Source organism: Triturus cristatus, chromosome 7, assembly GCF_964204655.1.
Source record: "Triturus cristatus chromosome 7, aTriCri1.1, whole genome shotgun sequence".
Lineage (NCBI taxonomy): Eukaryota > Metazoa > Chordata > Amphibia > Caudata > Salamandridae > Triturus > Triturus cristatus.
Genome location: NC_140590.1, coordinates 1,091,447,765 through 1,091,519,853, shown reverse-complemented (window position 1 = coordinate 1,091,519,853; position 72,089 = coordinate 1,091,447,765).

Below are 72,089 nucleotides of genomic sequence, written 5' to 3'. Positions count from 1 at the left end.
GAAGTGGATGTTGTTTAAAAACTGTTCTTGTGGTGCTGTATTCCCTTGAGTCATATATGTTTTCTATAATCGAGTAACTAACATTGCTTGATGGTATTGATTGTAATACTGGAAGACTATTATTGGTTTGTTTCACTTAAATCGTGCATGTAATTAAATTATTGCAAAATACTGAAGGTTTTGGTTTAAATGAGTACCTTGTGAACAAATGTTTTTTGGCTGCAAGCATTACGAAGAGTGAACATTTTTATATGGATGATTCGTCATGCACCACTTGTATACTAAGATTTACATAATTAGTTAGGATTGTCCTCAGGGCATATGTAATTACAAATTCCTTGGATGTATAGGAGCAATTTGTTGTTGTTTGTTTTGTTGCGAATGTCACAACTTTGACGACTGCTGTGGAGATGCGGGAGCACCTTTATTGACAGGCATATATGAGTCTGGAGCTCACATTTATAAGATTTGTTTTATTAAGCCTGTGCGTGGCCATGACTTTTGTGAGTTTGTGAGAGCTGTTTTTATTTTGTTGTTGCTTGAGTCCATGATTAAGCAGTGTGGTGTTTCCTATTGAACTTTGCATGGCAAATCATTAAACTTAGTTGTATTGAGGAAAACTTGTGATTTATTTGCTTTAATATGCAGGAGTCTCTTATGTTTGTTTGTATTCTTACTCGTGTTCTTCCTACTATTTTAGCTTTGATGACTGAAGTATTCCCATTGACGTACCTAGCATCAATATTGCAAATTCTGCTTCCACTATTACAATTCATAATCTTTCACTGAACAAAGTACTATGGAGCCGATTATGACAGCTGGGAGACCGCCACCGACATCAGAGACATATTACTGCCCACCATGTTACAACAGCCATGCATCCTACGGACTCTTTGAACCCTCCGGTGTGGTGGAGGGGCTTGTAGTCCCAACCATGTTAACGGGGCCTGCCAGGCACCGCCATAGGGATTACAATGTCCCTTTCAAGCAGCCTTTTCATGGTTGTTAACCCGCCATGGAAAGAATGGCAAAAAGGGACTTTGGGGGCCCAAAGAGGGCCCCCTTCCCCCTGTCCCTTGACTTTGGGTGGTGGGGGGCACCTAAGGTACCCCAAACATATCACTTCACCATGTGGCAGGTGCCGCATGGTGTCTGCCACGTAGTGCAGAGATATGATTCATGTCCATGTTTTGTATTACTGTGGGGGCTGCAGCACGCAGCACCCGCCACAATACAAAAGATGGAAAGTTTGACCACCTTAGAGGTGGTTGCATTGTATTTGGTTGACAGGACCACCAACAGCATGTCGGCCAGGCCCATTGTCTGATAGTGTGCCATCCTAATCAGGTCTTATGTTATTTATGCACTAGAGTGAGCATTAACAATTATACATAGTTCATTTGACTTTTTTTTCTTTCTATATGGTACGCAATATGATCGGGTGTGAATATGGTGGACTTTTCAGGTCACTTGTCAACAAAGTCAATTCACTTCTTTCCTGATATTACACATCTTTTTGGTTTGTTTGGTTTTGAGTACTTACATGTCCATTTTGTGTTATTCACATATGCTATTTTGCTTTTCTTTTTTCAAATGTTGGCTTTGCTTTTAAGTGGTAATACAATTTGGCTTATCAATTAGATATTTCAGTGTAGCTTGGAAAGTTACTGTGTTTACGGAATTACATGATTATAGTCAGGTATTTTGGACATTACTTGAACTGACTTATAGAAAGAATATAGATAAGTATGTTGTGAGGCCGTTTCCATTCTTTTTGTCAAACCACTTTTGAAATCAAGTTGGGCTACAGTACTAGATGCGGTATTGATGAATATAGGCCCCAGCTAGGCCCGCAGAGTACCAGGGTTCGCTCTCCTGTAACGGAAACTAGAAGGAAGTTGGCACGGAAACTGCAAAGTACAAAGACAAAGTTTATTAACCCTTAAGGGTGGTCCTACAACCTATACAACACTCTTCAGTATTGCATAGAGTAGTACAAAGAACTTGCGTACACAGTCCCCTTTTATACACAACAGAGGGGCTCATAAGTGGGTGGATACAACATGAAGCAAAGAATATTGCCTTTTATGGACATTTTCGATACAGAATCAATATATGGGCGGAGTTAACACACTCCGTGAGCCCGCAAAAACATGGTCAAGAGAGGACTAACTGATAACAGATGTGGTCAAGTCTGGGCATGCGCCAGACGGACAAAGGAGCTATTTATAGACTGTTACTAGGCAGATAACGGGAGCAACTGACACTAAGATAGGACTCTTCTCGTGCTGAGCACGTGGAGACATGACAATACAAAATGGAGTCCAGACATTAGTCAACATAAGGGAAGAAACTCGGTCCTAAAGGGGGAATTCATGTCTTTAGTGTATGCTTAATCACATCGATGTTTTCATTTTTCAACAGACGACCCTTTCAGCATTTACTGAAGACATCCGGTTTATTAGAATAATCATCGTATATGTCAATTTTCATAATTTCTTCTATTTCTTTAGTTAAATGTTTCTGATAAGTGACATTGGCAATAGCTTTCTTATCAGGAATACAGAATGACACACATAGGGAACAGAGTAAAGGACCACATTGGACACAAATGCAACAAGAAAACAGAATTGCCACGATAATACAGAGACCAGTTAAAACCTTCCACCCCCATGTGGTGATCAATGCCCAAAACCATCCAGAAAAGGTCCAAGTGCCATTTTCTGTATGGATTTCAGCTGCAATTTTATGTAATTTATTGATAGCATTATAGACTGATGGCGTGTGGTCAGGGATGAACACACAACAACTACTTCCGATAATTTTACATGCTCCACCTCGGTCAGCTAACATAACATCTAACACCATACGATTCTGTAATGCAACAATTCTAGTAATTTGTAATTCTTCCGTAAGATTCCCAAGAGCAGCAGCGGTTTGATTTGTCACAGCCTCTACAACTCTTGTTAATCTTCGAACTTTCCTACTATTTAGGGCAGCCCCAACAAAGAAAAACAATCCTAAATTAAAATCAATATACTGCTGCAAGCTAGTATCAGTTTGGTCAACATCATCAATAGATAGAGTACGTTTATACCTATTTACAGTCACATTATTCAACAACTTCAAATCCTTATGATAAGATGCAGGTGCCAAGAATACAGGAGGTAATAGGAATGCTACATAACATACTCCGGACCAACCGGCTGGCAAACGATAATAACCCTTATTCCCACATACGAAGTATGTATTATGGGATGCTAAGAAGGTACTATTATTCAACCCGTCAATGTTCAAGATAGTGATACAGTCACTAACACCAACAGGAATACAACCCACATTCTGGACGCACAGGTCCGCTTGAGCTTGTGCCACTTGAATCACAAATCGGTCCTTCCCCACAGTGTCTCTAGTGTTCGTGAAAATGTAGGGGATCGATTCATTTTCTGGTCGATACTCTTCCCATTCCCATACTGTCCCATTCGCTTGTGGATAACCATCTTTATCTTGATGACATTCCCTATTAAGTCTGAAAAGTAACCGTCCCACTGTAGGTTTCCGTGTGGCAAAAAGCAAAGTGTACCATGCTCTACAAGAGCCATTATGAGAAAAAGGAAGAGGTATGAATGGCGTCCCTCCTTAGACAAAAGGTGACCCAAATAAGTCACCTTTGGTCTACAGAATTGCAATTTCTTCCTCGACACTTTGTGATTGTGAGATGCCAAAAAGGAAAGCAAGGATAACGTACTCTTCTCACACAGCTCAGGAGTGTCAGCCACCAACAAGATGTCATCGACATATTGTATAAGGGCAACACCCTCGGGCAGAACAAAAGAATCCAATTGCCTTTTCAATGCTTGACTGTAAATGCTAGGGCTTTCTGTGTAGCCCTGAGGGACTCTACAAAATAGATAAGACCTATTATTCAAAGTAAAACCAAAAAGGTATCGGCTATCAGAATGAATAGGGATCGAAAAGAAGGCATTTTTCAAATCAATAACTGAAAACGTGGTCGCCGTTGGTGGGACCAAAGTGAGCAACGTCGTGATATCAGAAACCACTGGATACTGGGGAATCACAATCTTGTTCACTTCCCTTAAATCAATGATAAACCGATAAACTTTGGCGTCCGTATCTTTCTTCAAGATAGGTAAAATAGGACTGTTGCAAACATTATAGGGGACTTCTTCCACTACCCCACCTTAATCAAATCCTGCACAATCTGAATGAGTGCCTCCTCCCCCTCCTGGGAAATGCGATACTGAGGGAGGCGCGGCAACACCGCACCCTCCTGGACGCTAATGTGGACAGGCGGGATCACCATCTGCCCCACATCAGTATCTGAAGTAGCCCACAAAGTATGAGGGAGGGAAGCTAAGACAGCCTCCTCTGTAACCACACACATACGTTCTGTCATAGGCTGATTATCGTTCAAGATCACACCCACTCCAGTAGGGGAGCAGCGGATCGTTGCTCTGAAGTACTTGAGCATATCAAGACCCATAATGTTGTCGGGCGTGTTAGGGGCAAGCAAAAACGGACAGGGTGCAGAAAAGCGGTCAACATGGAATGCAAGGGGTCGGGAAAGAGGGCTTCGAGAGAGTGTACCATCAAACCCTACCGATGTAACCATTAAGCCAGATGGGGGAGCCCTCGGAACCAATTGTTTGGACAGCGCACTGCGGGTGGCTCCTGTATCAACTAGGAACCGATCAGTAGAACCCAAAACCTTTGCTGAAACATAAGGACCCTTCTGATCAACCGACACTTCAACTGATTCCAACCCCCATCCAACGCAATCCTACGCATGCTGCGAATCATGGTACCCAGAGCGGTCAGTCCCAGACATCTGATACTGATGTTGTCGATCAAATACGTTAGGTCTATCTCGTTGCTGCACGTTAGGTTCAAACCGAGCACGATCATTAGAATTTCCTCTGAAATTAGAAAAGCCCCCTCTACCTCTCTGTGGTCCTTGACCACGTCCCTGGCGAGATGCATACAACGCCGGGCAATCTCTGGCCCAATGACCCAACTGTTTACAATACGCACATTGATTCCTATTTACATCTGACCGACCCGAAGGGGGACCATAGAATCCTCCCCTACCTCTATCGACACCCCGACGAGGCAGACCATACACTTGCGCTAACATAGGTGATGATTTGGATGTAAAAAACTCCTCAGATTGACATTTGGCTGTCCATTTTTGTGCAAGGAGTCCTTTTTTAAAAAAAAAAAGTTTTTGGGGGGAGAGGGAGGAAGTGCCACAGAGTCTCCAACTTCCTGTTCCTGTCCATCAGGCTCCTCCCAGTGCTTTGTCCATCTCCTGTTCATTCTGCCTTTGGATTTCAGCTGAAAGGATCACACTGTGTGTCTGCTGCATCATTACCAGTGGATTTGAGGACTTTTGAATTTGATATTTTACAAGTAAGTTGGTTTTGTGTCTGTTTGATTGGGGGCATTGCAGCTGCTGCAACTACAATTTTGGTACTTATCATTCATTTTTTTAAATTGTTGGGGGTAGCCAGTGGGCCCAGAGCTAGTCATGGGTGGATGCATGATGAAGCAACTGTTCCTTTGTTGTGTGTTGAATGTTTTTCCAACATCATTTAGTTCATGGATGGCATTGGATTGAGTTGGAAAATGTATTTTTGGGAAGATATTTCTGTTTTTGGGTGTGTGCTAAAGAAATGCCTTTGTTGTATGTGCCTGGTGTGTTGGTGTGCAACCTGCAGACCTTGTTTTGCCCTGTGTATTTTCGTTTTCGCATTTTATTGCATTAAAAGGGCACAGCAGTGTGGTTTAGCATGCACCTGTTGCCTGGCTTCTTTTATAGGCCGTTTGGCAGTTCATTGTTTCCCATGCCTCCTGCTTGTTGCTTGTGAGTGTCCATGTGGCTGGTGGCCTTTTCTGGTGGGAGTTAATATGGGCCTGCATGGTTTTCCTATTGGCTTCCTGCTTCCATCCATCCCCTTTGCCAGCAGCAGCTCCCTTCCATTACATTTGTATTTTGGTTGTTGTTCTTATTCTTTCATATCCTTCCTGAGAGTGTAGTGTGTACACTGTACAAAGTAAGTAGTATACCATAGCCCTTGTTGCCAAAGTCTCACAAATGGCTACACTATATATTCTATTTGTTTGTTTGTACTAGTAGTAATTGAACCACAACAACAAATGCAATATTTCACTGCGGTTCTTCTCCTGGCTTATTTGCATTTAGGTGCACAAAAAAACAGAGGAGGAGGAAACTATCAACATCATCCATTGCCAGACAGAAGTCCTGCTGCGCACCACATCACGTCCAACTGTGACCATAGGCATCTCTGCAACTTGTGCACCTGTGTCCTGTCTGACCTCTGAAGAAAATGGGCCCAAAGAAAGGTACAAGGTCCTCCAGTACCAAGAAAGTTGCCGGTGAGAAGAAGAAGGAACAGAAAAAGCAAGAGGCACTAACCACGACTGGGGTGCCGGCATATATGTTTTTTGGGACCAAAAAGCACACGCCTGCAGCAGCGTTGTCCGGCAGGAACCAAGGTGGGAGCAGCACATCCGCACCAGCGGGTCAACCCCACCAACCTAGGCCCAGCCCATGAGTGTCGCAGGTGTAGCCAGTCTAGTAAGAACAGCCGCCGCCACAAGAACAGCCACAACAACAGCCCACAATAGTAGTTGTTCCTCCTGAAGGAGGGGCATTTCAGGAAATCAAGCTTCCTGCAGACAAAGAGGGGCAAGCCACTGTTTCAGACGATCCACTGTCTTCCAGACCCCCAGCAAGGAAAAGGAGGGTTAGTCCATCATCTTCTTCTTCAAGCCCCGCTTCTGATGATCTTGATGCCACTTGGAAGCCACCAGCTCAGTCTGAGAGTGATGCACACCACAAGACAAGGCTTGTGAAAAGGAAGGTTCCAGAAAGTCTTAGAATTATGGAGGTAGATGTACAAGAGGGGGATGATGATGATGATGAGCCAATCATCACAGACATCACTCCTGGCCCAAAGGATATGGAGACCAACATTATTACCCTATCCAAAATGGCTGCAAGGGATGTAGCACGGATACCGCCAACACAGGTAACACCACCACAACCTCCAGCTTCCATATTTTCATTTGCAAAGGAAAGGCAGGGACCTACATCCAGCTCAACCACCACCTCAGGTAGTGGTAGAAGTCACAGTGTAGCTGCGCAGAGTCACATTCCAAGCACACCCTCCAGTTCATCTGGTATTAAAAGTGGCACATCCAGCAGCACCAGAAACTTTTCCTCCCCAGTTTGGGACTTCTTTTCGGTTAGCAGTAAGGAGGAGAACATTGCTATATGCTCAATTTGTCGACATGCTGTTAGGCGGGTTAAGCTTGGTACAAACTATGGTACCGGAGGCCAAACAAGTCATCTCAAAATACACCACACTATCGTGTGGGAGGCTCACCTACTTCGGTTAGAACAAAGTAAAACTCAACCCATTGTTGTTGAGCATGAAGAATCAGGGAACGATATTATTGTGGTGGAAGGTGAACAAGAGGGAGATATTTCTAGCCCTGTCCCCAGTAGTTTAGTGGTACTGCCCACATCCTCCTCAGCAACATCTCAGTGGCACCACAGTAAGAGTCAGAGTCAGGCTAAGACACCAAGGTGACCGAGTAGTTCTGCAATGAAACAAAGTGCGTTGTTGAGCCTAACTGGGTTAAAGAAAACAACTACACCACAAAGGAAAATAATCCAGCCTACCATTGACAGCATGCTTAGGTTGGAGGGGCAGTACCAACGCAACCACCCAACGGCACGGTTGTACAATGCGAAGCTGGCTATAATGTTAGCGCTGGACCTTCTCCCTTTTTCTTTTGTGGAAGGGGTGGGTTTCCTTGAATTTTGTGTAAACCATCTGCCCTAAATGTAAGGTTCCCAGCCGGTCCTATTTCGCAAGAGTTGCTGTTCCAGCACTACATCATGATGTGCTGGAATTGGTTAGACAAGCTTTGCAGCAGAGTGTTGTTCACAATATCCCCCTAACAACAGACATGTGGACCAGTTGCCAAGCCACTGATTACATGTGCATCACTGTACACTGGGTCTCATATGTGGGGGTTAGAGATACGCTATCTGAAGTAGGTGCTGTTGACACCGCTGAGATTTTTAAAGCTATTCGGAAACATGCAACTGTATCCATGTTTGCCCTGGAGAAATCTCATACTGCTGAAAACATATTGGAAGAGTTTCACAGCAAGGTTTTTGAATGGCTGGTTTTGATTCCACAGATAATGGCAGTAATGTACTTAATGACATGGAGCTTGGTTCCTATTTCAGGGTTCCATGTTTGGCGCACTGAATTAACATTATTGTTCAAGCCTTTCTGAAAAAAGAAGCCATAGTCAGCGACTTACGGACCACCTGCCGAAGAAGATGCAATAATTTCAGCCATTCTTTTAAAGCTCAGATGCAGCTGAGGATCATTCAACGTGACTATAGAATGCCAGTCAAAGCACTCATCCAGGAGGTGGCCACACGTTGGAACTCAACTTATTACATGCTTGACCGTCTGTTTGAGCAGTACAGGCCAATCAATGAATATGTCATGCGAAGAGGGGATGCTACTGTGAAAGGCATGACCCTTCAGATGGACCAATGGTGCCTAGTTAAATGCCTGACTGAGATGGTTCTTCTTTTCAAGGTCTTCACACGTGAAGTCAGCAAGGAGGACTGTACTATGGGCCAATCTATCCCTTTGTTGCAAATGCTAGAGCATCAGCTGAAGGAGGTGTCTGAAGCAAACAAAGATGTAGAGGAAAAAAAAGAAGCATATGAGTTGGTGGAGAACATTGAGTGGATGGTCCAGGCCTATCTGGACGACCCAGCAGAGGTGTACATTGATCAAAACCCATTGCAGTATTGGTATGGGAAAAGGGGCCAATGGCCACTGCTCAGCAGGCTGGCAATAAACTATCTGGCTTGTCTTGTCGCAAGTGTCTCTTCGGAACGTGTTTTAAGGACTGCTGGTTCCATTGTAACAGTGAGAAGGACCAGTCTCTCTCCCAAAAACGTGGAGAGGTTAACAATGATCAAAATGAATTAGCACTTTATACTCCGAATTACACAATACATGAATCAAGGGAGGAAGATGAGGACGGCGGCTCAGGTGACGGAAGTGGTGTATTAGATGATGATTATCTACTTCTGGTTAAACCCCCAGAGTTTGAGAACGAGCTATACTTCCCTGACAATTAGGATTGCACTTCCTGTTCTTACTGTCTTCCTCCCTTATTTTCTTTTATTTGTGTGTCTGTCTTTCTGGTTAGAAACTTCGAATCATAACAAATCCATCACCACCGTCTTCTAATTGTTTTAATGCCATATAGAAGTTTCGACTGTCTGCATATCTCACAGTACACTTCTCCGAATCCTGCTCCTCCATCCTCCTGAATCTCCCTAAATCCATTGCCCTCAAGAAGACAGATGATGATTGGGTGATGCAAAATAGAAGAAAAAAGAAAATCTTTCCTAGTCCCTCCAAAAGAAGTGGAACATGATTGATGATGACGACTATAGCTGTCCTCCTTTCTGATCAGAGAGAGACTGCCCATTAACTGAAGATGAGAAGGCACAGGTAATGAATGATGCCATGCATTGGACGCTGACTGAGTGATTTTGTTGTTGTTTGTTGTGCATGAAGTTACTTAATTGTGTACTTTATGTAATAATCTACACACTAAAAGTAACTCAAGTCCCTTTTCCCTTCTTGTATTTTTAATAACAAATTTGTACTTCTACTGCAGGCCGATACATTGCATTTTGAATATAGGAAGGTGACTTACTCCGTACACTGCAGACTGAATTGAATAACACCATCATGATGACCACAGTGACATAATATCTTTCACAGTCACTCAGTACACGGATCCGATATGATTGATGGAATAAGTCAGGGCGTTTCTTGAGTGGCATAAAAGGTAAACAAGTAAACAACAACCACAGCAGACCTAAATGTCTGTGTAGCGGTGGAGTCAAGTGTAGCGGTGGTATGACTGTGGTTCATTGATTGGTTCATTGATTTAGTCACTTAAATTGTAACATGCTATGTTGCTGGATGTGTGCTTTGCCCAACTCTTTTAAAAAATGTACGCGAAATGGAGGATGTGCAAAGAGTGCCGTCACCGTGGGCCTGCTCTGTCCTGTTGGTGTTGTAGGTTACTGCTGGAAACAGACTAGAGTAGAGATGATGCATCCATGCCGCCTCGGAAAGTGTTCTTGTTGCACTACACCATAACTTGTGCATTTTTTTCAACTTGGTTTCTCAATATCCCTTTTGTTTTTGCATCTACAATTACAGGCCGGGCCTTACCCTGTGCTATACTTGGGAAAACAATGCACACTTACCTTACCAATGAATCTACATCTGCCAGGCAGGCAGTGGCGTCACCCAAGATTGATGGACGGAGCATCCATGGAAGGGAGGACCAAGAGAAATGCCGAGATTCAACTCCCCATTTGACCAGGATAACACAGTAACATTATCAACTTTCATCATCTTTTAAATAATTTGATTCATTTTTTTTCTACAATCATTACAACAGTGTGTTCTTGTTGTTATTTCTATTATTATCATTAGGTTTGCTCTGCCTATAACTCATCCCTACATATCTTTTAACATTTTCTTTGCTATCTGTAAAAGTAAGCCCGGTAACACTGAACACAAACTGTATGTAATCCGGGTCTCCTTATCATCATCATGCATGCATTTACTTTTTCTCCCTTAACATATTGATATGGATATAGTAGTCTAGATTCTGTCGTTTGATGTCTGTCCATGCGTACTGTTTTTCTTTCTCAAACCTTTCCCCAAACCCCCCTTCCCAACCATTCAACAAACCCTAACCCTCTTCCCCCGGACTGTGTGACTTATTGAGGTATAACTACATTAAATGTACACCAACAATTTATCACACGCTTGCTGGGGCGGATGTGGCAAAAGCAACAGTACTTCAATTTCAAGGCAGGGGGGATCTTCTTCTGCTTGCCGTATATTTGTGAGGTAATTTTTTTACTAAAGGAACCTAATACATCAGCATTAATTGCCAGCATTAATTGGATTAATGGATTTCATTTGTTGTCATCCTCCTACACAGCACTAACAGTTACGCTTGTGTCCAGTGTACTGTAGGCCTAGTCAAGTGACTCGACACAACTGGAGTTTATAACTCTGTGTACTACTAGGCTATCCCCACCACCATTATGTTTTGTTGTATTTTTGCATACTATTATTTGGCAGTAAGTTCTGTACTGTACTTCATTCAACTTCTCCTCGACGAGTCTCTCTCAGGCTACTGACTGTCTCATTTTCTTTTTTTGAAAATTCTGCTGCCAGTGTCTACTACTACTTCTACCACCACCACAACCATGGCATGTTAGGAAAGAAAACCATCATCACCATGCAGCCATCACTGTGCCTAAGATAAATATCAAGCAAAGGTAAGAGAAGTTTGGGGGAGACATAATTAATAATGGACATGTTTTCAGTAATTCAATTTCACACACCCCTTTAAGTCCAGTTGCAGAGTACCTAGAGTAGAAGAGACTGACAGTGCTAGTAGGACAAGTCACTCAGTGAGGGGTGCTGCATCTATCTGTTTCTGTCTTACAAAGTCATCCAATTATTAAAATCAAACACTGGCTGTGGGCAGCCCTGCACCTGCAAGGAAAGAAGATACAGTGTGATGTAAAATCGTAACCTAACCCAGAAAATATTAACAACATTGTATGTAAAGTAGAAATATATTATTTAATACCCTAACAAAATAAACTATGTAAAAAAATCCCACAACACCTGACCCACCCCTCTCCCTAACCCCAACCAATGTCCTTAAAGAAAATGTCCAGTTGTCCAGAAGAGAAAACACAATGCCCGATTCCCACCCACCCAAAGAATAATTAAAAAAGGGGCAATAAACAGGGTCTAAGTTTGGCGGGATTGACTCAGGTGGACACAAGCTTGCTCCTCCAGGCGGGCAACACGGCGCTTCTATGCGTGGCAGTTGCATCCACAGGGGGGGCAGCACTGATGGAGGGGTGGTGGCGGGTGGCTGCCAGATGATGGCACCGTATCACTGGAGGGTGGTGGATGGGGCCCGAGGCATTGGAGGAGGCTGCAGCTGCTCCTGCCTCCTCCTCCTCCTCTTCCAGAACCACCAGCCGACGATATTCAGTCTGTATGGCCTCCAGCTTCCGGCGCCGGGCCTTGTCTGCCAACTCCTTCCGGTCAGGTTTCCCCTTGGAAGTAGTAGCTATATATGAAGAAGAAAAAACAAGACTATTGTAAAATATAGTCTTTGCAAAGCAGTAAGACAAATTATTTCTACACATAGTGTCACGGTATCACTAGCAAGCACAGTACATAACATTTGTGGTATGTATCTATCCTCCCACTTTCTTGGACTTTACCATTTGTGGGAGTTTCAGGCATTCAATCAACCATGCATCTGATTCCTATCAGCCACCTATGCATGCTGCATGCATCCCACAAATCCTTCTCTGCCAGTCATAAATATTAAATCACTCCTGTCCTTCTTCCTTCCACTGTTCTTTCCCTTTTCGTTCAACCCATCCATCAAGGTCATCTGATCTGCATTTTTAGTCTTCTCCATAAAACTTTCACAGCTGAGTTGCAATCAGATAGAAGAGGCCATTGGTTACTCAACATTTCAGCCACTAATGCTTTTACTAATGCTAAGTAAAGGATGTCTTCAACCGTTCACAACAACTTCTTACTTAGTAAGTCTCAACTGTACAGTATTATACAGTACACCCTTGCAGTGAGTGTAAGTTCAATAAGTAAGGATTAGGAATCTAACTTACCACCGCCCGCCACTGCTGCTGGCTCACCCCCTGCAGCTCCTCCTGCAACTGCCACATCCTCTCTTCCGTCAGCAGCCACGTCGCCTTCGCTGCTGGCCCCGGCACTGGTGGTTGATAGTGCGCCTTGAAAAAACATTACACATTTTTTAGGTGTCATATCTACCTCCCCCTATTTTTGACTAGCAAAATTGAAAAATGAGTTTAGTAACACATACTTATACAACATACATCACTGGTACAAATCAGGTAGTAGTAGAGTAGACACTAGTAGTTATATGGTCCCTAGGGTTGTTCTAGTCTTTGCTTACTTAGCCCGAGCCATGCTACCATTTTACCTTTATGTCTTTTTTTTTTGCACACAGTCATTACCTCGCAGCTTGTTGTATAAAGAGTGACGCCTTTGAGCCCACATGAGCTCATACTGCTACTGTCTAAGCGCTGCGTACAAGGTCAAACAAAACAAGCCACTTTGTTATAGAGTTCTGGTGTTAGTCCATATTGCTTATCCAAAATGCTACACTTTTTGGCACGACTGAGAAATGCTTGCAATATACTAACGCGCACCATTTTTCTCCTAACAGGCTGAAGATTCCCTTCTATGAAACAGAGCTTTGCAGAGCTTATGATGTAACCAGTACTAGCTTCTTCTAAGGTGAGGGGTCAACAGAATTCGCTCAGAGATCTTCATTTATAATTTTATATAAACTATATTCCTACAAAGGGGATGGTAGTGCTTCCACCACTGTTCATTTATCATGATTTCGCATTTTTATTTTCTTCGCTCTATGGACTTGTAGTTGTTGTAAGTGTAACTAAGTGTGACAATGTTTATAGTTTTAATCTTATGCATTTTTCTGTTGGTGCTGCATTATAGAACAACGTACAGAGCTTGTCAGTTGTAAATAAACTTTTTTAACTTACATAGACTCTGTGGTATTTGGTGTGGATGGAAGGGTGTGGAAACTGTGCATGTGCATTGCTTCCATGACTGAGAGGTCGGGACTGTTATGCTCTGGGTTGTCTACTAATTGGGTATCTTGGGGGGGTTCGGAGAGCTAATATTAATGAAACACTATTATAACTAGTCAGGCAGGGGATTGTGGTGGGTTCTGTTCTGATTGAGGTATGAGGAAGGTTCAACCTCCCATCACCATCATCCTATTTTCTTGTGCAAAGTTCTGTATGTGGAAAATCCCTACAACAGTAGTAGTATGTCCTATCCTATCAAAATAGTAAAATCTGGTTGGGCATTTTGTTGGTGGGAATTGTCAAAAAACATCAAGATTATGAAGCCTCAAAGATTAAGAAGAATATAAGTAGTACAAGAGGACAACCCAAAGGACTGGACTCAATGGCTAGAGCTACTGGTGAATCTGAGTTTTATTTAAAACCTTTTAAATAAAGAGTGGTCAACTGGGCATGCATAGCTACAGACAGACTAATATTAGTAGTACAGAGATTCATAGCAGAGGCAGTTAGAGGCAGGGATAACAAGAATTTAGAAACAGGTAGATCGAAGGATAATTGTTGGTCAAAAATAGCATTAGGAAACGGAAACAATAGTTCAGAAAAAAAATACGGTGCAGTAAAATTTAGTGAAAAAGAATTATTAATATTAAAAACAGGAAGACTTACTGGGGCCAGCAGAAGAGCCCTCGTTCTGGTCCTCCTGTCCGACTGGAACTGCTCCCGTCAACTCTGCCCCCGTCTTCTTGCCCATGGGTGCTGATCATGAAAGATATAAGAAAGAAAGAGACAAACATTGATGATTGGTGTGAAACAAATAAAATATTGTTCTAAGACTGTCCCAAAAAAATTGTATATACAACAATTGCAATAAAATTGACCTATCTAAACTGGTCGACAAGTAGTATCTGGGGATTCGTGGACTGAGTAGTTATTATTTATCTACACTAATCCAGTGTTCCATTCTGATTCCAGAATACTAACTAAGCCTAAGTAGTATGTACCACCTGACCTAGCCCACATATTCCAGGCATGCCAATTGTACATTAAGTAAGCATTTCCACTTCTTTTAGTCCTCAAAAATGCATAAATGGAGGACATATGCCTGCATTTTGCATACACCAAATTGTTGGTTGGTTGATGCTGATGTTCTGCTAGTGCTAAGCCTATTACCACTCACTGAACAAACTACAACAGGTTCTACTAAGGACTGAGGTAAACACTAGCAGCACTCAGCAGCATGTGACGTAACAGAGGGGATGTCACGCGTCGCAGATCAGTAAAAAATTATACACCTATAATAAGTAACTAAACCTAAGTATCAATCCGACCCTATCTCTTAGTGACAGGACAAAGGAAGGACTAGAGTCACTCTAGCATTACCTAACTTAAGTTTTCTAAAATAAACTCTTACATAATTGCACAAATCGAGCGCAAACGCAAAGTTGCAAATAACAAGATTAGTATTAGGATATCGGACCACCAGTGCGTCAGCTGTTTCTGGCTGCGCTGGACACTAGAGCAGCGAAACACTGCCAGGCGCACCTTTCCCACCGCTGCCGACGCTCCCGGAGCCCGTACCCGGACCCAGACCTGCCGCCTGCTGCCGGGGTTAAGGGGAGGTGGCGCTGCACATAAAAGTACAGTGCGGCCAACTCCACCTCCCCAAATAAGGCCCGTGCCTGCACCCCTTGTGGGCGCCGCCTTCCGCAAGGAAGGAGGTCACGGCTCTGGCTGCGATGCACCCTGTGGCCCTTTGCCATGGTTCTGGGGTAGCGTTACAACAAACAAATGATGGACGGAATGCTGACAATGCATACATTCTCCCCCAGTCAAGAGATCTGGGTTAAATCCATCGTTCTTTTGCCCACTACACCACCCCAGTTTAGACATGGCCATATGCAAATCAGCCTTGACCCTGTGCCTCATGGGAACAGTCCAGCCCGAACTGCCAAGCCATGTCTTCCCTGGACCGGAATCAAGCATCCTAGGACCGGTTTCTGGCTATCAGCCGTCATCAGCCAGGATAGCTTGACTCCAGTGGCGTAGTGAGCACGGGTCCCACGTCTGGGAATACCCATCCCACTTAGGGCGAAAAGCGTTACAACAAACAAATGATGGACGGAATGCTGACAATGCATACATTCTCCCCCAGTCAAGAGATCTGGGTTAAATCCATCGTTCTTTTGCCCACTACACCACCCCAGTTTAGACATGGCCATATGCAAATCAGTCTTGACCCTGTGCCTCATGGGAACAGTCCAGCCCGAACTGCCAAGCCATGTCTTCCCTGGACCGGAATCAAGCATCCTAGGACCGGTTTCTGGCTATCAGCCGTCATCAGCCAGGATAGCTTGACTCCAGTGGCGTAGTGAGCACGGGTCCCACGTCTGGGAATACCCATCCCACTTAGGGCGAAAAGCGTTACAACAAACAAATGATGGACGGAATGCTGACAATGCATACATTCTCCCCCAGTCAAGAGATCTGGGTTAAATCCATCGTTCTTTTGCCCACTACACCACCCCAGTTTAGACATGGCCATATGCAAATCAGTCTTGACCCTGTGCCTCATGGGAACAGTCCAGCCCGAACTGCCAAGCCATGTCTTCCCTGGACCGGAATCAAGCATCCTAGGACCGGTTTCTGGCTATCAGCCGTCATCAGCCAGGATAGCTTGACTCCAGTGGCGTAGTGAGCACGGGTCCCACGTCTGGGAATACCCATCCCACTTAGGGCGAAAAGCGTTACAACAAACAAATGATGGACGGAATGCTGACAATGCATACATTCTCCCCCAGTCAAGAGATCTGGGTTAAATCCATCGTTCTTTTGCCCACTACACCACCCCAGTTTAGACATGGCCATATGCAAATCAGTCTTGACCCTGTGCCTCATGGGAACAGTCCAGCCCGAACTGCCAAGCCATGTCTTCCCTGGACCGGAATCAAGCATCCTAGGACCGGTTTCTGGCTATCAGCCGTCATCAGCCAGGATAGCTTGACTCCAGTGGTGTAGTGAGCACGGGTCCCACGTCTGGGAATACCCATCCCACTTAGGGCGTATGGCTGGGTTCAAACTGGAACGGCATGGTGAGCAAAAAAACGATGGATTTAGGCCCAGATCTCTGTACTGGGGTGAATGTATGACATTGTTCTGCATTCTGTCCATCAATTGTTGTTTTTGCAATTGTCACCCCGAGTGGGAAGGGTATGCCCAGACGTGGGTCCCTTGCTCTCCATGCCACTGGAATCAAGCTATCCTGGCTGAAGAGGGGTGAAACCCCAAAACCGGTCCTAGGATGCTTGTTTCCATTCCAGGGAGGACCTGGCTTGGCAGTTCGGGCTGGTCTGTTCCCATGAGGCACAGGGTCAAGACTGATTTGCATATGGCTGGGTTCAAACTGGAACGGCATGGTGAGCAAAAAAACGATGGATTTAGGCCCAGATCTCTGTACTGGGGTGAATGTATGACATTGTTCTGCATTCTGTCCATCAATTGTTGTTTTTGCAATTGTCACCCCGAGTGGGAAGGGTATGCCCAGACGTGGGTCCCTTGCTCTCCATGCCACTGGAATCAAGCTATCCTGGCTGAAGAGGGGTGAAACCCCGAAACCGGTCCTAGGATGCTTGTTTCCATTCCAGGGAGGACCTGGCTTGGCAGTTCAGGCTGGTCTGTTCCCATGAGGCACAGGGTCAAGACTGATTTGCATATGGCTGGGTTCAAACTGGAACGGCATGGTGAGCAAAAAAATGATGGATTTAGGCCCAGATCTCTGTACTGGGGTGAATGTATGACATTGTTCTGCATTCTGTCCATCAATTGTTGTTTTTGCAATGGTTCTGGGGTAGGCGAGGGGTGGAAAAGAAAGGTAAAAATTTAAGTAAGTAAAAGAAATGAAAATAGCAGGTAATAGAAAAAGAGTGAAAAAGTAGTTAAAAAACACACAAAAAGTAGACAAAAACAAAAATATAGAATCAGGAAAATAGAGAGAGAGATAATAAATAAAAAAGATCAAAAAAGTTATCAAAAACAAAGGATTGAAAAGATAGAGGGAGGATTGAAAAGCAGGCCCCAGAACCATAGCATAGAGTGAAAAACAAGATGGCCGCGCCCATTGCGACCGCATGGGCAAGTTCGCAAGATATTTTCCCCCCGAGCATGCAACTAGCGTCGCAAACACGTAATACGCATTCCCGAACAGCAAATACCTATCACGAACGGGCGCGAGCCGGAACAGGAAATAGCATCACGAGTGGGCGGGACAAGTAAAAACAAGATGACTGCACCCATTAGTGACCGTATGGGCAAGTTGGCGACACATTTCCAACGTTTTCGCGAAGATTTGCGTAACGCGATTACGCAATTTCCGTCCACCCTTATTGCTTAGCCATAACATGTACATGTTACACTTTTTGGCATGACTGAGAAATGCTTGCATTATACTATCTAACATGCACCATTTTTCTCATAACAGGCAGAATATTCCCTTCTAAGAACTAGAGATTTGCAGAGCTTATGATGTATGTAACCAGTACTTCTACTTTCTACGGTGAGGGGTCTCCCAGAATTTGCACAGATTTTTTGTCTTCTTGTTCTATCATGCACTTGTAACAATGTTTATTGTTTTAATCTTATGCATTTTGCTGTTGGAGCTGACTGTAGTACACTGAATTTTATAGAACAACGTACATAGCTTATTAGTTGAAAATAAATCTTTTGAACTTACACATAGACTCTGTGGTATTTGGTGTGGTGGTGGACTTACACGAGTAAGTGAGCGAAAGTGTGTTATGTTCTGGGTTGTGTTATCATTGGGTATCATCGGGTGGGGGTTCGGGTCCTAATGAGACACTATAGCTAGTCGATCAGGGGATTGTGGGTTCTGACTGAGGTGTGAGGAAGGTCCATTTTTCCATCACCAATATCCTACTTTCTTGTGCATAGTTCAGTACGTGGCTGTACAGAACCCCCACAACAGTAGTAGTGTGTACTATATCCTATCAAAAATAGTCAAATATCTGGTTGGGCATTTTGTTGGTGGGAATTGTCAAAGCCTCACGATTAAGAAGACTAGAAGAGGACAACCCAAAGTACTGGACTCAGTGGTTAGAGCTATTGGTCAATCTGAGTTTTATTCAAAACCTTAAATAAAGAGTGGCCAACTGGGTAAGCTTATCTACAGACAGACTAATAGTAGTAGTACAGAAAGTCATAGCAGAGGAATTTAGAAACAGATAGTCAAGAAGATCAAAGAAGCTTTTGTAAAAAATAGAATTAGGAAGTGGAACCAGAATTATTATTTCGGAAAAAATAAGGTGCAGTAAAAGTTAGAGAAATATAATTGGTAATATTAACCACTGGAGGACTTACTGGGGCCAGAAGCAGGGCCCTCGGTAGAGGAGCGGTCCTCTGGTGGTCCCACCGACTCGGACCATGTCTTCTTACCCCCGAGTGCTGCTCACGTAAGATATAATAAAGAAAGAGACAAACATTAATGATTGCTGTGGTTGTGAAACAAATAAATTATTTTAAAAAACGCTCAAAAAATATTTTAGGAAACAACAATTTGGCCTATCTTAACTGGTCAACTACTGGCTTGCAGGAATCACGGACCATCCACTTATTTATGAACACTAATACAGTGTTCCATTCTGATTCCAGAATATTAACTAGGCCTAAGTACCACCTGACCTAGCCCACCTATTCCAGACGAGCCAATTGTTCACTAAGTCTGCATTTCCATTTCTTTTAGCCCTCAACAATGCTTACATGAGATTGAGGACACATGCACATGCATTAATTTGTGCATAAACCAAATTGTTGGTTGGTTGCATTGATGTTCTGCTACTGACTGACACTGCTAAGCCTACCACTCACTAAACAAACTACAAAAGGTTCTACTAAGGACTGGGGTAAGCAGCACTCAGTGACAGAGGATGCGTCATGCAGACCACTAAAAAATTACCAACTAATACTAACTAAACCTAGTATCAATCCATCCACCACTATTTGACAGGAGGACAAAGGAAGGACTCTTACATAATAATCAGCCCAAGCAAATGCAAAGTTGCAAACAAGTAAGAGTAGTGACGAGCACCTGTGTCCTACAATCACAGAAGATTTTGAAACTTAATTTAAATGCAATGTAAGCAGCAGTATTCTTGTTATTCGTAAACAAATTATACAGAATACTTAAATTACTATATATTAGCTACTCACTAAGCCCACAACCTCGACACTTAGCAGGTCCAAAAGGTCCTGCTCCCAGTCCAGGATGTCTGACCACCGGTGGGCCAGCTGGTTATGGGTGTGCCGGATCCCTGAGCAGCGAAACACTGCCTGGCACACCTTCGCCCACTGGCGGTGACGCTCCTGGGTAAGGTACCCGGAACCTGGCCTGCCGCCTGCCGTCTGCTACCAAGGGCAAAGGGAAGTGGCGCTGCACGAAAAAAACAAGGGCGGTCCCCTCCGCCTTGCAAAAAAGCTGCCGGGCCTGCACCCCTGCAGGGCGCAGTCTGCCACAAGGCAGGCGGCTCTTGGGCGCTGGCTCCTTGCCCTTGGAGCCGCTAGTGCTGCTTCTACCCTTTGCCATGGCTCTGGGCTGTGTGGGAGGTGGAAAAGAAAAGTTAGAAGGACAAAATAAAGTTAGGGGAAGAAATAGGAGCTTAAAGAAGGAAGTAATATAAAAAGTAAAAAAACACAGTAAAAGTAGAAATAAAATGCAAAATATAGACTTAGGGACAGAAAGAGATAGATAATAAATAAAAAAAACTGAAAAACAGAGTAAAAAACTAAGGTTTGCAAATATTGAGGGAGGATAGAAAAGCAGGCCCAGAACCATAGCAAAGAGTGAAAAACAAGATGGCCGCACCCATCACGACCGCGTGGGTAAGTTTGCACGATATTTTCCTCCGAGCATGCAAAAAGTGCCGCGAACAAGTAAAAAGCGTTCCTGAACATGAAATGCGCATCAAGAACACGCTATACGTGACCCGGAACAGGAAATAAGGCATCGAGAACGGGCGGGACAATTGAAAAACAAGATGTCCGCTCCCATAGGCGACCACATGGGCAGGTTCGCAAGTTACTATCCCCCGATCACGCAAACAGCATCCTGAACATGCACAACACGTTCCCAAACAAGAAAAACGCATCGCAAAAAGGTGAGACAAGCAACTAAGCACGCTCGCGTAGCTACGCTTAGCTCATGTAGCGCGGTAACAACTTTGTGTAGCTTCACATAGCACGACTACGCGAACTACGCCCAGGGTTAATAGCCACACACATAGTTGGATGTAACTCTAAGAACACACATAGAACATTCTCTTTTTATGGTTTGATGTCACACCCAAAGACCCAAGGGGAATTAATAGGGAATTAACACTCAGGAGGAAAGAGGCGCTATGGATTATGAGACTTAAAAGTGTCGAACAGAGCTTGAACATGAACTATGAGCTTCAATACTTCCTTGGGGATTAGCCCGTACCCATGTCCAAAGAACTGAAAGGCTTGCTGGCTTACGCCATGCCATCATTACAGTTTATAGAGTACGCCCATTATCCTCCCTACTTTTCTTGGTAGACTACATACTTTTGCAATAAATGACTGTTTCTATATTAATTAAGTGATTTACTTGAACTGGATACTTAACTTGCTATAGACTATATACTGTGAGGAATTGAGACCTCGAGACTTAACATGCTGTAGACGATGTGCACCTTCACAGTTTATAGAGTACTCACATTATCATCCCTATTTATTTTAGTAGACTACATACTACTGGAATATATGACTGTTTCCGTGTTAATGAAGGGATTTACTCGCACTCGATATTTGTTGTAGACTATGTACAGTGCGGAATTGAGACCTTGAGACTTAACATGTTGTAGAGTATGTACAATAAGGAAATGAGAATAAATGTTATGGTCCCCACCTAGCTATGGCACAGAATACACTTTTACATTGCATTACACTTCATAAAATGCTTTGGATCAGATACTAGCGAGAATTGAGACCGGCTGCTACTGTCTGTAACAAGTCTAAGAATTTATAGTTAAATATGAGGTTCACCCAGTTATGTCATTGTCACACGTCACATGTCACAAAATACACTACCATGTTGATTAGTTTGGGTCAGAACGACAAAGCTCTTGGATAGCAAGAGGGATTTCTTACAAGGATGTACTTATGTATAAACACCGCATGTACTTTGCCACAAATGTCACACTTGTTTGGTAGTGCATCGCAATGCTGTCATGTGCCCTTGCAGATACAAATTACTGGCAGATAGCGACTATTCTTATGGGCTTTCCACCAGCCCGTTGACACCGACATTCGCAAGTTCACAATAATATTGAATCCAGTGCCCCGGGGGTCCCGATACACCACTCCAAGATGGTGCCCAAAATGGGTACAGGGTTTGCACTGCCCCGGGTTCCCGATACACCACTCCAAGATGGCGCCCAAAATGGGTCCAGTAGCGGCTTAGTCCGCCCTCATGCTTCATTATTTAAGACAACGCCGGGGTTGCCAGCTGCAGACTGCTGATTTGCACAGAAACACGCCACGGACTGGTGATTGGAAGTTTTCTACCTAATACTGTCGGTAAGGAATGATAAAATGGACGGGACAGAGGAGTAAGAGATACAAATGTTAATACACTGTTAATTTTACCTTAGGGTGGAGCAGCTCTTCTAAAAGAAACTCCCTTACATTTGGAAGCATATTTAGCTTTCCGGACACAGGACTAATTGGTCTAACTCACCAGGAGCAGTACTTATAGGAACCCCTTCCGGGTTGGAATTTTCTCCGGAATTAGGATAGGGAGATCCCTTCATGGTACATAGTATACCTTATTAGAATGTACCGACTGCTACTCTTTAGCTGATGTGCCCTTTTCTGTTACTTAGAGACTACTTGAAACTGACTTCAGATATCGTATTATAACAAAATACGTTATTTTATACATGTTTGATTACACTATATAGTCAGCATGTATGTACTATTTAGTGACAGCATGAGGGAGCACTACTTCTCACCACGAATATAATAAAATAGATTATAAAACTAAATAGGTTGATTGCATGCCTGCACTTGCCAACCACAGGATTACTCCTATAAGGGAATCTCAAACACCAACTGTACCTGTATGTTTTATAGCGATAACATAAATGATTGGGGGATTTGCTTGTTCTTTTGTTCCCCCATTGATATACGGCTGCACAAAGAAGTTGTATGATAAGCATGTACAACACCAGTTTCACATTGATTTCCACACAGTTCCATTCACTTTTTTGAAAATTCACCGAAGTCACTTTGTCAATACTCTGAAAAGTAAAGTTTTCTTACTACATTGCATACACGAACAAGTACATGTTACATATTCACTTAGCCCTGAAGGAGTTTCGGGGTAATCCCCTGTAACAGCTCCGAAACACGTGTTGGCTAAGAAGGCTTAAAGATCTTGAATTAAAGACATCTGAAAATATATAAAGACAAGCTTTATTGTGATATTTTGTGTAACTTTATGTATTTACTTTTGAAAGTGTGCAGAGGATATGTATATATAGCATAAGTGGTCTGACGGCCACACACGTGGGGAATCTGGTGGTTTTTCCCTACCTTATGCACCGTGCCAGATTACCTGCTATAACTGATTTGTACTTGTGATAGACCTTAGAGTGCCATTATGCCTATTACTGACCACCGACTGTATAACTAATGCCCTCACACAAGACCTGCAGGTCCTATCCAAGGGGCCTGAATGAGAGAAGAGCAGTGGCAAGTTTAATTGCTCACTATGAAACAACACATATACCCCATACTATCCCCCATTTTCAACTTTTTCTTCCTCTCTCTCCCTTCTCCTCCTGTCCTTCTCTCCCCCCTCCTATTGTTATTTCGACCCTGAGCCTGTGATCTCACTTTCAATATAGTGTGCCCTTGCCTGCCTTGGTGCTGGAGTGATATGTCCTCGTATACTGTCTGCAAGCAGAGTGGTACTGTGGATACTTCCCAGCATGTGCCATGGACATCTGATCTTTCGGCGCCTAGCTCTTAAATGGAAAACTATTAGTGTCCTGCTAGTTACTTGTGTTGCATATGTTGCTTGTTGCACATAAGAAAAAGAATATATCCTGTCACAACTGTCATTGGTGTCTGTAGACGTTGTAAAAAAGAAATACAAGCATTTTGTACAATTCAATTTTAAAATCAATAAAATTGGTTAAAAACAAGGAAACTCTAAACCTGCCTTTAGTCCTCTATACATCCTCACCATCGACTCGACATACTTAACTTAGGTAGAGGGTAAATCTCTTGATAATGCCCCTTTCACATTTTCCAGTATTGCTTTAGAAGATATGGGTATAAACAGATGCAGTTTCTTGTCTTTTCTGAAAATAAATATGGTAAGTGGCAGCTTTATCGTCTCCAGTAAAAAGCTGCAAAATGTGAAAGTGTGACGTGAAAGGCTAAGTTTTCAGTTTTGGCTTTTACCTGATTTGGTATTTCTGATAATGCTTTTGATCAGCTTCCGTTATCTGTGATCCTCCCGAGAAAATCAAAAATACTTGGGGGCAGATTTACAAGCCCCTTGTGTGACTTTTGCGCTGCAGTTGCATCACTTTTTTGTCGCAACAGTGGCGCAAACAATGCGGCCTATTTACAACATGACGCATCTAGGGAGATGCGTCACGTTGTAAAGCCCTGCGTCACATTATACCTGCATCAGGTATAATGTATGCAGGGTGGGCGTTCCCATGCAGGATGGCCTCGTAAAAGTGACTCAGTGAAATCTACAAGATTTCACTGCGCCACTTTTAGGACGCCACTGCGTCCAAATCTTACACCTGCTTCAAGCAGGCGTAAGTAGTGACGCAGTGTAGTGGGAATAAGCCTCAACACGCATTGCTGGATTTGCGTCGTGCTTGCGACACGACTCCAGCAATGCGTGACTTTTCCACCAACAGATGCGTCATAATTTCTGACGCATCTGTCAATCCTTGTGCCATAGTGCGCCGTATTGTAAATACGGCGCATCTATGGTGGCGCAAGGGTTTCTAAGGGTGGCGCAGGGAAAGTGACGCATCTGTACAGATGCGTCACTTTCTTGTAAATCTGCCCCTTGATTTGCAAACTACTATTGTCTCCAATATTGGCAAAGGCAGGCTAATTCCTAAAAATCACCAAAAATGCATTGTATATGTATTAAACTTTCTCCATGTTGTATCATTTCTACCAAAGATTCTGAAGGAACTGCTCCCCAGTTCCCATAACTGATTTTTCCCTTTTTGTTGTTGTTATTACTTGGGCTAATTTCCACCAAATCATACATTTGTGTGGACGTTTTAGCAGTAATAAAAATCCATGAAGTTATAAAGCTTGAAGACAATTTAACTGAAGGACATTATTTTCTCCAGTGTCAGCTACAACATCCGCGTCTCAATACTGAAATCCTGGTCCTCCTCCAGGAAACATTCCAGTCCAAATATTTTTTCTTGCTGGTGCATCACACCCTGTGCCAATATTTACTTTCATAAGCTTTTGGATTGCATTGTTTATCTTTCAAAAGAACTTGGACATGGGAGAACATTTTTTAGGGAGATGTAGCACATACTGTTCTTTAACCCACTTAATAGCTCAGGGATCTCCCCTTAAGGGGGGCTAAAGACTGCTCATAGGAAACAATGCAATCATCCTAACCGAATTGCATCCTTCTTAACACACATGAATTAAAAAAAAAAAAAACTTAGGTACTAAGTTGAAAATATCTGAGGAGACTGATAGAAATGGACAACAAATACATTATATATGATTTATTTTCACCAAATCAATAAGCTTGCAAAAGAGCTCATTTACTTGTTAAGTAGTTCCCTACCTTCTCTTGGAAGCTTCATTATTGACAAAAGTTAATATATATAGGGCAGAAGGAGATATTGTGAAATGATTGGGAGACGGTAGACATATGGAGAGTAAAAGGCGTAAAAATAGAATAAAGCCAGAATTTCAAATGACAGTAAAACAATTTCTAAAAACACCAGAATGCAGGTACATGCCGCTATATCACCATTGGTTCATTCTCAAAAGAATTATGCCCCAAACACAAGTTAGGTGCACAAAAACAAACATTGGTAGGGCAAATCACATCCAGAAGTAATAAAATAAATAATGTTCAGTTTGTGTCTTTCTAAATGGAGTCTGCTACCATACTAATATTGTCAGTGTGGTAGAATGTCTGTGTGAATAAATATGCTGACATGGGCTGATGTGTGGGCCTTTCTGAGTTGGTGCACCAGCAAACCCTGTTTGATACCCATACTTTGAATGTTTATTTGTCTTCACCGGTAATTGTCAAGAAGTTCCCCACACCAAAACATGTTTAAATTCAAGCAAGTCAAGGGCAGGATTAATTTTTTTTTTGCAGTATGAAGGGAGAGAGTACCACACCTCATATTGAAAAGGGACTGAAGGAAACTTTCTCTTTAGGGAAAAGTTTGTCAATATTGAGAAAAAAAGAGTTACAATAGCATTTGCTATCACATTGCTACTGACTGGATGTATTCACAAACATTGCCACATGCGCTATTTCTTTATCAAGTGAACACTCTTGAAAATCTGAAAGAGCTACACAATTGAAGTCTACCACTGAAATCATCTCTGAGTTTAAAAAAAAACCTGTAATTTGCTCAAAACACCTGAATACCCATACAGAAACAAGCCCACAACTTTCCACAGAGAGCATTTCTGAACCTAAGACAAAAGCAAAATAAACTGTCTATCCCGCATGTATTAATTATTAGATAGATGGGTTATAACAGTGAAAATATGCAACCAATCTATTCCACAGGTATAGTATTACCCTAAGATATGCAAGGCCATGGCAGTGCTCCCTGCAGACAAAGGGCCTGGTTATGAGTATGGTGGACTGCCAAATCCACATTGGCGGTGCGACAAACGCCCTGTTATACCCCAAACCTCCCTGTTTGATGGCTGTCTGGAAAGTATTTACAAAGCATAGCTGTCACTCTATCATAGATGTGAATTTTGAGCTGCAAAACACATAGAGTTAAGCACAGAGAAATTCCCACTTTCTAAAAGGGGTATTTCTACAATAGTGATGAAAAATCCACCTATACCAATAAGCAGGGTTTATCACCACTATTACAAACATACCAAACATGGCAGTGCTACTATAGGCTCCATTGTTGTGAGAAACCAAATAGGCTGTTTGTCAAAAAGGAAATGCAACACAATAGAGGCACATGTCCTACCTTTTATTTACACAGCACCCTGACCATAGGGTTACCTAGGGCCTACCTTAGGGGTGTGCTATATGTAGTAAAAGGGGAGTTTCGGGCTTTACAAGTAATTTTAAAGGGCAAATCGATGTAGAAGTAAACTGCGTACGCAGGTCCTGTGCGTGGCACAAGCAGCGCTGCAGGACCAACCAGTAACATTTAATATAGAGGCCCTGGTATATGGAGTACCACTGTACAAGGGATTTACAGGTAAATTAAATATGCCAAACAGGTTTAAACCAAATTATACCATGTTTAAAGGAGGGAGCACATGCACTTTAGCACTGATTAACAGTGGTAAAGTACCTCGAATCCTAAAGCCAACAAAAAAAGGTCAGAAAAAACAGGAGGAGGAAGTCAAAAGGTTTGGGGATAATCCAGCTAAAACGGGTCATATCCAACATAACTCCATTCCAACATAAAGCCAGGGTAGACTAATAAATACCATGATGGGATTCCCTGTTTGGGGTGATAGAATGTGGACCCTGGCCCACAACTGCAATGGCACATTCCAGTTCTATGCCCCTCTGAACCCAGTTGGATCCCTCTGTCTATGCTCCCCGGACAGACCAAGCTAACCCAGAGAGGTAGCTTAGCTGAAGGTAGCCATAACCAGGTCCCAGGCCATCCAGGGGTTTCTGATATCTGTATTCTTTCAGAGTGGGAGTTGGTAGCCCCAGGTGCTTTCCATCCTTGCCCCACTCTACCTCTTACCAGTTAAGGGGCTCTACCCTGCCACTGATCCCTAACCCAGGGCCTGCACTCTTAGGTTGGACAGGCATTCAGGGAGAGTGTTTCCTCCCCCTATCCATGCTTGTGGGGTGCCACACTCTCCTCCTAGAAGTGGTACCACAGAATCCAGAGCACTCGGTTCTGAACAATTCTCCCACCAGTACACGGTGCTACCCTGCAACTTGTTCCCCCAACCCATAGCCTACAACCATGGGATGAGCCTGTGCCTGGAAAGCCAGCAGTTCCTCTGTAGTACTCCTCCACCCGAGATAAACACATTATTCATGTGCTGCGTGAGAGTGTGCTTGCCACTGGCCTCCTGAACCTTGGCCATCTGAGAGAGCAGGAAGACCTACCAGAGAAAATATTGATTCAACAAGGTAATTCCTGTGGGGGCTCTGAACTCAGAGCTGGCACCTGCTACTCTGGTTCTCCCACTGGGGACTGCCTCCCCCTCTCACCAATCCATCTGGACTTCTGTACCCTCCACTCCGGAGTCATTTTGCCAGACACCATAACTGGTGGCACACTTGTGACAGCTGCCCCCCAAGTTAACCTGACACTATGGGGTTCCCATAAGGAGATCGTCTCCCGGTACTAGTCCAACACTCCTGGTGCTCCCTCTGGAAACAATCCAGGCTCTGGAACTGGGTTTTGGGCATCCGGGGCCTCTGTCAACCCCCACCTCTCCTCCAACTCGGAAATATGACATGGGACCCTCTCTCCAACCCACTACATTGGTATATTCCATATAGGTACCATATATAGGTGTAGGTAACATTGCAACCTTTCACCTTTATTCTTCCCTACATTACATTAATAACGGTTCTTAGTGACTGACCTTTTACCTAGATATGACACTGCATTCAGAACGCAGGTTTTTCCCTAGTTTGAATCTCATACATTATCCATGAGGTTTATTGGAAGCACAGCAGGTCTACCATCTCCTACATAATATCTCTGTATAAAGTTCAGGCCCGTTGTCATCCTTTAGGCCGACACAGTAACACAGCAAGGTAGGACCCCTGGGGAGACCAATGGGTATATATACATCACATCTTGCATAGAAAGACAGAGGAGACCAAGACTTCCTGGCTGACACACTGACCAGAGACAAAGAGGTTCTTGCATGCAGACACTCCAGCTAGCAGTGGACTAACATCCCTTGCGGGGTGTCCAAACCGAGACCAGGACAGGGTCCCATGTTCTCTCATTTTCAGGTAATGGGATTGACTAGATCCTAGAGGGATTCTTGGCATAATACATACACAGATGCTAGGTACATTTAGGTACATCTAGTTAGGGATGCATAGTAGGAGTAAGCACTTTTTATCATGTATTTTATGTATTTGTGTATATTCATGATTACTGCAAAATGGTAGAACTGTACCATCATTTTACTTTCATAGTACTTCTCATCATATATCTCTGCTACTGTCTAATGGTTGTTGCAGCTCAACTATTCTACACTAGACTAAAAACTGTCCAACAAATTCTTATTGACAAACGCCCAGTATGTTTATTCTGTGTATCTCTGAGACAAATTAAGTGAGCATGAGTGACTGAGTTAAAGGTGGTATATTGTTTCGACGATTTTGAGGGATCAGGTTTGTCATGTTCTGATGCTGCCAAGAACTACTCTCTCCCCGATAAGAGGATATTCTAGTGGCACTGTGAATTAGCTAATACAGACAAACCTACATACCCGGTAGGGGTGCACAGATTCAGTCTGCCACCAATCACACAGTTTATGTTATCCAAACACGCAAATCCTGTATAGTTTATATAGCAACTACACAACATGGCACCGTCAACTTTGGTTGGGTACTTATTTAATAGTAGAATCTGAGTAGTTCAGTTGTGCTATTCTTAGAGACCCCTACTCACAAAACACCAGAGACGTCTGGAGTGGGTGGGCACAATCTCTGCCACAGCTAAGTAGGCAAAGAAATCCTATTTATTGGCTGTTGGTTAATTAAGCTTGATGGACACATTGTTTCTAAATTGTGCATAAACACCTTATCTTGGTTCCCTTGAAAAACTATTTAGTGTTGTAAAAACAATGACAGACCAGGTCTTAGACCCACTGCAACAAGCACTGCGCCTCAGGGAAGATGCAGACACAATACACATTCTGGCACATGCATCAAGCAAAATTGTCCTCGCTAAAATAGCGAATCATTAAAATCGGCCGTTGGCGAGTGCCAAACAACAGATGCCAATGCATCAACCCCAATAGCGAAAAAACTAAAGAAACGCTAAAATAAACCCCGGTACATTAAAGAAGCGCTAAATAAAAAATCGGAAATAGCAAAAACACCAATAGCGCATGCCAATAGCGATTAGCAAATAAATAATAGCTAAAGAATGCATCAAAAATCGCTAATACCGAAAACCTTCAAATTCGCTATTTAGCGTGAGCAGAATAAGGGGAATCTCAAACAGGAGGTAAAGTTGCAGACACACCCAAAAAAAAATAATAAAGAGTTTTAAAGTGTACCACAGGTGTAATGAATCAGAAAGCCTTCAAAAATGGGCCTGGAGACCCCGTATTCTTCTACAAAATGGCAGCCCTCTGCGTGCTCGCAAGGAGGATGAGAATAAATGCAGCAGCACAGCGCAGGAGGAGGATCCAGGAGAGGGTATTCAGAGTGCACATTACAATGTTGGGCCAAAATGAGGATGAAGTAATATGACAAGTACCGTCTTAATCGTGCCACGATAATGCGCCTAATTGCTGACCTGGAACCCCTACTGCAGCACCAGACACGTAGGACCAATGCCATTCCTGCGCATGTCCATGTTCTATGCAGCCTGCACCTACTGGCGTCTGGAAGTTTCCAGGGAGTCGTAGCGGTAGCAGGAGGTGTATCACAAAGCACACTTTCATGCTTCTTCCGTAAATTCATTGATGCCATGCTGACAATGATACATACCCACATCACCTTCCCCACAACCCCACAGCAGATAGACCAGACCAAACAGGACTTCTACCAGGTGGCCCAATTCCCCCAAGTCATAGGATGCATTGACTTCACGCATGTCCCCGTCTGTCCCCCCTCAGCCAATGAGTACATCTTCCGTAACAGGAAGTCCTATCACTCAATCAACGTGCAGGTCGTGTGCAATGCCAAGTACATAATTACGGACATAGTGGCACGATTTCCAGGGAGCACACACGACTCATATATATTCAGACAGAGTGGCATCCACTCAATGGTGAATTCAGAGAGGGACTCCTGCTTGGTACATACTCATACCTATTCAATACATCAGTATCACATATGTATTAGCATTGCTGCCGGTAAGCCTTTGCTTCCCCCCGTAGGTGACAGCGCATACGCCTTGTGGGAATGTATCGTCACCCCCTACCTCAACCCAGCAACACCACAGGAGTAACGCTACAACGCGGCACATATTAGCACCAGAAGTGATTGAGAGATCATTCGGGATCCTGAAGAAGGATCTTACATAAGAGTGGTGGTGCTTTGCAATATAACCCCGAGACCTGCTGCAGGATTGTAGCAGTATGTGCCATGCTGCACAACATTGCAAACAGAAGGGGTATACCCATAGAGCTGGACAGAAACGACAACAATCGGGATGAACAACCACCCGCACAACACCGACAGTCACACGAGCCAAACACAGCTAAAGGTCAAAGGAGGCGGAGATACTTCATACAACATCATTTCAGAGCCAGGTAAGAATGAGCCATGACAATATATTGTGGAGTGCTATTGTGTACTTCACATGAGCACTTGTCAAAGTGAATTTACATGAGTAGAATAAATGACAGTGATTCTACACATTGTAGAGTAAAACAGATCTGTTGGCATCATGGGAGTGCAAACGCAAAATGCAAGTGGCCCATGGTTACACCACCATGGACAAAGATATGGGACTGAATGTCTAGTGCCACTTCCCACGTACCCCCAGCCTCCTGTCGCATGTCTTCTCTACCTCACCACGCTGTGTGTCTGTAGCTGTAGACCTGCGTGAACTGTGCCTCCTGTTACAGGTCTCCGGCACGGACACGCTGCTCACACTTGATGCAGCCTCACTGCCCTCCTACCCTCCCAAGTTGCTGGCACTAAATGTGCCAGACTGTAAGTGTTCAACTGCAGTGGTCACCTGGCCTAAGGCCTTCGCTACATCCTCACAGTAATGCCCTAGGTCCACCTGCAGTGACACGGAGCGGCGGGACAAAACTGCAGTGCTGTTGTAGAGCTTGGTGATGGCCCTGGTAGATGCAGTAGTATGGTGCAAGTTCTGCCGATGCCTCCTGCGCTCGCTGTGTTGTCCTGCTAGGATGGCACGGGTGAGCTCCTGTAGGCTCTTGTTGATGTCCCGATTCCCCTCAGCCACAACTGTGGTCATGTGCCGCAGAGCGTCTGTCGGAGTGCACATGTGTTTTGCCAGTTTGGAGATGTTGAGGTTCATTGTTCCCATGTGTCTCCCCTGCAGGCGCTGAACACGCAGCATCTGGGCCTCTACACCACCTAGATGTTTCTTGGCTGTTTGGGGAGCTCAGCAATACTGCGCATGGACCTGCGCTGCTGTGTGACTCGGCCACTTGCTGGTGGTGGAGCTGGCGGAGTGACACGTGTCTGACTGGGGACACTTGTGGGTGCTGGTCTCGCCTCTGTATCCATCACCTGCAGGAAGGGGACATGTGCCCTGCGTCTTGGTGGTGTTGTCGATTGTGGTGGTATTGTCGGTGGTGGTGTTGTCAGTGGTGGTGGTGTGGATTGACGTTCCTGCGGAGTCTCTTCATCGGTCTCTGCCGGTGTCTCGGAGATGATGAGGCGCTCACTGTCATCAGAGTCCACCAGAGATGCATCTGTGTGTGAAACAGTGCATTGTTAGTTTATTTTGTGACTATATCTGTTTGTCATTCCGCATACTTTTACTACAGTAAATGACATATTTAGACACACTTTTGGGCCTGTACTGCTGATCTCATTTATTGTGCATTGGTGATAATACATGCACACTTGGCTAACATGACTACAACTCCCATGATGCAATACTAATGTGATGGTATATGTGTTATGCACTTCTCCCTGCACACTGTGATTGACCTGGGGGGATGGGCATGGGTATACAATACGCAGCGTATAAGCGCAGGCATGCATCTTACCTTGTTCTGTGGTTGCTGCGCTGGTGGTGTCCACCTGGGTTACTCTGACGACCGCCTCTGGATCAATGGTCCCCTCAACAAGCTCCTCCAGGGCTGTGTTGGCAGGTACTCTGGATTGCCCCCCTCCTGTGCCAGCTGCTTCCTTGACCCTTTCGGTAATGCGCTCCTTTGCCCTTTTCCTGAGGTCATACCACCTTTTCTTAAGGTCGTTGATGCTGCGGTGCGTGACTCCGACAGCATTCACCCTGTCCCTAATGTGAAGCCATATCTTCTGCTTCTCGGCTTCGGGCACCTTGAGTGACAGCTTCCCAAACAGCTTATCATGTTTGCTGCTCACCCCCTCGATCAAATGCTCCAGTTCCCTGTCACAGAACTTTCTCTTCCTCTTCCTGGGCGTGTCTGATGGAGAAGATGCATTCTTGTCCATCCTGGATAACTGTAGTCTGGATGGGTTCTGAGGGTAAAGTCTCTTGGCTCAGCTTGTATGCTCTGCCTCCTCCTATGAGCTCCTCAGGGCAGTGAATGAGGCATGGGCTGGATGACTTCCTGGTTGTGATGTCATCAGTCTGCTTCAGGTGCGACCCGTTTTTTGCGAATTCGCTATCGCTATTACCGATTTCGGTATTTGCTATTCTTTATTTTAAGGAATCGCTATTGTGTTTTCCGTTAGTTTTAGCGATCTTTACGGAATCGCTAGATTTTACCAAATCTGTAGATGCATCCCGAAACACGAATCCTTATTTGCAATTCCTTATTTATCGCTAATAAGGACTCGCTTTTCTGATTTTTGATGCATGTGCACCATTGCATTGTATTTTAGAAATACGGTCACCCTGAAACTGCTAGAGAAGTATAGTAGTATTCGGGATTGAGGCACATGAATCAAACAGAACAGAGGTATTTTATTCATGGGTCACATTCCCAGCAGCAAATGCCAGAACAAAAACATTTCACTCCTACACAGAAGGAGATGCACCAGCAGAATGCTGTCCATTTGAATACATAGAGGTTCCGCTCACGTACCAGGAACACTTATACTGGTTTAAAGGCACACTAACCCGCATAAGAAGAAGAGCAAGACTTGGGCCGCTCAGTGGAGAAGGGGCAACATGGCCGATATTAGCCGCCTACACACCACATTCCGATATTGAAACAATGCCAGTAGAAGACTTACTCATACAACACAAAGATTTAATTAAAATCTATAGAAACTTGACGCAATTCCTAATAAGGACACTTGCAGTCCAACCAGCAATAGTTTCAACAAATGGAACTCAAGCTCAGGGTACCGCAACTAAAATCACACCTCAAACATTACACGCACTGATGGGCAAAATCTCCACAAAACGTGAACAAATGCCATTCTGGGTAGCTCAGAAAATAACACTGCTAGAGGCAGTATTCACGAATACTACCCCGTATGATAAACACAGAATGCTAGCAATCTGCTTGCCGATGGGGATAACACCACAAGTAGAAGATTGTGCCAATTGGGGTAAAGTTGATGCTGCCATTTATACCAGGACTCAATGTATGCCTTCATTAGCAGTGATACCAGATGTATTGAGACAAATACAAAACAAGTACAGAGCAGAGCCTGCTCTAAACTTAGGGATGAAGTTACTAGGTAACTATGCCCAGGTACCAGTCATAATTTTAGCTAATATTAAAGGAGAAGCAGCTTCAGTGACTATCCACCAACGCCTAAGAGAGTTCAGTCATTTTAGAACAGGAGCATGAACTACCAAAAATAATTGAAACTGCATATGGAGAATTAGGCAGAGACAGTTTTGGGTGGGATATCTTTAGAATCACAGCTAATGGGCAGTCCTGAAAAGGACACTTCCAAGCAGATACCTGCTTCAACTAAGAAGAAGTGGGACAATAAAAAACAACAAAACTTTAGAGGAAACAGATCTCAATCCCGGGGTAGATCTCCTCCACAGGAGCCCTCCAAAAATAGGTATAACCTCAGGGTTAGGGATAATATTAGGAAACCTGACAGGTATCAGGATACTGATACACATTCCTCTCGTTCCTTTCAGGGTTCATCAAAAAACTCTAAGAGGGAAGGACGGTCAGAAAGACAAGAGATGTGTAGAATGTCCAGAGACAAGCAACACTCTCAAGATTACACTTCTAAAAAAGAAGAGAAGCCAAAGCAAAAGCCACAGTTCAAAAAGAAGATTGCATATCTAAAGATAAGACATGCCCAGAATTCTGAGAACTCGACTACTGAACGGGGAATGGGCTCTGATGATGCTAGACAGTGTGGCAGGTGTAACAATAGCTTGCCAGAACCTGATGGAATTTCTGGTGATAGAGGACTTGAATGATTATATCATGGTAGAATCGCCCGATACTAGGGTAAGTGTCCCACATAAAGTATATGAAATACCGCTCCAGATGGAGGGGGACAAATGTAGAACAGTGAGAGTTCTCTTTCAGGAGAACTTGATGTTTGGCTATAACATTGTGTTAGCTAAACAGGATTGGCTGCCAGCATTCGTCGTGGATTGCTGTAAGGGGAAACAGTAATTATACCGGCATATTCAGATCATATTCCCAGGCACCTAAAATAAACTTATGCGCAGGAGTGGGCATTAGCCCAGGCTCCAGCATTATCCAAAAACCATGTTGGATGGGATGAGGATTCAATTCCTTTAAAAAATACTCCAACTGCACAGAGGCAGTATTCAATAAAGCAAGAAGCTAAAAAACAGGTCAGGGAGATCTTAGATCAACATTAATACCAAGGGGTGATCGAAAATTGCACCTCATCAATGAATAATCCTTTGTTTCTGGTCAGGAAACCCGACAATTCATATTGTCTAGTTTTAGATTATAGACATATTAACACTTGCACTAAGACATTTGCAGTCCAAAATGCACACAGTGCCGCAATAATGAATAACATTGTGCGGAAAAAATATAAAACAACACTTGATACACTATGGATTTTTCTGCCAAAATATAGCGCCTGAAAGAAGGTATCTAACACCATTCTCAGCGCTAGGGTCCCAAGGGCAATTTTATCGACTGCACCAAGGGTATAAGAACAGCCTGGGGTTTCTTTCGGCCAGAGTAACTTAGTTACTTCAAAATTTGGATGAAGAGGCATTGTCCTATGTGGATGATATTTATTTGACGGACAATGAGCTAGAGGAACATTTTAACAGAGTCCATACCATCATTTTGGGGTTTGCATCTGAGGGCTACAAATTCAACTTTAAAAAATCAAAAATTGCTCACCACAGTGTCCTGTTTTTAGGATATGAGCTTTAAAGTGTAGGAAAAAGCCTGGCAGACGTTTTAAAAAAAAAATTTGCTCTGCTTCATTTTCCTATGTCATTACAAAATCTACAATCAATCCTGGGATTTGTAAATTTTGGTAAAACATGTATTTTAGATTACGCTGAAAGAATAAAACCTTACTACAACTTAATAAAACCTGATTTTCAGTGAGAAAATGGACACAGGAACACACAGATACACTTTGTTCCTTATAAGCTGACATGATAGTATCCAAACACTTAGAGACACGCGTAAACGTATGCAGCCTGGTGATCCGTATAATTGTGGGTCAGTGTGAGTACACCTATCTGACATATAATTAAGTTGAAACAGTACCAATTGCATACAAATCACATTTGTGCACAAATGATGATATGCGCTTCGCATCTTCAGAAAAGATCGTGACAGAAGTACAGACTGCTCTAGTGAGGGAAAGGCAAAAGCAACAGTTGATGGACAGAATGCAGAACAATGTCATACATTCACCCCAGTACAGAGATCTGGGCCTAAATCCATCGTTTTTTTGCTCACCATGCTGTTCCACTTTAAACTCAGCCATATGCAAATCAGTCTTGACCCTGTGGCTCATGGGAACAGTCCAGCCCGAACTGCCAAGCCAGGTCCTCACTGGACTGGAAACAATCAATTGTGTGTCTTTTGCTTTCTCGCCCTAAGTGCGCCAGGCATGCCCAGATGTGGGTCCTGGGCTCACTGTGCCACTGGAATCAAGCTCTCCTGGCTGAAGAGGGGTGAAACCCCAAACCCGGTCCTAGGATACTTCGTTCCGTTTGAGGGAATACCTGGCTTGGCAGTTTGGGCTGGACCGTTCTCATGAGACACAGGGTCAAGACTGATTTGCATATGGCCAGGTCGAAACTGGGGTGGCATGGTGAGCAAAAGAATGATGGATTTAACCCAGATCTGGAGGTGAATGTTTAGATTTGTTCTGCATTCCGTCCATCAATTGTGTGTCTTTTGTAGTGAGAGAAAGAGCACTGGCCCAGGGGAAACAAATAATAGTAGTGACTCTAGTTCCAGCCTTAGAGGCTGCGACAAAAGCAAACATTCCTAACTCTAGAGCCTTACATCCGAGATGGATACAATGGGCTAATTCTCTCACTGCAACAGATGTAGAATACAGATACGACCCAAAAAGACACAATTATTCCTGCAATACGAACAAGAATATCCTCTACAAAACAAAATAATGCCTGTAGATCAGTATGAATCTATCATTTACACTGATGGATCTGCTCAACCGGCCATAGGAAGTAAGCAACAATATAGCACGGCATGTGCAATCGTTAAAGGTCGTATGCAAGATGGAAAGTTCCATCCAAGTTGCAGGAAAACATTATCTCTAGGAGAGTGCACAGCACAGCTGGAAGAGTTAAAAGCCTTGATACTGGCACTGGGAAATATGGATTGAGAATTCCCCACACGAATTGTGTGTGATTCCTTTTACCGTGTGCAGTCATATAATTAATATTTAAATCACTGGGTTCAAAACAGGTTCAAAGATGTAAAAGGTGGCACAATTAAGCATCAAATGCTATGGGAACAGGTAGTGGAGTTGAAAACCGAACTACCAAGGGGTCACATGATACAAACACTGAGTCATCAGCGTGATGGTGTTCACATTGAAGGGAAATCATTGGCTGATGAACCCACAAAGGGGGCTGTATGTACGGAATCCGTAGCTGCAATCACTTGTTCTAAAATTAAAATATAGAGTGAGATTATGTTGGTTGTCATTGCTTCATGCAAAAACAGAGGAGCAGTACCAAAATGATTTCCACTCAAGTAGTCCCACAAGTTAGATGCCAATAACATTCCATTTGCTCAGATTCCTGGAGTGGCGGATAGAGTAATTCCAAACATGGATCGTAGATTAGGTTTAATTCTAACAGCATTCAAAGGGATAGGTTCTGCACATGCAGGAGTTATGGTGACTGTTTCTTTTTTGAAACAACGCTAATGGTGGCCTGGTTTAACAAAGCAGATTAAAGACTATGTCTTGAAATGCAACATCTACCAGCAGATGAAAGGTTCCACCTTAACACGTCCAGCGCAGACACCATTATTAATATCTGATAAACCACTAGCATGTGTTTACTTGGACCACTGCGGCCCCTTACAAAGAGATGGGGCTTACAGGTATATCATGCTTGCAGTGGATTCCTGCTCAAGATTCCTATGGGTGTGGCCCCAACGTCGCCTGACGCTCGAAGTGTTATAAAAGATTTGCGAGTTTTCATAGGGACATACGCAATTGGCACATTACATTCTGATCAGTGCCCTGCATTTAGCTCTCAGTCTTACAAGGAGGCCATGAGTGGATTGGGTGTTGCATTACGGTACTCCTCTCTGTACCATCCTGAGGGAAATTCAGTTGTGGAGAGGAAAAACCAAAACTTAAAGCAGTCTTTAACAGCTATAGTATTAGGCACGGGTGAGAGCTGGGTAAAACATCTGTATGGAGTGCAGCAGGCTTTGAACAATATGCCAAGAAGTTCTCTGGGGGGTCACTCCATATTTGGGAGAAGAATGTGGGTACCTGATCTTGATGGTGAAGGCGCAGTGGAGGATGAAAAACCTTTTGACATCCATGATCGTTTGGCTGTTTTACAGGATCTAAATGAATCCAGGACACACCAAAGTAATGTCCATCTGAAGCAGACCACCACTGGGGAAGTCAAATCAGTCACGGCAAGACCTGTCTGGATCCAAAAAGTCAGGGATCTGGTCAGAGAGAATAAGAAAGGCAAGAAAGAATTTGGGCCATCCTACAGAAAGCCTGTACAGGTCCCAGCAGTCGAACAAACAAGAATTGTACTTCTACCACCTCTTGCCGGAAAAAATAAAACATTTGTCTCAATTGAACTAATCAAACCAAACTATGTGGCAGATACTGAGTAGTAGGCCATGTGGACTCCACAGTAGCTGATGCCCTCCTCTCGCTTCAATTCAAGAAGTTAAAACAGAAAGACTCATCACGTTTGAAGAGTCCCCTGTACGGAATGATGGACTATGCAATAATGATATAGAACTCGTTCCTCTTGAACCTGAAGTTCAAATTCAAAATCAAAATGAAAGACAAATTTCTGTTCGACAAAATACTGATGTCTACATTAACATGCCTCGACAAGAGCAAACTACGATTTCCACAAATCCTAATGCAATACCAATAATTGATCAAACTGCTTCTGGCTACTTCATGAACTTTGATACGTTTTCTTTGGATCCAAGTGAACCTGAAACGATGCCAGACCAAAAATCACGCAAGCAGCATGTTAAAGACTTTCTGAACTTTCTTAAAAAGTCTTACCTGGTGTCACCTTGGGTAGAACTTTGGGTAATCACTGGGATACTTTTATTCCTATTCTGGGTAGCTTAGTAATAGTTTTTAGCATGCTTAATAATGGAAAATACCATCGACAAAGCTCTGCAGCCCAAAAGGTGAATTTGATTTTAAAACCACATCAACCATCTCATGAAGAACAAACAGACTTGTCATCAGTGAACATTATAGCAGTTCCTGATGGTATAGTTTGGGACAAGGTTGATTTTGATATATTTGGTCTGAACGTCCTTTTAAAATTCCTCATTTATTTAAAATAACCCTGGGTGTAGTCTGCGTAGTAGCGCTACGCGTAGCTACGCAAAGTGCACTTCTCACTACGCGAACTGCGTAGTGCGCTGTTCATGATGATTGCACAGTGCCAGATGCTTGTCCGCTCTGTGCAATCATTGAAATCGGCATCTTGCACAGTGCGAGCTGTCGTTTTCTGTCGCTTGAGTAGATTTTCAACGCGGACTGCTAGTTTCTCATCGCGAGCGGTCGCGAGCATACGCGAGCACTCGCAATGAGAAACCTGACCTCCCCGCGTTGAGAATCTCGCCAGGAGGTTTATTTTCCACACTACATCAAGTTGCTGATCGCGAACGAGGAAAAGGTCTTGCCGGGATGTCATTTTGCTCACTCGCAGTCGCCAACTTGAGGTTGAGGACCGTGAGCGAGCAAAAAATGCCATCTACACTACGCTATGTGTTTTTGAGTTGAGTTTGAGTTTAATGTATTTGTAAAGCGTGCTTTCACCGGCGGTTTCATGGCGCTGCAACAGACAGATTCTCAGAGTAGGAGAAGGAAAGCAGAATAGAAAGGAGAGAAAATAAGTGGTCTAGTTAAAACATTTTGCAAAGAAATGGGCCTTGAGTTTCTTCAGAAATTGAGGGTACATAGTTATAGATCTGAGCTCAAAAGGAAGGGAATTCCACAGGAGTGGGGCATGGGTTGCGAACTTTGATCCTCCCCATTTCTTTCTCCAAAAACGGGGGGCTGACAGCAGGGATTGCGTAGAGGAGCGCAGTTCCCTGGTAGGAACATAGGGAACAATCTCAGATGTAATACAGGCCGGGGCTGCGCCCAGTCGTGCTTGAAAGGTGATAGAGGCAAGCTTAAATTGGACGCGTTCACGGATAGGAAGCCAGTGTAGGGATTTGAGGAGGGGAGTTACGTGATGGAATTTCGGAATATTGAATATCAGCCGTGCCGCCTGGTTCTGGATCAGCTGCAAACACCGTAGACTATATGCAGGAATACCCGCATATAGGGCGTTGCCATAATCCAGGCGGGAGATGACCATCGCCAAAATGATCATTTTCAGGGCGTCGAAGGTAAAAAAACGGGATACCCTGCGGATGGTGCGAAGTGTCAGGAAGGAGGAGGACACCACAGAACTAACCTGGGAGTGAAGAGTGAGCTGAGAGTTAAGTTTGATACCTAGAGTTTTAACTGAGGCAGAGGGGACCGGGGATGAGCCTAGTGAGGGAGGCCAGAAAAGTGAAGACCAAGGACAGGTGCTACCACCTGTCAACACCAGCTCGGTCTTATCTGGGTTAAGTTTCAGGTGGTTGTAGTTCATCCAGTCCTGGATAAAAGTCATGATAGACTGAAAGTTAGAGATGGAAGTAGGGGAAGAGGACAGATTGAAAACAAGATGAAGGTCGTCCGCATAATTGTATATGCTGACATCCATTTGCTGTAGTGAGAAAATAAGAGGGGCAATATAAAGGTTAAACAGGAGGGGTGAAAGGGAGGAACCTTGGGGAACCCCGCACTGAACTTTCCGGAAGTCCGCAGAAAAGACACCCAGGTGAACAGCCTGGGTGCGGTCCCTCAGGAAGGAGGATAACCATACCAGAGCGGTACCCCCGATCCCCGCCGCCCTGACACGGGAGAGTAAGATGGTATGGTCAACCGTGTCAAAGGCGGCTGAGAGATCAAGTAGAACCAAGGCCTGGGCCTGGTTGGTATCCATTCCCTCCCTGAGGTTGTCTAGGACTGAGAGAACTACGGACTCCGTAGAGTGTGCGGGGCGGAAGTCAGCCTGGCTGGGAGCCAGAATCCCATACTCCTCCACAAAGGTGCTCAGGGACCTGGTGACATGTCGTTCGAGCACCTTAGCCAGAAATGGTAGGAGGGAGATAGGGCGGTAGTTGGCGGGGATTGAAGGGTCTGCGCCAGGTTTTTTTAGAATGGGGACAATGACAGCGGCTTTCAGTGGTGTGGCAACAACCCCCTGGGAAAGGGAACTGTTAAGGAAGTGAAGGGGGGGGTCTGGACAGGATGTATAAATGTGGCGAAGGATATGCGCAGGGCAAATGTCCAATGGGGATCCAGATTTGACAAGAGGAATTATTGTAGTCAAGGAATCTTTAGTCAGGGGAGGAAAGGTGTCAAGTTTGCCGTTAGGTGGAGGGCGCTGAAGGTCAACAAAAGTCGGGGGGCGAGGGGATGTTGGCTTTAATAGTAGCAATCTTTTCAATAAAGAAATTATTTAAAGATTGACTGAGGTCCTGGGAAGGGGAAGGCTTGAGAGATGTCCTGTCGGAAAATGCCAGAGTGTGGACAATCGAGAAGATTTCCCTCGGTTGATTCTCAGCTGCAAGAATCTTAGATTAGAAATAAGCTGTTTTTGCAACCAAGATGGCCTTCTTATATTGAGCTAGAAGAGTGGTAAACTCAGCTCTGAGTGAGGGAGAATAGTTCCTCCTCCAGGCTCGGCACGGCGTACTGCAAGTTTGGTGGTTTTAAGATTCTCGTTAAACCACAAGTTGGCGTCTTTCTCCCGCTTAGAGCTTAGAGGTCACCCGCTTCAGCGGGGCGATGGAGTCACAACTAGAGGAGAGCCAGTGTTCAATGCAATGGCCTGGGAATGAGTGGAAAGGCCTTGTAAGGTAGGGTAGGAGGAGGCTAGTAATGTAGATAGGTTCTCCGGGTCCACTCGGCTCCATGAGCGGACCCAAACATTCTTTGGACGCGGGGGCCTGATAGTGGGATTGAGGGGAAGGGTAAATGAGATCAGATGATGGTCGGACCAGGTGCATGGCAAGATGGACAGAGAGTCTACCGGACAGTTCAAGGACCAAATCTGATCTAGGATGTTTCCTTTGACGTGAGTAGGAGAGTGAACATGTGATACGAAATTGAGGGTTTGGAGTGTATCTGAAAATTCTCTGGAGGACGGACATTCCGCTGGGTCTGAAGGCCAAAAGTTAAAATCTCCCAGTAATAGAATGGAAGAGTTATTGACCGTCAGTGTGGAAAGTACCTCCTGAAAGTCAGGCAAAAAAGATAAGGGTGATTGAGGGGGGCGGTAAGTGAGAACACAAGTGAGAGGGGGAGTGGTAGAAGTAGTGCGAATGGCAAGGTACTCTGTTGTAGCAATATCTGGCAGAGGTAGACATTGGAAGGGAAGGTCGGTCCGGGCGATGACCGCTACGCCGCCCCCATTCCTACCATTGAACGGTCTGCTCGAAGAGCATAATATGGAGCGGGAAGGGTGGCCAGTAAGGTAGGGAGAGAGTCCTCACTGAACCAAGTCTCTGTTAGGAAGAGGAGATCAGGAGCGTGGAGGTCTAGCAGTACCGACAGCTCGTGTGAGTGGGCCACTGCTGACCGGGTGTTGAGATAATAGGCAATAAGAGTCCTAAGTGAGACTGGGCTGGCGTCTTCTCTGAGAGGGTGAGAAGGAGTGGGGGGAGCGAAAGGGTTGGAAGATGAGGGAGAGGGGGACAGGTCATGCGAGGATATGAGAGAGCAAGTGGAAGCGGAGAGAGGCCAGGGGCCATGAAGACTGTGGAGTTGTGAGGAAGAGTAAGTGATGATTTGAGCAGAGTGACATGCCCCTGGCCCCGGTCGGCCGCGGACGGGCGCAGACGGGCTTGCCTTAGGCGCGCAATCGACGCGCCCTCTGCGCTCGTCCGCTGCATGTCCGAAATCTACACATGTTTTATGGATCTGTAAGAGGGGGTGGGGGGGGCGTGGCCTCGAAAAGGGGCATGTCCGCGGCAAGCGCCGGAAATGGCGCCAAGAGTGTCCCGGTACCAACAGCCGTGGCAGCGCTAAATCCGCTGCACGGGTGGTCTGGGCGAGTGAGGTCTGCAAGCAGCAGTCAAGGAGCAGATGGTGAGTGAGTTAAAAGTACAAGAAATAAGGTGACACTCAAATATTTTTAAAATCAATTTACACAAGGTTCGTGCTCCCGGCTTCCGCCTCAGGAGTATCTGTCAATCTGCCTGGCGCTCGTTATTTAGCACCTTTAAAGGCTAGAAGGAGGGCGTGGCCTCGAAAATGGGCGTGTCCGCGGCAAGCGCCGGAAATGGCGCCAAGAGTGTCCCGGTACCAACAGCCGTGGCAGCGCTAAATCCGCTGCACGGGTGGTCTGGGCGAGTGAGGTCTGCAAGCAGCAGTCAAGGAGCAGATGGTGAGTGAGTTAAAAGTACAAGAAATAAGGTGACACTCAAATATTTTTAAAATCAATTTACACAAGGTTCGTGCTCCCGGCTTCCGCCTCAGGAGTATCTGTCAATCTGCCTGGCGCTCGTTATTTAGCACCTTTAAAGGCTAGAAGGAGGGCGTGGCCTCGAAAATGGGCGTGTCCGCGGCAAGCGCCGGAAATGGCGCCAAGAGTGTCCCGGTACCAGCAGCCGTGGCAACGCTAAATCCGCTGCACGGGTGGTCTGGGCGAGTGAGGTCTGCAAGCAGCAGTCAAGGAGCAGAAGGTGAGTGAGTTAAAAGTACAAGAAATAAGGTGACACTCAAATATTTTTAAAATCAATTTACACAAGGTTCGTGCTCCCGGCTTCCGCCTCAGGAGTATCTGTCAATCTGCCTGGCGCTCGATATTCAGCGCCTTTAAAGGCTAGAAGGAGGGCGTGGCCTCGAAAAGGGGCATGTCCGCGGCAAGCGCCGGAAATGGCGCCAAGAGTGTCCCGGTACCAACAGCCGTGGCAACGCTAAATCCGCTGCACGGGTGGTCTGGACGAGTGAGGTCTGCAAGCAGCAGTCAAGGAGCAGAAGGTGAGTGAGTTAAAAGTACAAGAAATAAGGTGACACTCAAATATTTTTAAAATCAATTTACACAAGGTTCGTGCTCCCGGCTTCCGCCTCAGGAGTATCTGTCAATCTGTGCTACGTGCAATTCGTGTGGCGCAAAGTAGCACAAACTATGCAAACTACGCGAGCGCAGCGTAGTTGTCCACCCAGGGTTATTTAAAATATCATTGAGTGATATCATTACCTTAAGTACATTTTCCGATGATTGGGACTTTGAAACTGTAAATAACATGTTGTCTGATTTAGAAAAATCTGCTGCATTTTCTAATAGTGAAACATTGGAAACCACATCAGATTTCGAAACGATATATTGTTTTCAACATTTTGGTCATCACTTTTTGCATAAATCTGCTTAACCTAGAAATGTGCTCACATACCATCAGTGGGAACATTGTCCAACACCGCCGAAAGGCAGTTCAAAAACATTTGCACAAAAGTTTCCATATTTTTCAGAGTTTAATATGCCTGACCCAGCCTCATATTATTATGAGGTTTCACCAACACCAGCACAGAAAAATATGTTAGCAAATACCAAACAGATTTTCTCTGCCTCCTTTATTGCCCAGTTGTCTGAACAAGGTTACGACTTATGGAAAGACGCCATAGACTTAAAACCAGTCTGGGGTACTAGAGAATGACAAGTTCATGGAACGGAAGCTTTGTTTAGAGCATGCCTTATCCCTCAACAGATCATCTTTTTGAATGAAACAGTGCAACAGACGTCTTGCCTTGGACTAGCCAAGAACAAAGACTTGAACACACCTCGGCTGCCAACTCCCTCACACACCGGGGGTAATGAAACATCACAGAAAGAGATTACAGTAGATGACATTGTACAATACAATAGATCAGACCATTATTGGAGGAAATTGTTGATTTGGCCCACAAGTGACATCCTGCAGTGTTGGGAAGTTGTGCCTTGATTGGCTAAAAACCTCAACACTCACACAGGTGAAACAACACTATCCTTACTGTCACGGGAGGTGGATCTTAGGGATCTTTTACTAGGTCCCAGGAAGGCACGTCAGAAATGTTTCATTTATGCTGGCATTTTTGCTGCCTACAATGAAATATGGAAAATATCCCAACAAGAGGCCGCAGAGAGACTACAGAAAATAGACCGTATAAATCTAGAAAAATCTCTAGCAGTGGTAGACAATGGGTAAACAACATTGACCTCCAGGATATTTTCCTTAGGAAACATTGTATCTTCTGTAATAGATACACTGGACCAAGATTTGGCCATATTTCAACACGGGCAATCTCAGTTATGTTCTATTATGTTGTTAAGCTGGATGCTGCAATCTTTGCATGCAGGCTATGTGCCTGGGTGTTTTATCAACAGCACGTCTCTGTTTTCTGAATACAATCTGACAGATAAGCAGATAGAAATGATACAAAGGGGAGCTAAGCAGATAGAAATGGCACAAAGGGGAGCAAAATATACAATGCTGGGTAGCGAAAAACTGGATGGATTACCATTTACAGTGGCAGAATCACTGTCCACAGAATGGCTAATCTATGGCCACAAAACTCTACCGGTCACTACTTTTCAGTTTCAGTATCGCCTTGAATAAGAGTAGACAGGCAGATGTGAAAAAATGGGTAAGGAATACATTAAGGAATCATTGGAATTACCATACAGATTTCAATGATGGAGTGGGGATCGAGAAGTGTTTCTAAGCAGTACAAACTGTGAGAACGCCTTAAGTGGATAACTCATATGTCAGTATATTTTGTTCCACGGGGCTTGTAATGGTTCTGTAGCGAACTTGTCCTGTCATCTGAGGGATGCTCCAGCTCAGTGGTTACTCCAGCATTTAGGCTACTTTCAAATGGGAGTTACTTAATGCTGAACGCTCAAGGCTGCTGCGGAATGCTCCCGGGCATTGCATATCTAGTAACCATGAGCTCCAGGGTTACTTGTTGTGTGCAAGTATTGTTTACATCGACACATACAGTCAGGGAGGCACTGTTATGGCCTTCACTAAATGTTTCTTTAATACGGTTTGATACTCTAAGCAGAATGAAAGCCATGCTTTTACAGAAGTCTGTGCCCTTAACCTCTGCACTAGAGACTTTTGATCTCCTAAAGGCAAGGTCTTCAGCAGAGATACAGGTGCTTATCCATACAAATAGGCCGTTCCATTTCACAGAAATGGTAAATCGTTTGATATGACAGGCATAGACTGCCTATTTAAGACCATAGGTTCTGGACTTCTAGGCACCTTTCAGACGGTACTTGGAGCTATACCAAACTTCACACACTCCGTATTTGGAAACAATTTTGGAGGACTTCCGCTAATACTGTTTCAAATAGCAGGTATCCTGATTGTTTTCTATCTGCTACGCAATGGACGTCCCAGTCACCATTTAGATGGAAAAAGCACGCGTGGAGCGTAAATACCATGACCGCATGGTACAACATCGCGGAACGCCTCGCCAAAGAGAACTAAGTGCATCTTGGTTCTTGTAATTTTGACCAGTTTGGATGGACTGCATCTTACCTGCCCTCCAAAGCCTATTTTGCAGAGAAGAATGCGTGGTAGACATTTGTTTGACACTCCCATCATGTGCGCAACCGGATGTGAATGCTCTACTGGACCCGATAATGGCCCATGTTCTGTAGTGTCCTCAGTGTATTCCAATGTTGATGGCGGCATAACTTGAGCCACCACAGGTAGTAACTGCACCTCTTTGTATGGATACTGGCTCCCCCACTGACACCCAGGCTTTGGACGGTGCACAGGCTGCCCCAGCACCAGCTGCGGACAGCATGGAACATCATCTGTGCTCAATTGACATACTCTGCGAGGTGCTACAGGGGCTGTCTACTGCGGAAGAAAATGTTGTGTCTACCAGACAGGATACATATAAAATTTACTCATTTGGTTTGTCATGTGCTGGAAGAAATTCGCCCTTTTAAAAAACAGGCTCAAAATTTGGAACTCAAAAACAAAATTGACATTCCTTTAATTTATTGGGCATACATGGCTTTCTAATGCTTATAGTGGTTCGGACTATAACTACGGAGACTTTAGCGCTATGGCTTTCAAAGATTTTCTTTTAACATTTGTACGTTTTTTTTGCATTTTTTTGGGAAGTTTTAAACATTCTAGCAAAACTAATGTTTTTATGAACTTTGTGCACACCTATATCAATGTAAAGGCTAGTAGGACGGTAATAAGTTACATATGTTGTCCAGTTCGAAGAGGAGTGAGTGTTATATTACATTTAGGTACCCTATATGGGCATACGTAAAATTGCAACCTTTCGCCTATATTCTTCCCTACATTACATACATAACGGTTCCTAGGGACTAACTTTTTACCTAGATTCGACACTGTATTCAGAACTAAGGGTGGGCGTAGTTCGCGAAGTAGCGCTTCGCGAAGCTACGCAAAGTGAAGTTCGCACTACGCGAGCTACGCGTAGCACTTCGCGAACTGCGTAGTAACATGTTCGAACTGTGCAAGATGTTGTTTTCAATGATTGCACAGTGCGGACAAGCAACCGGCACTGTGCAATCATTGAAAATGGCATCTTGCACAGTGCGAGCTGTAGTTTTCTGCTGCTCGAGTAGATTTTTACTCGAGCTGCAGCTTTCTCAACGCGAACTGGTAGTTTCTCATCGCGAGCGGTCGCGAGCATACGCGACCCCTCGCAATGAGAAACCTGACCTCCTCGCGTTGGGAATCTCGCCGGGAGGTTTATTTTCCATGCTCGCGATCGCGTACAAGGAAAAAGTCTCGCCAGGATGTCATTTTGCTTGCTCGCGGTCGCCAACTTGACGTTGAGGACCGCGAGCAAGCAAAAAATGACCGCTGCACTACGCAACACTACGCTACGCGTGTTCGCACTGTGCTACGTGCAGTTCGCGTAGTGCGAAGTAGCGCGAACTTCGCAAACTACGCGAGCGTAGCGTAGTGCTTCGCCCAGGCCTATTCAGAACGCAGGTTTTTCCCTAGTTCGAATCTCATACATTATGCATGAGGTTTTTTGGAAGCATAGTAGGTCTACCATCTCCTATATAATCTTGTATAAATTTCAGGCCCAAAGTCATCCTTTAGGCTGGCACAGTAACACAGCATGGTAGTTCCCCTGGGGAGACCTATGGGTATATATACATCACATTTTGCTTAGAAAGACAGAGGAGACCGAGACTTCTTGGCTGACACACTGACCAGAGATGCTGAGAATCCTGCATGCAGACACTTTAGCTCACAGCGGTCTAACATCCCTCGCGGGGTGTCCAACTCGAGACCAGGACGGGGTTCCATTTTCTCTCATTTTCAGGTAATGGGGTTGACTAGATCCTAGAGGGATTCTTGGCATAGCACACACACAGATGCTAGGTACATTTGTGTACATCTAGTTAGGAAGGCATAGTAGGAGAACACACTTTTTTCATGTATTTTATGTACTTGTATACATCCATGAATACTGCAAAATGGTAGAAGTGTACCATCCTTTTACTTTCATAGTACTTCTAATCATATATCTCTGCTACTGTCTAATGGTTGTTGCAGCTCATCTATTCCACACTAGAATAACAACTGTTCAATAAACTCTGTTTGATAAACATCCAGTATGTTTATTCTGTGTATCTCTGAGTCAAACTAAGTGAGCACGAGTGACTGAACGAAGGTAGTATATTGTTTTCACGATTCTGAGGGATCAAGGTTGTCATGTTCTGAGGTTGCCAAGGACTATTCCCCCTGATAAAAGGAGATTCTAGTGGCAATGTGAGCTAGTTGATACAGACAGGCTATCATACCCAGAGGGTCATGGTATCAGTCTGCCACCAATCACACAGTTTATGTTATCCAAATGTGCAGATCCTGTATAGGTTATATAGGAACTACACAAAAACACTTGGACCTATCTCGGTTACTGCAAACCTCCTCCACCCTTGGTTGGGGGAAACTGAGCCAAAACCTTTAGCATCACTCGCAAATGACTTTCCAGACTCTCTGGAACTCACCCAAAGTTTTGCATCCTTTGTGCAAAACAACAACAGAACATGTGCTCTCTGACATTCAGATTGAACAACCCTTCAAAATTGTTTGCTGGGCAATTGTTCCTCCACAAACTTCTCCCAAGACTGGTGAGACAGTTTCCTACTTCCCCAGAAACTCAATCTATGCTCTTCAGGGGCAAATCCATTCCTCCTTGTCAGTGTTTCTTTCATGGGGTTGTAACTCTGTCTTTCACTCCTTTTGTAAGGCCAGTAGGGCATCCCACCCATCCTTAGTAATATAGCCCTCCATGACAGTTCCTAAATCTTCCTCAGGTATCCTGCGCACTACCAGAGTTCCCTCATACTCCTGTAATAACTGATGTATGTCATCCCCTCCTTCAAGCTAGGCACTAGGTTTGTGGGTATGTGCGTGGTTTTCCAAACACTAGAGCCACAGTTTTTGCCAACACTGAACTCCACCTGCAGAACTTTCAAGCTTTGCTCAAGAGTGAGCATTTCCCTGACTAAGGCTCTTTCAGTCTCTGCACTCCTGTTCCGAACTAAGGCTCTTTCAACTTCAGCCGTTCTCTCCTCCAAAGCCAGCTGCGCTAACTGCAACCTGAGGTCCCTCTCCTACCATCTATCCCTGGGAGACAGGGCAGGGGAGGTAATACTGCTCCTGGCACTGGACTCAGCAAGGCACTACCAATCTATGGGGTCCTCCCTGTCTACTGGCGTCCCTTCCCGGTCATTCTATTCCTCCCCCTCAGAATCTTCAGTGTCATTGCCCTTTTGGTGTGCCAATTGGGATCCCTCCCAGTCAGGATCCTCTAAGTGGCTCAATCACATATGCTGCCATGGTTTACCCGGAGTCCCGCAAGGAGTTCCCGCTCATACTTCTTCCCAATCTAGGGATCCTCCCAGGGTCTTCCCTAAACCCAGCACTCCCCGGTTTTCTTTTAAGACTGCCACCTTGCATTCACTTTCAAAATAGAACAGGGTTGTCAGAAGGGCTCACTCATTGACTTCCCCACTCACAGTGAGTCCCATGACCCTGCAGAACTTCCTCAACTCCTCCTGATTATAATCCAACATGTAATCTTCATCATAGATTCACCCCATTTTGACAAGGTGCACAGATGTAAGTGCAGCAAGCACATTCCCATGTGTAAGATCTGAAGCAGAAATAACAATAAAAAAATGACCAATGAGAGAATCAGGAGAAAAACAAAACATGTAAACGTTAGAAATGGGGGACTCTAGTTGCAATGGTTTGCACCTTTGTCCAAATAGGGACCCTTCCTTATAGTCAGGATGAGTGGGGTATACTACTGAATAACCCCTGTTCAGCCCCTTGGTAGCTTGGCATGAGCAGTCAGGCTTATCTCACAGGCAGTGTGCAAAGCATGTGCACATAACCAACAGTAACACAGTGAAAACACCACAAAAAGACGCCACACCAGTTTTGGAAAAATAACCAATATTTATCTGTGCAAACAAGTCCAAAAATAATAAAAGACCACCTTACAGTAATTAAAACTATGCACTTTGCAAGATTAACTTTAAAATGCGTTTCCTGGGAGTCAGTAGCTCCGTCCGGGGCTACAGGGGTGCTGAAAACAACAGAATCCAAAACTTCCAGCCGACTCTGCTGGTGCGGTTCAGCTGTAGCGTCAGCAGACTCGTAAACAGTACCTTAGGTTGCAGCTGTTTTCGTTGGTGCAGGCAGGTCGTGGCAACCAATACGGTTGTGATAGGAAACATAGCGGTGCAGTACCTTCAGGTCACGGTGCAGGCAGCGGATTGGTGATGATTTTCAAGCACTGTCGATGAGACCAGGGCTGCGGTGCCAAGTGAGGGAGTGCTTGTTGCAGTGCTGACAAGTCACGGTGCAAACTACAGAGTCGGTTGATTGGAGCTTGGGTTGGTTGGCAAAGACTGCTGTGTGGGACGGGGTGGTGAGTCATAGGACTCACAAGCAGTACCCCAAGCCACGGTGCAGTCACTGGGAGTCGAAGAAAGTGTGCAGCAACATCATCAGTGAGACCAGGGCGACAGAGTAAAGCAAGGCTGTGCAGAGTGTGGTGCCCATAGGTCGCAGTGAAAGCAGTGGCTTGGTAGCAGCGGCGGTCGTCATCGTTAGTGAGGCCAGGGTTGCCAAGTGAAGTGTGGCAGTGTCTTCTGTGGTGGCTTCAGGACACAGAGCCAGCAGTTGAGTCAGTGTCAGAGCCGGTGGCACTCCCTCTCTGTGGTAACTGAAACCCATGGTTCCAGAGGCGGTACCCAGAGGTAAGTGAAGTCTTTGTTGCCCCTGAGACTTCCTGAACAGGAGGCAAGCTCTATTTCAAGACCTTGGGAAATACTCACTCCAAGTGGAGAAAGTTCATTCCAGTCCTTTCACTGCCCAAGGCTGATGCAGCTACTGCAGGTCAACCCAGCAAAGCATCAAAATAGCAAAGGGGCAATACTCCTCCTGACAGTTCTTATAGCTCTTCTTCCTGGCAGGTTCCTTGATTCCTGTGAGTTCTAAGGTTCTGTGGTCTGGGCCCCAATATTTATTCTACAATTCTCTTTGTTCTCTCGGGTAGAGAGTGTCTGTGCTTAGTCCAAACCAGTTTGGTCATCTCTGACCCAGCTTCCAGGCAGAGAGAGTGTGGAGACAGCATTGTCCAAGGCAGACCAGGCCCATTCAGGTGCAAGGAAATCTCCTCCCACTACACTAAATGAGGCCCATGTCTATTCAGCCCAGCCCTGACTCATCCAGGAAAGGTAGAACATACCTCAACCCCCAGTGGCTTTCTGAAGAGAATGCACATCCCCAACCCCTTTCACTCTAAAGGCAGACAGTCAATCCACAAACCCAGCAGAGGCACACGGGATGGCTAAGCAAGAAAATACCTACTTTCAAAATGTGGTATTTTAAAAACATGGGATATAAAAATCATCTTTAATAAAATATGCATTTCTACATTCTGAGATCAGGCATACTAAACTCAATTTCTCTATCTTGTCCCAATGGGAAGTTATAATAATACGATGATATGAGTAAACTTCCATACTATCCTATGGGACAGATGGCCTTTCAATTGTGAAAAATGAATTACACTGTCTTTCACTATCAGGACACGTTACTCATACACTGCACTCTGCCAATAGGGGTGCCTTGGGCCTATCTTAGGCAAAAAAAAGGGACGGTTAGGGCTTGGTAGTGGGTGCACTTGCCAAGTCGACATGGCAGTAAAAACTGCTTGCAGACACTGCATTGGCAGGTCTGAGAATCCTTTGAAAGGCTGCTCAAGTGGGTAGCAGAATCAGTACTGCAGACAAACTAGCATAACTGCAACAAATGATGGACGGAATGTTGAATGATTCAAACATTCTCTCCAAGTCAAGACATCTGGTTTAAATTCATTGTTCTTTTGCCCACTACACCACCCAAGTTTGGACCCAGCCAAATGCAAATAGGTTTTGACCTTGTGACTCATGGGAACATTCCAGATCATACTGCCGAGCAAGGTCCTCCTTGGACTGCAAACAAGCATCATAAGTAACCCTGGGCGTTGTGCTCCACTTTGCCCACGGAGTGCACGTAGCGCTGCCTGCTTCCCCGTTTACGAAGTAGGCGTAGCAGGCAGCGCTACGCACACACCGCAGCGAAGCAAGAAATGCGCATGCGCGGGCGTCCGCGCATGCGCATTTGCGTGAAGAAGTTACCGTCCAGCATGAAGAGGGAGCCCCGGGACGCCGCACTGAAGGTAAGGTGGTTTATTTACCTTTAACTTTCTTTAAATTATTTTAAAATGAGGGTGGGCGGGAGGTGGGCGGCGCGTAGTGGGGAAACGCGGAGCGCGCGAGTGTGCGTAGATTTTGCCACACTACGTGCTGCTTCACGTAGCCCCACTACGCCCACTACGCCCAGGCTTAATCATATGACCAGTTTTGGGCTATATGTCACCCTTCATCAGCCAGGCTAGCTTGAAGGCAGTGGCACAGTGAGCAAGGGACCCACCTCTGGGCATACCCATCCCACTGATGCAAAAAGTGTAACTGCAACAAATGATGGACAGAATGCTAAATGATTCGAAAATTCTCCCCCAGTCAAATGAGCTTGGTTAAATCCATCATTCTTTTGCCCACTATGCCACCCCAGTTTGGGCCCAGCCATAAGCAAATCAGTCTTGTCCCTGTGCCTCATGTGAACTGTCCAGAGCGAACTGCCAAACCAGGTCCTCCACGGACCGGAAACAAGCATCCTGGGATCAGTTTTGGGGTATGTCACCCTTCATCAGCCAGGCTAGCTTGAATCCAGCGGCACAGTGAGGAAGGGACCCACGTCTGGGCATACCCATCCCACTTAGGGTGAAAAGTGTAACTGCAATAAATGATGGATGGAATGCTGAATGATTCAAACATTTTCCCCAGTGAAGAGATCTGGGTTAAACCCATTGTTCTTTTGACTACTACGCCACCCCAGTTTGGACCTAGCCACAACCAAATCAGTCTTGACCCTGTGCCTCCTGGGAACAGTTGAGACTGAACTGCCAAGCCAGGTCCTCCCTGGACCAGAAACAATCATCCTGGGACTGGTTTGGGGGTATGTCACCCTTCATCAGCCAGGCTAGCTTGAATCAAGTGGTGCAGTAAGTAAGGGACCCATGTCTGGGCATACCCATCCCAATAACAGCGAAAAGTGTAACTGCAACAAATGATGGACGGAATGCTGAATGATTCAAACATTATCTTCCAGTCAAGAGATCTGGTTTAAATCCATTGTTCTTTTTCCCACTACGTCACCCCAGTTTGGATCCAGGCATATGCAAATCAGTCTTGACCAAGTGCCTCATGGGAACAGTCCAGACTGTACTGCCAATCCAGGTCCTCTCTGGACCGAAAACAAGCATCCTCAGACCAGTTTTAAGTATGTCACCCTTTATCAGGCAGGCTAGCTAGAATCCAGTGGCACAGTGAGCAAGGGTCCCACGTCTGGGCATACCCATCCTACTTAGGACAAAAAGTGTAACTGCAACAAATGATGGACGGAATGCTGAATGATTCAAACATCCTCCCCCAGTCAAGATCTTGGGTAAAGCCATTGGTCAATTACCATCTATGCCACCCCTGTGTGGACCCAGCAATATGTGTTACAGAATTGACCAAGTGCCACATTGGAACAGTCCAGACCGAATAGCCAAGCCAGGTCCTTCCTGGACCGGAAACAAGCATCCTGGGACCTGTTTCAGAGTGTCACCCTTCGTCAGGCAGGCTAGCTTAAATCCAGTGGCACAGTGAGCAAGAGACCCAGGTCTCGGCATACCCATCCCACTAAGGTCAAAAAATGTAACTGCAAATAATGATGGACAGAATGCTGAATGATTCAATCATTCTCCCCATGACAAGAGATCTGGGTTAAATCCATTGTTCTTTTGCCCACTACGCCCCCACAGTTTGGACCCAGGCATATGCAAATCAGTCTTGACCTGGTGCCTCATGGGAACAGTCGAGACCAAACCTGATCATACCTGGACCGGAAACAAGCATGCTGGGTCTGCTTTTGGGGTGTCACCCTTCATCAGCCAGGCTAACTTGAATCCAGTGCACAATGACCAAGGGACCCACATCTGGGCATAGCCAACCCACTTAGGGCGAAAAGTGTAACAGCAACAAATTATGGATGGAATGCTGAAAAATCTGGGATAAATCCATTGTGCTTTGGCCCACAATGCCACCACAGTTTGGACCCAGCCATATGCAAATCAGACTTGACCCTGTGCCTCATGGGAACAGTCCAGACCGAACTGCCAAACCAGGTCCTCCCTGGACCAGAAACAAGCATATTGGGACCGGTTTTGGGATATGTCACCCTTTATCAGCCAGCCTAGCTTGAATCTAGCGGTGCAGTGAGCAAGAGACCCATGTCTGGGCATACCCATCCCACTTATGGTAAAAAGTGTAACTTCAACAAATGATGTACGGAATGCTGAATGATTCAAACTTTCTCCCCCAGTCAAGAGATCTGGTTTAAATCCATTGTTCTTTTTCCCACTATGCCACTCCAGTTTGGACCCAACCATATGCAAATCAGTCTTTAACTTGTGCTTCATGGGAACAGTCCAAACCAAACTGCCAATCCAGTTCCTCCCTGGTCCGGAAAAAAGCATCCTGGGACCAGTTTCGGGGTATTTCACCCTTTATCAGCCAGGCTAGCTTGAGTCCATTGGCACAGTGAGCAAGGGACCCACGTCTGGGCATACCCATCCCACTTAGAGCGAAAAGTGTAATGGCAAGAAATGATGGACAGAATTCTGAATGATTCAAACAATATCTTCCAGTCAAGAGATGTGGGTTAAATCCCTTGTTCTTTTGCCCACTACGCCAAACCAGTTTGGACCCAGCCATATGCAAATCAGTCTTGACCAAGTGCCTCATGGGAACAGTCCAGACTGTAATGCCAAACCAGGTCCTCCTTGGACCGGAAATAAGCATCCCCGTACCGGTGTCAGGGTATGTCATCCTTCATCAGACAGGCAAGCTTGAATCCATTGGCATAGTAAGCAAGGGACCCACGTCTCGGCATATCCATCCCACTTAGGGCAAAAAATGTAACTGCAACAAATGACGGACAGAATGCTGAATTATTCAAACATTCTCCCCCAGTCAAGAGATATGGGTTAAATTCATCGTTCTTTTGCCCACTACACCACCCCCAGTTTGGACCCAGCCATTTTCAAATCACTCTTGACTCTGTGTCTCATAAGAGCTGTCCAGACCGAATTGCCAAGCCAGGTCCTCCCTGGACGGGAAACAAGCACCATTTGATTTACAGGCCCTGGCACTCACAGTGCACCTTATTAGGGACTCACCAGTAGATCAAATATGCTAATCATGGAAACACCAATCCATGATACAATTTACAATAGGAGCACTTGCACTTAAACACTGGACAGCAGTGAGAAAGTGCACTGAGACACTAATATAGTAAAAACAGAAAGTCAGAAAGTAAAAAAAAGGGGAAACATGCCAATATATACCAGTTCTAATAGTAGTGGTCTAAGTGCAGAGTTTGTAGTGCAACAATGACTCACTGTGGCATCACGCCAACGCAAGTCCTATCCTCACTGCTAATTAAAAATTGGGACTTTGATTGGCTAGCATATGCACCTAAGCCAGGCAAAACCCACCACTCTAGTCAGGGCAAGGGAGTTACAAACCCAAGATAACATCTGCTCACCCCCTTGGTAATATGGCACGGGCATTCAGGCTGATCCCAGGGGCAATGTGTGAAGGTTTTGTACAACACACACCAGTAACACAATAAGTACACCAGAAAAGAGACCCCACACAGGATTTATAAGAATATGTCATATGTTGTTGATTAAACATACACAAAAAGACATACATCATAAGTGCTGTGTATCATATACGAATTCTTAATCAGTACTTGTTATCCTGAGAAGGCAAGAATCAAAATGACATACATGATTCCATCTCGGCATGAAATACACCAGGTTGGGGGTGTGGCTTGGCGCCCATGTTGACGGTAGCAAGTTTCAGAGCTCTGACCCCGGACTCCTGTAGATAACATTATCCTGAGCCCCCGGCCCTCGGAAATGCAGGGAAATCGGTGCATGTCCACCCTGGGAAGCAGCTGCGATGACCTGAGGCGGCAATTTGCAGTATCCGGCCGGTAGTGGCGGCCGATGAGGGGGTGACGATCCTGAGGAGCGGGATCCAAAATGGCACCAGCAGTGTGAGGCACAGTTTGCTGCCTGATACCCGACCCAGCGGACCGAGCCATGTGGCGGGCAGGGAGCGCTCGCATCGAGGGGCAATAAGCAGTGGGGGTGGAGGCTGATGACCCACCCCCTATGTGGAGCTTCTCCTGACTCCGAGCTTGCAGTTGAGTAGCTGGACTCCGGGCAGGCATACAGAGGTGAGGAGCGAGACACAACGTCCAGCCGTGGCTATGAATGGCAAAGTATGGCCGACACGGTAGGATGGGAGAGGAGAGCACTGAGGTTCTGTAGCGATCCGAACCCGTGAATTCGGTATCGTAGTACTGACACGATTTCGGTACCAATGAACCGCAAATGATCCTTTGTATAAATGGCAGTGTTTTCGCTGCGCAACTAGCATGAATTCACTGGAAAATAGGGCATTCTGTCGTAAAAGTCATGGCATCCATTTTGTGTTACGGCATCCATCTTGTTTCTTGCCCTCACATAGTCAATGAACGGACGATGACCCCGGCAGAGTCACCTTGTTAAGGACACGTAAGCTCGAGCCCGAGAAAGGCTGACGCTGCATGACTAGGCAGAATCAAGCTGCCTCCCTTGCCTGAGGCCAGTCCTGCTATACTGGTTCTCGTGTCCGTTGTCCTGACTGAAAGGCCGAAGACGGTAGCCATGCCCGTTTATGATCCATAAACACCTCTTATCCTACATTTCAATCCTTTGCACCTGGCTCTGCTCCTTTCCTTCTGGGCTTTTACAATGGGGAGGTTACGATTTTTATGATGGGGAGGATCGGGCGAAGAATGGAGAACTGTCGAGGGGACCTGATCGAATACCGAAAACCTGCAACTAATTATTGTTTAATGTCAAATTTACTGTTTGTTTGGGATACCGGGTTGGGCATGAGAAATATTCGTGTAATGTTGCCTAAAGACAATTTGCGTGTATTTAAGGAGTGACCCACTTAATGCAATTTGAACAGTCTCGTAGATTCTGCCTCTGTGTGGTTCCTATGATTTCTGTGTGCCTGCAGTAAATAAACCTTGGTCTTTGACGCCGCCATCGAGAAGCCCGTGTCTCTGTTTATTTGTGCACCGAGACAGGAGGAACTCAGGGGTCTTCGGGTGTTGTTTCCCTGACACCTCTGGACTCTTAAAAGTCCAGAACCTCAAATTGGCGCCCAACGTAGGGCGACGTCATCCGGTACCGGTCCAAAGCCTGAAAAGTTCGAGAAGTTTCGTGTGAAGATTCCGGAGGGAGGTACCCCGCTTCATCGATCCCTGCATGTCGTAAAAGTGGCCCGACGATCTCTTCCACGAGGGTTCCCGTTCCCAGACGGCTACAGAGTTCCGCTGCCTTGACTGTCGCCCTGTCTTGGACCCGAGGTGCAGACCTTAGTACGGCGAGACGTAGACGGGTTCTCCTTGGTGACGTCTTCCACATTTCAGTTAAGTATTTAGTTACGCTCGATTTGGTTGTTCCTTGTTGCTCTGGTTTGATTCGTAGATTATCATTGGTTGCTCTTGTTTAGATAATCTTTGTTTTGGTATTGGTTCATTTTGGTAGGCCTAAGTTCTCTGCGCATATTTGTTGGAATTTGTTTTTTTCATGACTACCAGTAGTAATTGTTTCCTGTCCTGGTTACGTTGCAATGGGGATTCCCGGTTGGAGGATTCGTGTTCGGTTCCTCCGATTGGAACTCCTACGTATGAGCTCTATTGTAAACACGGTGTGGGTCCTATTACGTATAATGAACTATGGGTCCGTTATACCAAAAAAGATGGTGTCCTTAGTTGGCCACCGCATGGTAGCTTCGAAACGGAAATACTAGATAATTTAGAAATGAAGTTATTCAAGAGAAAAGCCCGGCCGGCAATGTTTGATTCTTTTCGCGTATGGCGCAAAGAAGCCAAACAGAGAGAAATTAGGAAAACGAAGAAAGAACAGAAAGAGAAAGGGTTGACTTTAATGGAGTCTGCTAGGCAGTTGCATGTCAACGAGACTGAGAAAGCAATGGAGGTGGCGAATAAAAAACATAATTTGGCAATTGATAAATGTTACCCTGTATTGCCATCATGTCCTGCTAAGCCGATGGAGGATCAAGAAAAGGATCCTCTGTTGTCTTACCTGTTGAATTCACCTCCACCGTATGCACAGGGTATTACAGTACCACAGTTACTACCTGTTGTACAGCCAGCTGCTGGCCAGCTTGGAATAGCTGCTCCACTTCCCTTGATTGCAGCTCCTATCCTTCCCGTGGTTAATGTTCCTTCGGCACCCCCTCTTCCTGGGTTGCCTGTTCCGCCTTTGCCTGTCGTTTTGCAAACTGCTTTACCTGCTACTCCCTCCCTTACTATTTCATCCGCTCCAACTACCTTGTCCCCGAACCCTGTGAACACTCTGACTCCGCTTTCCGTTCGTCGGAAAATAACCGACTCTGTAACTAATATCTTAACTCCTCTCTACAGGTCTTTAATTGGGACCCCCGTTTCTGACTCTATACAGAGACGTAGCCAGCTTCCTGGTTCCCAAGAACGAGACAATTTAGATTCGACAGCTCTTAGGTGGATGTCGAAAGCTGCGAAGTATGATGCACGAAGAGTGTTAGAGACATTTATGCAATGGAATGAACCGACTCAACGTTATGTTTTTGATGTGATGTGTTCTCTTGTGCGTGAGGAATGGGAAGATGATGATTTAGACTCCATCCCCACTGACCTGATAAATATTCAGCAGAAATTTGCTGCAGGAATGGTGATAGGTCCAGAAGTAAGAGGAGCGATAGAACTGATTTTAGCTTATAGGGATGAGTCCCCTCTTCGAGCGACAAGAGACCCTGATGGTTCACCGAGTACTACTAGGAAACGACGAGGACAATATCCAATGAGGGAAGTTCCACCGATATGGCGTGATGCAGTTCAAGCTGATGGGAACTTGGGTATTGCAGCTGCTCCGGCACATTTCCAGAGAGTGTGGATACACATCCCTTGGAAACGGGCTGAAGTATTAGCAGTAAAACAAGCATTACCAGACCCACGTAAAAATCCTGCTGGTTATTACAAAGAGTTAACGCAGACAGTTCAAGCGTGTATCATGAATTTGGCAGACATCGAAATGTTATTTGGTAATGTGGTGCCACAGCCTATATGGGCCAAAATTCGGCAAGAGAACCACCCAGTCGCCATAGGAGGTGATTGGCCAGCTATTATAGCGGCAGATACGCAACAAATTGGCGGTGCTAAGCCTGAACCTCTGATTGCTGACTTACCTGGCAGAATAATTACTCTAATGAAAACGCTGATGCCAGCGTTACGAGTCAATTGGGATAAATTATCAGCATGCAAGCAAAAGAAGGACGAAAGCGTCTCTGACTTTTTCACTAGATTTGAAGAAACCTTCGTAGATCACAGTGGGCAAGATATGAGTACTGAGGGAGGCCAGAGATTGTTTGTCGACAAGTTCGTGTTTAATTTATTACCTGAGCTTAGTAACAAGTTAAAGGATTCTGAAAGTGCATGGGCAGTGTCGACGACAGCACAGATACTTGCAACTGCTCAGTATTACGAAAATAGAGAGAAAGAAGAGAAGGAAAAATCAGAAAAGAAAACGAAAGATTTAAAAACCAAAGTTCTTTTGCAACAGGCGTATCCGCCTCGTTCAAATCAGTCAGATTCACAGCAGCGACCTCAGTTTCAGCAGCAGCCACAATTCCAGCAAGGGATGGCCCAAAGGTTTAATTATAGTTTTCCCCGGCAACAGTTAGCATGGAATCAGTGTGCTTATTGTAAAAAGGAGGGTCATTATAAGAATGAGTGTCCAGTTCTGCACCCACAGACTAGTGGTGTCCCAGCTCAGAGAGGTAATGTTGGGTTTATGCAAGCTCCTAGAGGTAGAGGGCGTGGTATGATGACACCACAGACTGATCGCCAATCGAATTATTTCGATCAGCGAAATATACAACCTACGCAACCAGGTAGATCTCCACAGTATCATGTTGAGGATTACTATGATCATAATGAAGAGATCCAAAGAAGCGAGCAATAGGACAGCCGCAGGCAGAGAGAGGGAGTAGTATCAATTCCAGTTGATCAGAGTGGACCTTATGTCGCAGTAGTTACCTCAGGCGTGGTCGAACCGTTTCTGTTGGATACTGGTGCGGCAAAAAAGTTCAATTATGCATGCGAAACTCCCTGGTGCACCTTTGTCTGGCTTAACGAACACTTCAGTAGGTTTCTCAGGCGCCCCTGTTCACAATCCTGTTTCTAGTCCTTTGTCAATTTCTGTTGGGCCATGCGAACTAGAAGCACCCCTTATCCTAACAACCGGTTGTAATGAGAATCTGCTTGGTTTAGATCTGTTGAAACGCCTGCATGCGACATTGTACTGTTCTCCTTCGGGAGTACAGCTCACATTAGGCAAACGAGTCATCTCTCCAATGTATATGTCGATGGATAAGCTCCCACCGGAGCTGCGTTCTCTCCCTGATACTCTTTGGGCAACTGGTCCTAATGATGTAGGCCTCTTGGAAATTCCCCCTTATGTGGTAAGCCTGAAAGCTAATGTTAAATTTCCACGAATCCCACAGTATCGGATTTCGAATGAGGGTGAACGAGCACTCTTGCTGATTGTGAAAGACTTAATACAGAAAGATGTGATAGAGGAAACTAGAGGAAATGTCTGCAATAGTCCTGTTCTGCCGATTTTGAAACGTACTGACCCTTCCAAACCTCCAATTTACAGATTTGTGATTGACCTCAGAGAGGTTAACAAAATAGTGATTCCGCAGTTTCCTGTGGTACCAGATATCACTGCATTACTGACGTTGATTCCTGCCTCAGCTTCATGGTTTACAGTGATCGACTTGAAAAATGCCTTTTTCAGCATTCCCATAGCCGAAGAAAGTAGAGACATTTTTGGTTTCTCCTTAGGAGGTCGCAGTTTCAAATTCAAACGCGCTCCACAAGGTTATTGTGAGAGCCCTTCAATTTACAGCCGAGCATTAAAGAGTCAATTAGATACCCTCGTACTTCCTCATGGTGTTGCTCTGATCCAATACGTAGACGATCTTTTACTAGCCGCTGATGACAAGGAAACTTGCAAAGCAGCTACAATTTCTTTGTTACGTCATTTGTCAGACTTACATCACAAGGTGTCACCTTCTAAACTGCAATATTGTTGCCAAGAAGTGACCTACTTAGGTCATCTTTTGTCAAAGGAGGGAAGGAGGTTGACCCCAGAGAGAATCAAAGCAATTTCGCAAATGACTGTACCAAGCACACAAAGAGAAGTACGTGCGTTTTTGGGTATTATGTCATACTGTAGGCAATGGATCCCAAATTTTTCTCTCATGGCAAAACCGTTGGTAGCCCTGACTGGAAAAGGTGTTCCGAGCCCTTTGCCATGGTTTGATGAATGTCAACAGAGTTTCTCTGACTTACGTGATGCGCTGTGTTCAGCTCCTGTGTTGGGTACTCCTGACTACAGTAAGCCGTTTACTCTATATGTCCATGAAAGAGAAGGTTGTGCATTGAGTGTATTAACGCAACAATTTGGTGACAAACAGCGACCTTGTGCATATTTCTCATCCACATTAGATCCGGTAGCTAGAGCATTGCCAAGTTGTTTGAGAGCTACAGCAGCAGCTGCATTGTCGATTCGACAGTCTGCTGGACTAGTCATGAACAACATGTTAGTAGTCATGGTTCCACATGCTGTGGATACACTCATGAATCGAACGAAAACTCAGCACCTCACCAGTGCTAGGCTATCAGGCTATGAGCTGACGCTTTTGGCAAGTCACATTCAGATCAAGCGATGCAACATATTGAATCCAGCAACACTGTTGCCGACTACTCAGGAGTCGAGTGATTCAGAGCCCCATGATTGTTGTTTGAAAACTGAGGAAGAAACAAAAGGTAGGATTGATTTAAAAGACACTCCGTTGCTAGACCCAGACAGCACCTTATATGTCGATGGGTCATGCCTCAAACTACAGAATGGTGATGTGACGGCCGCGTATGCAGTTACGACTTTGAGTACGATTGTTGAGACTGCAAGAGTGAGTCAGAATTCTGCCCAAGCTGCAGAATTAATTGCACTAACAAGAGCGTGTGTTTTAGCTGAGGGAAAGAGAGTGTATGTGTTTACTGATAGCCAGTACGCCTTCGGCGTTGCGCACAATTTTGGGCGTCTTTGGAGAGAAAGAGGTTTTCTCACGTCACATGGGACTAAGATCCAGCATGGACAGTTAGTCAGTGATCTATTGGAATCCCTGACCCTACCGAATGAAGTTGCAATTGTGAAGTGCAGTGCACATCGGAAGATTACGGATGATGTTGGGTGTGGGAATGCGTTTGCTGATGAGGTTGCTAAAGAAACGGCCAAGAACATGACGAGCCGAATGTACGTTGCAACGTCTGCAAGATGGATTGCTGAATCAGGAATGTGTGAGAATACGATTGAAAGTGTGAAAGCAATCCAGAATGAAGCAACTGAAAACGAGAAGAATGAATGGAAGGAGAAAACGGGTAAAATGGATTTAAGTGGATGTTGGGTTGATTTGTCTGAACAGCAGCGTTGGATGTTACCTGACGCGTATGTGCTTGCAGTAGTCACGATGGCGCATGGAGCGGCGCACATAAGTTCGAAAGGGATCTGTAAAATGTTAGCTTCAGTATGGAAGAACGATGGAATTACTAAGTGTGCAGAAAGAGTGGTGAAAAATTGCATGATATGCCTGATGCATAATCCTGGCAAGGGAACCCCAACCCCATCTGGCCATTTTGCTCCCCCTTCTTGTCCCTTTGAAGTGATTCAGTTGGATTTTATCCACATGGACAGCTGTAACAATCTCAAATACGTTCTAGTGGTAGTCTGTGCCTTTTCAAGATGGATTGAGGCATATCCGTTAAAGGATAACACTGCTATGTCCACTGCCAAAATCCTCCTCAAAGAATACTTCCCTAGGTATGGTATGTCACGGATTGTTTGGTCGGACAATGGAAGTGAGTTTGTAGGGAAAGTTATGAAGAGTGTGTGTGTGGGCCTGGGCATTTCTCAGAAATTCCACAGTGCGAATCACCCACAGTCAGCGGGTTTGGTTGAAGGGTACAATGGCACCCTGAAGCTGAAACTTGCGAAAATTCAAGCTTCCACTGGTCTCTCTTGGCCAGACGCACTGCCTTTAGCTTTACTGTCCACCAGAGCGACTGTACACTCTCGAGTAGGGCTTAGCCCATATGAGATTGTGTTTGGCCGCCCTGCTAATGTTTGGGGAGTCCCTAGGCCAAAGGAATTTAAACAGATTGAATACCCAATATTGATTGATTACCTTCATGATCTGACTGCTAAATTGAGCCTTATTCATCAACAGGTATTCGAATCCTTGCCTAAACTGCCGGAGAGTCCAGGCCACACGTTGAAACCCGGCGACCAGGTCGTGGTCCGGAACTTTGAACGTACTCGGAACCTTCAGCCAAGATTCGTGGGCCCGTTCCAGGTCCTCCTCGTAACCAGAACTGCAGTACGCCTAGCTGGCAGAAAAAATTGGGTGCACGCCAGCCATACGAAGCCTGTCCCTCTTCCACTCCCCTATGACAACTGGGTTAGACAGGGAATTGGTGTATCCGAGACAGAACCTGTTCCTAGGCACATCCCTTTCAGTGATGCAGAGTACATAACGGACCAACCACGAACAGAAACACAGAACTTTGACACTTCAACAGGAACCGCTCCTTTGAACCCTGAACCGAGTATTGTACAAAGTGAACACTTGTCACCTGTGAAGTTGAACATTTCCGCACCTGTAGACCAACTATTCCAAGACCAGACCAGACCTGGAAAGTACAGATATAATCTACGTTCTCATGCTATGAACGAATGACATTGCATTAATACCTTTCTGTTTGAAGACTGTAAAACTGTTTTGATCATATTGCATTCCATTCAGTCAGGAAGCTTGCTAGAGTTTTTATCTTTTTATTTTTTCTGTTTCTCTCACCTTGCCATCTGGGTTACCGTAGGGTCGTAACGTATGCCTTGTTTTAATTTGCAGGGGATCAGACACTAGGTCGGTTTCTTCTGTTTGTCTTGGGAACTCCCAGGATAAACAGAGGCAAGTTTTTAACAGGTACAAACCATCCGTTGCGAACGGTTGTAGAAGATGGAGCTTCCTGAATTACGACGGGTTAATGTCATAAATGTGCACAAGACAAAACTACATGACATATTGTACAGTAAATGTTTCCTAATGCAATGTACCCTGACACTTCTGATTGTCTTAATAACCTTGGTAGGCGGAATTATTTTTGGTATTCAATTGATCTTTACACCTGTTGCATCTACAGTGTCTCCCCATGCTCCTGTTTCCCCGACTGTTGTTTCTCTTCATTCTTTCCATCCTTTTCCTGCCCACGAGCAAGCTCGACGCTCTGAGTTTATAAATAACACTTTCATTCAGCTCTTGCACCAACATCAACTAGTGGTCAACACAACAAACTGCTGGGTATGTGGCTTGATACCACATACCATGGACAAGGGCATCCCTTATTTGGTTCTGCCTTTTAGTTATAATGGATCATTCTGAGCATTTCAGACCATGTTCGCTTATGCCCTAGAGACCTATCCCCCACGACCTCCGCGTTCCACCCGGTATAGCTCTGCTAATAGAGCCTTGGTAAAAGGAATCACTGACATGGTGAGAGATGTCAATAATACTCCGTACATTCCCAAGGATGAATTGCGAGTTTACATGGGTTGGAATGTTACAGAATACGGCATTACTCTGGGTGAGAACAAACGTAAGAGCTCAACTCCGATCTGGGTCGTACCCCACCAAGGTCAAGTCTGTTTGCAAGGAAATGGGAGGAATCCGAAAGCTCGACTAGGGAAGAGTGACTGTATCGAAACATATGTTTTCCCCTCACAGTCTTCCCCTGCATTCTTAGCTGCTAAGGGTACCTATTTTGTTTGCCAAGACAGATCGTATACATGGCTGCCTGCTGACTTCTCAGGCTCATGTTATATCGCTCAACTGTTACCTCCGACATATACTGCTGCACCGGATTATCACAAAACCAGAGTTGTGAGAGGTGTTTTCAGTAAAGAAGATACTGCTGGCCAAGAGGCAGGAGACTTTTTCAAGGGTTTCCTCCCATTCTGGGGGCCTATGGCCAACAGTAGAAACTTACGTCAACTAACACGGGTAGTTGAATCCACCATCACTGAAACTGCGGGTGCCCTTAGTAACTTGACAGCTGAGCTTCAAGCGGATCGCCTCATGACGTTACAGAACCGTATGGTTCTTGATGTGTTACTTGCAGATCGAGGTGAAGTATGTAAGATGATCCAATCAAGTTGCTGCGTTTTTATTCCAGATAATGCGCCAACAGTATACAAGGCCATCTCTAAGTTACATAAGATTTCTGACTCTATTCATGTAGAGGAAGGTGACTGGTCATTAATGGGATGGTTCTGGAGCCTGTTGTCCGCGTGGGGATGGAAGGTTCTGATAGTCACTGGTGTTGCGTTAGTATTTTTATTTTCGTGCTGTCTCATTGTTCAGTGTGGTCCTGCCTTATGTAATCTCTGCGTTTCTACATGCGTAAGAAGACCACCTGTTTTTAGAGATACGCCACGAGATAGAGTAATGCTGCAACAACACATCAGTGACCTGATGAACATAGAAATGGACTCCGACATAGAGTGAGTTATTGCCTATGTAAGGGCAAAAGGACGGTCTGAGGTTCTGTAGCGATCCGAACCCGTGAATTCGGTATCGTAGGACTGACACGATTTCGGTACCAATGAACCGCAAATGATCCATTGTATACATGACAGTGTTTTCGCTGCGCAACTAGCATGAATTCACTGGAAAATAGGGCATTCTGTCGTAAAAGTCATGGCATCCATTTTGTGTTACGGCATCCATCTTGTTTCTTGCCCTCACATAGTCAATGAACGGACGATGACCCCGGCAGAGTCACCTTGTTAAGGACACGTAAGCTCGAGCCCGAGAAAGGCTGACGCTGCATGACTAGGCAGAATCAAGCTGCCTCCCTTGCCTGAGGCCAGTCCTGCTATACTGGTTCTCGTGTCCGTTGTCCTGACTGAAAGGCCGAAGACGGTAGCCATGCCCGTTTATGATCCATAAACACCTCTTATCCTACATTTCAATCCTTTGCACCTGGCTCTGCTCCTTTCCTTCTGGGCTTTTACAATGGGGAGGTTACGATTTTTATGATGGGGAGGATCGGGCGAAGAATGGAGAACTGTCGAGGGGACCTGATCGAATACCGAAAACCTGCAACTAATTATTGTTTAATGTAAAATTTACTGTTTGTTTGGGATACCGGGTTGGGCATGAGAAATATTCGTGTAATGTTGCCTAAAGACAATTTGCGTGTATTTAAGGAGTGACCCACTTAATGCAATTTGAACAGTCTCATAGATTCTGCCTCTGTGTGGTTCCTATGATTTCTGTGTCCCTGCAGTAAATAAACCTTGGTCTTTGACGCCGCCATCAAGAAGCCCGTGTCTCTGTTTATTTGTGCACCGAGACAGGAGGAACTCAGGGGTCTTCGGGTGTTGTTTCCCTGACACCTCTGGACTCTTAAAAGTCCAGAACCTCAGCACTGCACGCCCAGCTGGTATTCCCCTGATTGCCTGAGGCCCGAGATGAGAAATGGGAGTGGGGGCCCCGAGTGAGGTGCTTGGCTGCAGAGGGATGTTTCAGCTGAGCTAAAGCGGGAGGCCGTTTTAGAGGGGAGAGGAAGTATCGGGAGCCGCAAGTGCTCAGGCCCCCAGGACATAGTGAACCACGATAGGAGACAGCCGGAGAGGCCCTGCCGATGGATGAGGCCAACTGGGGACGTGTCAGGCCCATGGAGGAAATCGCCTGCTAATGTTACGGCCTGGAGGGAGACAGGCTGCAGGGAGGCCAAGACAAGGAACACATGAGAGATCCCGCACCTGAATGCGCCATAAGGATTGCCAGGGAGTGTGTAGAGGAGCAGCTGCCCATGTAAATATTATCCTATGACCTGTTTTGAGCCATAGATCGTGCGCTGCTGGGAACTTTGATGTGAGCACAGTGAGCGGCCATCTTAGTGGATAAAGAGGCCTAGAAAATGTTCACGTGTGGTCGGGTGATACACGGCCTAAACGTCTAAGAGACCAGATCGGGGCATCTACTCTGGGCTTATTTAATGGAATGTGAGCTATGTGGACCCTAAGAGTAGGCGTGTGCCCTGGAGACGAGAAGGTGCCATACTCTGACAGAGAATAGAACCTTGACCAGGCGGTGAGATCACTGTGGGGTACAGCGATGACTGAACAAGGACGCAAGCCCATACATGCAGGCCACTAGACTGGCTTTCTGAGCATCCCTTGGAGGAGTGCCGCTCAGACCATTGGGAGCCTGGCGGAGACACACAAGAAAGGTGCTGCATATACAACATGACCAGTTGCGCATAGAGTACCTGAGTGAGCGATCATCATGGGCAGAGTGGCCTGGTGAAAAGTGCAAGGCGCTGCAACAGCAGGAGGGGGAAGTGTCCCAACAGATGAAGAGGATGAGAATCTGGATTCAGGAAGGGACCCACCCACCTTGAAGCTTACCCTGGCAGACATAATGGAAGCCATTACGGCATCCCGAGAGGCGCTCAAAATGAAAATAGACTCCATAGGCACGGATCTTAATCTTCTGAAGGGTGACCACCGCCGGCTGTCGGAGAGGGTCGCTGGTGCAGAAAAGGTACTAGCGACGTCCCAGAGGAGGTGACAGAACTAAAGAAATCTCTCACAGTGGTGGCGGCGAAAGTTAAAATATTGGAGATGCGAGCAGAAGATAGTGAAGGGAGATCTTGTCACAATAATTTGTGCATTATAGGGGTGCCTGAGAAGGAGGAAGGAGAAGATATCGTGCAATACTTAGAGGATTAGATTAAGAAAGAGGTAGCCCTTGAGGGACTCCCGCAGTTTTACGCAATTGAAAGAGCGCATAGGGTGCCGACCAGACCTCTCAGGCCAGAAGTACCCCCAAAACCAGTTATTGCTTTTCTGCTCCATTTTCGAGACAGGGACCATATACTCAAGCAGGCCTGTCAAGTGAAGGACTTACAAATTGGAAATAGCTGAGTGATGGTGTTTCCAGATTTCACTAGAGAGGTACAGCGACAAAGATCCACGTTCCTGGCAGTGAAGAGAAAGCTACAACAAATGCAGCTCTCATATGCAATGCTATTTCCATCTAGATTGCGAGTTGTGGGGCCTAAAGGAGTGCAATTTTTCTAATGCCGCAAGAAGCCTGGGATTGGCTGGACACTGTCCCTGGACAGAAATTGGGAGGTAGTTTGCTGAGACCGCCTGCAGGAGATGGCGGACCAAATCAAGGACAATCGAGAGTGCCGACAGAAGTTCAAGTCAAGTCAAGTCAGAGAATTTATATAGCGCACTACATACCCAGAGGGTCTCAAGGCGCTTAGGGAGGGGTGGGGGATTACTTGTCAAATATCCACGTTTGAAGTTGCTTTCTGAATGCTAGGTGGTTCTGGGTAAGGTGAAGGTAAGTGGGAAGTGAGTTCCAGGTTTTAGCTGCTAGGTAGGAGAAGGATCTACCTCCCATGGTGGTTTTGTTGATGCGAGGTACAGTGGCGAGGGCTTGGTTGGAAGATCGTAGTTGCCGGGGGGGGTGTAGAAGGACAGTCGTGTGTTGAGGCATTCTGATCCGATTTGGTAGAGTGCTTTGTGTGCGTGGGTTAGGAGCCGGAAAGTGATCCTCTTATTGACGGGAAGCCAGTGGAGGTTTTTCAGGTGACCAGAGATGTGTTCTTTACGCGGGATGTCTAATATGATCCTGGCTGAGGCGTTTTGGATTCGTTGGAGTTTTTTCTGGAGTTTAGCGGTAGTACCGGCGTAGAGGGTGTTTCCATAGTCCAGTCGGCTCGTGACCAGAGCGTGGGTGACCGTTTTCCTAGTTTCGATGGGGATCCAACAAAATGTTTTTTTGAGCATGCGCAGAATGTTGAAGCAGGATGAGGAGACGGCGTTGACTTGTCTGTTCATTGAAAGTGAGGAATCCAGGATGACGCCTAGGTTCCGTGCGTGGTCTGTCGGGATGGATGCTTTTCCAAGGGCTTCTGGCCACCAAAAGTCGTCCCATGTGGAGGGGGATGTACCTAAAATGAGGACTTCTGTTTTATCTGAGTTCAGTTTCAGACGGCTGTGCTTCATCCATTCGGCAACTTCTTTCATTCCTTCGTGAAGGTTAGTTTTGGCGGTGCTAGGGTCTTTGGTGAGTGATAGGATCAGTTGAGTGTCATCCGCGTAGGAGATGATGTTGAGGTTGTGTTGGCGGGCGATGGCCGCGAGGGGGCTCATGTATACGTTGAAGAGGGTGGGGCTGTGTGAGGATCCTTGTGGTACACCGCAGATGACTTCAGTGGCCTTTGATTTGAAAGGTGGAAGGCGGACTCTCTGGGTTCTTCCGGTGAGGAACGAGATGATCCATTCTAGTGCTTTGCCTTGGATTCCGATATTTCTGAGGCGCTGTAGAAGGGTGCTATGGCAGACTGTGTCAAAGGCTGCGGAGAGGTCGAGGAGGATGAGGGCGACTGTGTCTCCATTGTCCAGTAGAGTTCTAATGTCGTCTGTTGCTGCGATGAGGGCTGTCTCAGTGCTGTGTTTTGCTCGGAAGCCGGACTGTGAGGAGTCGAGGGATTTGTTGGCTTCGAGGAAAGCGGCGAGCTGGTTTTTGACAGCTTTCTCGAGGACTTTGGCCGGGAATGGAAGGAGCGAGATGGGGCGGTAATTTTTGAGTTCGGTGGGGTCCGCTGTGGGTTTTTTCAGACGGGGCGCTGAGTTCAGCGTGTTTCCAGCTTTCCGGGAAGGTGGAGGAGTTGAAGGAGCAGTTGATGACGTCTCGGAGGTGCGGTGCTATGATGGAGTCTGCTTTGTTGAAGATGTGGTGAGGGCATGGGTCTGTGGGGGATCCTGAGTGGATGGAGTTCATCAGGCGGATGGTGTCCTCAGTGGAGATTGGGTTCCAGTCATTAAGGATGTTCATGTTTAAGGGGGGTGAAGGTTCAGCAGATGGTTGGGTGGGTTGGTATCCGGGTTGGTTGTCGAAGCTGTTGTGGATGTCTGCAATTTTGTTGTGGAAGAATGAAGCTAGGGAGTCGCAGAGGGCTTGAGAGGGGGTGATGTCGTTGGAGTTGGCCGAGGGATTGGTAAATTCCTTGACGATGTTGAATAGTTCCTTGCTGTTGTGGGCGTTGTTATCTAGTCGATCCTTGAAGGCGTTTTTTTTGGCCTTTCGGATTAGTTGGTGGTGACTGCGGGTGGCGTTTTTGAAGGCGTCCTTGGTGCTGGTGGTTGGGACTTTTTTCCAGGCCTTCTCAAGGGAGCGGCAGAGTTTCTTGGACTTCTTGAGATCATCGTTGAACCATGAGGCCTTCTTGCTGCCAAGTTTGCTTTGTCATTTTTTCAGTGGTGCTAGGATGTCGGCGCTGTTGGATAACCATAGGGTGAGGTTGGTGGCGGCTTGGTCGGGGTTTGAAGAGTGGGCTGGGATGTTTAGAAGGAGCGATGAGGAGATCTGGTCGATGGTGATTTTGTTCCAGTTTCTTTGCAGAGTTGGTTGGGGGTGGTTGATGGGTTTGGGCTTATTGTAGGTAAAGTGAACGCAGCTGTGGTCAGTCCAGAGGAGAGCCGTAGTGT